A 72,089-nucleotide genomic window follows, 5' to 3' on the forward strand; every position below is an offset into this window, starting at 1 on the left:
CGCCATGTACACGATAGTCATCCGACATTATCACAAGGACTTCAATCACAGTGATTATCGAAATTATCGGGCAGACCGGCGAAAACTGTTACTCGCCTTGTTCGCTAAGTACCCTAATCAGGAGCTCTCTGATTTTCTCTCTGCCTTCCGCCCCTCGAAGACGATCTCAGAACAACTCTTCCAGGACACCCGGTTTGTCCGGCGAGGTCGCGATCAATTTAATTGTTCGCCATCAAGCGTCTAGCTTTATTAGCTCGATCTAATATCGAGCGTCACCTCCTGACGACGACGGTTTAATGGCTTACTGGCTTCAAAGCGTCCGTAAAAAAATCCACGTGGCCGCCCTTTGAAGGTAAAACTTGTAAATTAACGAGAATTAAGTGTCATCAACAAATTTTTAATCATTCCTTTACAAGATACCCTCACGATACCCCCAGCTGCTTCGGAAATAATTACTTTTACCTCTTATTCGTATCATTTATCTTTCACTTAGAGGGTCGATAATTAACCGAGGGAATAACGCGACAACGCTATCGAAAATTCAAATCGTCGCGACACCAAAACAACGAGAAATATCAATTAACTGAAAAAATACAATAGAGATGGAGTACAAATAACAACGAGCGGCGATTTCAGCGTCAACTTCGCCAAGCCGCCCGTTGGCTTCTAAAACGACAAACTGGAATTAAATGGCCGTAATGAAAACGTTTCCGCAATTTGTATTAAAATCAGAACACAAAAGTGAATGTGCATAGTAAGAAACTGTACAAAAAAAAATACGCAAAGGGAATCACTATCCATAGCTTTCGTGATATGCGAACTTCCTACCGTGTCCTAGGAAATTGAGATAGAAATGGCGTTTTCCGCGATTCCCTTCGATTAATAATTTTCTTTTTTTTTTATTTTTCCATGCGTATCCAAGATCGGGAAATACGAAGCTGAGAGTTCTTCGTGGATGGTAATTGGAAATGTTTTGCCGAGTTTCGGCGGAACAGGAGGCCGTCCTCGGTATAAGGAGGCGGTATTCCGATTTGCTGCGACGGCGGATCATTTCTTCCGTGTACGTGTTTCACTCTGGCCGATGCGGAGGATCGAGCCCGAACTCGAAGCACTTGGAACTGTTGTCGTGTTGGACGGAAATGAAATCGAAGGAACTGGCGGAACGGGATCACGCGATGGTTTGAGAAGATCGAGGAAACCGCGCTGCGGGGTGCGATGGAAATGCATCTATTTCGTGTGTCAATAACCCCGCCGGTATTGATGTTCCGTTCGAAACGTCGAGGAGACGTCCAGTGACGCGACGTACGTTTAAAAAGACATTACCAGAAGTCTCCGTAGAAATAAATGTCGCTTAGAAGGGGGTTTCTTAAAAAAGTCACGTCTTCTGCCCTGATAAAAATCGATGGCAATTTATACACATTTCTTCAACACCTAACTGAAGTTTCACATAGAGAGCCATAAAATGGAAAAATACAAATTGGAACATGTATAGACACACTTAATATTGCATATTTACCATATTAGTGAATCATTATCCGAATTAAATGTTACATTACATTATGAAAACGTCGAGGAGACGTCCAGTGACGCGACGTACGTTTAAAAAGACATTACCAGAAGTCTCCGTAGAAATAAATGTCGCTTAGAAGGGGGTTTCTTAAAAAAGTCACGTCTTCTGCCCTGATAAAAATCCATGGCAATTTATACACATTTCTTCAACACCTAACTGAAGTTTCACATAGAGAGCCATAAAATGGAAAAATACAAATTGGAACATGTATAAACACACTTAATATTGCATATTTACCATATTAGTGAATCATTATCCGAATTAAATGTTACATTACATTATGAAAACGTCGAGGAGACGTCCAGTGACGCGACGTACGTTTAAAAAGACATTACCAGAAGTCTCCGTAGAAATAAATGTCGCTTAGAAAGGGGTTTCTTAAAAAAGTCACGTCTTCTGCCCTGATAAAAATCCACGGCAATTTATACACATTTCATTAACGCCTAACTGAAGTTTCACATAGAGAGCCATAAAATGGAAAAAAAAAATTGGAACATGTATAAACACACTCAATATTGCATATTTACCGTATTAATAGATTATTACTTGACTTAAATGTAATATCATATTATAAAAATATCAAGGAGACGTCCAGTGACGCGACGTACGTTTAAAAAGACATTACCAGAAGTCTCCGTAGAAATAAATGTCGCTTAGAAAGGGGTTTCTTAAAAAAGTCACGTCTTCTGCCCTGATAAAGATCCATGGCAATTTATACACATTTCTGTACACCGCCTAACTGAAGTTTCACATAGAGTTTCGCAAGTAGATTTATAGGTATAAAAAACGTAACATGACGTTTCTGTTAATGGCACCTTCATATTGCGCGATTTTAAATCCGCACTAGTCTATCCAATGAGAGTGCTATATTGCGTTCACAAGTAAACGCGAAGTTAATTTATGCAAAGGGAGAGCTATATTGCGTTCACAACAAACAATCTGTTAGTTCATGCATGGAAGAGCAGTGTAAATTGTGTTTACGAGTAAACACGCGATAGTTCATGCGATGAGACAGCAGACCTGCGTTTGATTGTGAACGCTATGTACAGGGTTTCGCACTAAAAGCGATAGATTTAATTATCGCGGTCGCTTTTATTTTTAATAAACGACGTTTCGTACACCGTTCGATTTATGATTAAGTTTCGGTCGAGACTACTTTATATTTACTCGAACAAATCACAAACTATTAGCAATCTCAAAGCAGACATAAGTCATATTATCGGTGAGACATCTCATTTCTATGGCAATCATTGAAAGTTGGATTAGTCGTATTCTATCCATCGAATGCAATAGTTTTCGTGGATAATATCATCCAATGTACTCGAAACTAAACCAACGAACACCGGTATCTTATTTAGTTTCCATTTTATTGTAATTCAAAGCTGCACCGCTCTTCCTGAAAATCTCTGTAGCCGTTCCATTACCGAACCGTCGCTCATTTAAAAACCATTCGGGCCTAGATTTGAAGCTAAGAAATTCTTGAACGTAACCGATCGCCGTAATAATTCCCATATTTTGTCGTTGTCAGCTTTTCCGACACGGAAAATGTCCGCGAAGGCAGTCGACTGCGCAGTTCCCCGCGAAGCGTATTTTCCGCAGGGCGGAAATGAAATCGAAGGAACCGGCGAGATCGCGCCCTGAAGAGATCGAAGAAGTGTCTTAGGATTGATGGGAAACGTCGTTCCACTATTACTATTACTATTCGAGCCTAGATTTGAAGCTAAGAAATACTTGAATGTAACCGATCGCCGTCAGCTTTTCCGACACGGAAAATGTTCGCGAAGGCAGTCGACTGCGCAGTTCCCCGCGAAGCGTATTTTCCGCAGGGCGGAAATGAAATCGAAGGAACCGGCGAGATCGCGCCCAGAAGAGATCTAAGAAGTGCCTCAGGGTTGAGGGAAAACGTCGTTCCATAGCGATACAACCCCTAGATCGTGAAAGCCCGAGAAGGACAACCGAGGGTAACGAGACGAAGAGACGGGGAAGAGGCGGAGGTGTGATTGAGTGGAAATCGATTGGAAAGATTAGAGATAAAATAAAAATGTCCCTTGGAGGTTCGAAGGGCCTTCCGGGGCAAGTCTTGGGGGATGGAAAATCAATTTCACCTGGAAGTCCGCGTTGATTTTCCGACAATACTCCCGGAGAACGTTCGTCATACAACCCCGTTACAAAGAAAAGGGTCTTAGAAAACCTTAAAAGAAAAAATGGAAATAAAATCATCAAGGCCATTCCACCCGAAAGGCACCTTTCGAGCTGCGGAATCAAAGACGGGTTTCTGTCTTTCAACCCCTTTCCCGGGGCGCGATGAAACGCGACCGCCATTTAGGAGGGAAATCGACGGCTTTTCTCGAAGCCGGTGAAGAATCCTCAAAATAGATCTCGAAATCCAGGTAGGAGGGAAGGAGATCGCGAGTCGATTTTCCTTTGCTCCTCCACTTTCGAGGAGCCGTTCCATTTCGCGCGATTTACCCCGAAAGCACAGCCAGCGGGCCGTTTTGTTCGGCTCATTAATGACTGTCAATTATCCCCCTGTTCCGCTGGAGATATTTCCCCTTCATTTGGCATTATCGATTTTACCGCCGAGCGCTCGACGGTATCGACAACACTCTCCTCTCTGCCCTCGAAAAGCGCAAACACATTTTCGAAATTGCGAGGGGATTTGCACGCGAAGGGGAGAACAGGGGCCGGAGTGGAATAAAATAAACTGAAATTCGAAAAGCCGAGTCGAGCGCTCCAAGTTGACGGCTCCGAGCTCGAGGAGTTCGCGAAACCTGCCGGAAATTTCGAAAACGCGATCAAAGAGCCCTCCAAAGGGGCTGCCCGCCGAATCGTAAAGGACAGAAGTCGTACTTCGGGGCCAGCTGCGATGATCATAATCACCGAGCTTGGAATTACGAAGAGAGCCGCGGGTAACGACTCACAAAGCTGCAGGGGCCGAATGTAACGAGGAGCGAAACGCCGGACGCGGATAGACGGCCCGGAAAAAGCCGCAAACGAATATTTAATTACGCCGCATGGAATTTTCAAGCTCGGCCCACTTTTTTATCCCTCCAAAGCGCCAACGCGTTAACGGGCGCTTTCATTTCGCGGCCACCGGCCGACCGGAATTTTCGGAGGCGCGGAATTCAAATTTCGGATATCCGGATCTGACGAGTCCTAGGAAAGTCGGAATCTATCAAAGGAAACCTCGAAGAATACAAAGGAACGACCGATTGCTTACACAGGGAAAGATATTCGGTATTGTTAAATTAAAGTCGAATTCTTAGAATATCTTTCTTGTGTGGATTTTATTTTCTTGAGTTGATTTTTCAGGCGATTGAAGATTCGATCTTCAGGTGGTTGAAGATATTGTCAAGTGAAACGCACAGAAAAATATTCCCTCGCTGTACTTAAAAGGTGTTCCTCGTTTTAGGAGGCGCGAAAGGACGGCAAGGACTCGTCCTTCCGGTGAAGGTCGATTCGGCGATTTCGACGGGCGACTTTTTCAATTTTGGAGGCGACAACCTGTCCCTGGATTCCCGACAGGGTGATTTGCCGGGCCCGCAATTTCGCCGATACCAAAGAGAATCCCGACCGTCGAAATAACGACGACGAAGTCACCTCGACCTTCTCCACCCTGCGACGATTCGCGGGATCCCGTGCTGATCCGATTAGAATTTACGAGGGAACTCCTGGAACGAGTCTTCCTCTATGGGAAGGCCTCGGTTACGGGGGGCGGGTCCCGTGGGACTCCAGGTGGGCCCCGAGTCCTGGATTTCCGATGTTTTACATTTCTTCCGGCATTAATCCTCCTGACAAAAAACGACTAGGGCGCAATTGCTAACGCAAAAGTGTGTCGCTTGGGATCAATACACGGAGGAAGGTGCATCTCCGAATTTCTTGCGAGATTTTGAAGAAAAAATAAAATTGAAACTGAACTCCCCTGTAATCACAAAATGATGAGATCAGTAGAATTGTACAGGATCTCAGAGGGGTCCGATCTAGAATGTAATGGTATTTCTTAAATCTGCGACCCCAAATTAGGAGACACGTCTTTTACCAATTTCTGCTATCTCCAAATTAAGTGCTTCAAATCCTATAAACTTTTCATTGTATACGTGCTAACGATGAAATCGAGGAATTTACCGTAGCAAAGTGTGATGATAACGTCGAATGCGAGGTTATCGATACTAAAGGACTTGGAATTCGGGATCAACCCTGGACACGATCCCCTGCTTAAGGGCGAATGGCGAAGAAGGGCCTCTGGGCGGACAGTGCTTTAATAATACTTTCATCCCCTTTATAAAGGGAAGCCCGACGTAAGCCCGCCGAGATAATGCACGGTAATTGGGCATTAAGGAGGGGGATTACGCTGCTTAACGCATCTCTCCGCGGGCGTATCCACTTCCGGCAAGCGTGCAATTTCGTTAGTCGGCGTGGGCGAAAATTAAGGATTATTTATACCGAGGCGCCTCCACCGGGGGTGCAGGGTCCGCCACTCGCTCCCTGGAGGAGCCGCGAGAAGACGTCGAGCACGCTTCAGGAACATCTCCAGCATCCTCGACATCCCCTGCATCCCGGTAGATTGCACCCCGTGCAGCTCTCCGATGAATCGCTCATCTTCCTGGGGCAGGTGGACCGGAAGCAAGATTTTTACATCTGCAAAACGCAACTACCTTCCTCGAATTTCGCGAACCCAAAATCCAACCCTATAAGGGTCCCCGAAAGAAGTCACCGATTGATCTAAATTCTGAGAGCAACCCTAGTCCGAAGATAAGAAATCCGGAAAATACCGACACCTCTTCTTAAAATTTAGCGAAACCCAAAATCCGACCCTAGCTGCAGCTCGCCACAGGAAGAAACTGGTGGACCCAAAATCCGAGGACAACCAGGAGAAGAATTTCCTCCATTTCGCGGAATCCGATTAAGGGTCGTTGAACGCGGAGCGTCCTCGCAGATCCACTCGTAACGATGTAAGCCCCCGAGGTTTACATGCCTCCTTGTTCCGGTCCCCTTGCCACCCCCTCGGGGACGTAACAAAGTGCCCATCAACCCTTTTAATGCGCGGCGAGTGTCTGCCGAGGCGCCCCGAGATAACAGTGCTGTAAACTCGGCCCGTGTACAGGGGTCGTTCAAACCCCCCGAAATCCGCGATTATGCGAAATATCCATCTCGGGTACCAGGAATAGAGGTAGAACTCGCACGGGGGAAGCTTTTAACGAGGGATTAATAAGCGTCACCCGGGAAGTCGGGCCCGAAATTACACGGAGGGCTGATAGGGTGACGTCTTCAGGGGGTGCAAACGATCGAGCTTGCACGTTATCCCGAAGTACTTAGGCGATTAATCGTTTCGGTGCATCGAAAAGCTCTCATCCGCCGAAAGCTGGTGCAGCGTGCTCGATTGATGTTGACCGAAGGTAAACGGCTCGATATCGAGCTTTGTTTGAGCTTCCGTCGAGCTCGACAGGCACCCACCGTCAAATTGCTCTTACCCGAAAATATACGCACGCCGTACGTGTTCATTTCCTCACGGCCCTCCGACTAAAGCTTCCGAACGGAGAGGAGGAAATTATTAAACGTGAGATACGACGGCCGGGTGAATTTTTTCACGATTTAGGGAAAACGAGGAAAGCTCTCCCCAGCCGCGGGGGTAGTTAGCCGCAAACAAGGAGAAGACGGAGGGTCCGAATTCCCGAATTACCCCGCCGAGTGAAACATTTTACGTCGAGGGGGGGGACATTTGCATGAGAATGTCGCGCAACGGAGGAGGAGCTTTTAGAGCCTCCCAATTCGGGGCCCGGGGGAAACCGCACGAGCCGAGCTTACTGACGGCAGCGGGACGCTTTTACGATTGTTCCGTCCAGACCGTCCAGGAATCGAGAACGAAGTTCGCACCCCTCCCGACTCGCGCGAATCCCCGCAAGCTGTAAAGCCATGCTCGATTTGCGGAATACCTAATTATGCCTTTTTTATTCTATGTAGGATGTTCTTGAAAAGGGTAGATTTTTGGAGGACAATGCGACGTTTTGAAGAAAACTTCGAATTCGGATTCAGAGAGAACCCGCAGGCGACCTCGAAGGGGTAGGGAGGAGTGGAATCAGTTTTGGACTTGTAGTCTTGAGCTTCAAATAAATAGGGCGATGGCCAAAGTCAATCTTGGAATTGGTCGGCACTTGTGCTATTTATTACGTGATCGAGATCAAGAGTAGAACCTGATCATAATTGAATGATCAAGACCAGAACTCGACCTTGCATGGCCAAGGCTCGATTGCACAAGATCAAGACCTAGCGTAACTGCAAGATCGAAGTCAAGACCAAGATCTAAACACAGTTGCAAGATCAAGACCAAGGCTTACCGGTGCGAACCAAAAGCTCGACTGAACAAGACCAAAACTCAAATATGCAAGACCAAGACCAGGATCTTGGCAGTGCACTTGTTCATCACTACCGTGATCTTGGAGTTGCACTTGCTCATCACTACAGGGAACAGATGCGAGGAGCTTTCCTCGGGGAGAATCCGAGCGTCGGATCAACCGGGGGAAAAGCTTTGAAGTTCTGAGCCCCGCCAGGGGAGACCCGGGTGACGTCTCCGTGCTTCGAAATTGACAGGAGCGTCGAAGTTGGCGGATCTCTTGGCGCGTCCGAGCTTTCTCCCTAAGAAGAGGGCGCCGGAAGTTCCGGGCCGGAAGCTCGCCGACGTGCCGCAAACTTTCGAGACCCGCGACGACGACTGGTTTTTTCGACCCACTCGGGGAGAAATTCCGCGGCGATCCCTCCGCATCTCGAGCTTGCAGCCACAAAAAAGAGCTTGCCTGACGGGGCAACCCGTAGAAAGATCTCTTCTCGATGATTTCGAGAGCTAACTCGATGCCCTCGAAAGATCGCTCTGAAAAGCTCCGAAGATCTTCCTCCCGAAAACTCAGAATTAAGGCAATTCGCGATATTGACGGTCCGCGTATAAAAAAATTAAGAAAACTGTCTATTTTAATGAAAACTAGAATTTGAATAAACTAACTGATCGGATGCTGACCGAGGATCTAATTAAATGTATATCACACGTTTATAAAATGTACAAAGTGTTATAAAATCAATACGCCATTTTGATCGAAGCTTCCTCTCCAGTCAAAGCTCGAAAGCTCCCCTGGAAGCAACAGGCACTCCTACGCCTCGCTTTCGGGACATCCAGGATCCAAATAATTTCAAAAGCAGGCCGAGGCCTTCGAAAGCTCCGCTTTACTTACGCAGAGCTTTACGACCGCCAAAGCTCCAGCCGCGAACTCTCTTGCAGATAACGGCGCGAGTTCGACGGAACGCCCGCAAGCTCGGCTGCAAACGGCCAGCCAGGGGTCGAGATATCAAAACGGATCAGATTAAGCCCCGAGCTTTGAAGACTTCAAGCTCTGATGCCTCCTCAGGGAATGGTCCATCCGCGTGGAAATAAAGGAGAAACGTTCCGACTCGCGAAATTGTCAACTCCTCGCGATTGTCCACCCAGGAGACGTTCCGGTGAATTTCCGCAGGCGGGGAAATATTTGCGGAAAAATTTGCGAATGGTCCGAGCGAGCTTAAAGCTCGTTAGAGTTAAGCCCTCGTCAACACCAAGTACCCGTTTATACCCCTTCGCAGCCGGATCTTCTATGCATTCAAGGTACATTGACTTGCAAATAAAAGGAGGCTGGGAAATAAAAGCGAACTTGAACGCAGGGAAATATACATTGATACCGATATTTAGATCGAGATGAATGGACTCGTTGGATTTCCTTCCGGAAGAAGCAGAGAAACAAGACGTAGTTCCAGCCACCGTCACATTTTGTATTTCCGTCCCCCGTATTCTTCTTCGTGACGCTTTTTCGTGTCGCGAATTAGGCTTACCCCTGCCAAAGGAAGCTTGACTTCACTAACGTAATAATTTGGAGTATGTACAGTGTAAATACATGCAGTACATATAGGAACAGGTACAGATAAACATATAAGAGGTGGAAAGGGAAACACATTTTGTATTTCCCCTACCCGTATTTTTCATCGTGACGCTTTTTCGTGTCGAGAATTAGGCTTACCCCTGCCAAAGGAAGCTTGACTTCAATAACGGAATAATTTGGAGTACATGATAACAGCGTGGGAAAAATTTTGTATACCCCTCGTGCGAAATCCATTGTTTATTGGTGCTCGAGCGACAAACGGCTGCATTTCGCAGCTAAGGCATAAGCAACTATTTCGAGGTCCGCAAATCCGATTTCCATCCGCGTCTTCTTTTCCGCATCTTTCCGCGATTTAGGGCAGAGGAGCTTCGACTTCCCCGATTGGCTTACGGGGCTCTTTTCGCATCGTCGAATGCCATCCGCGATGGCTCGTCCAAACCCTTTAACTGCCCATGAAATTCTCCATCGGCGCGGTTCCTGCCGGCTGGTTTCTCCCGTTTCCCTTTTTCTATTCCTTTTTCAGCTCCCGTTCGCGTCGAGTCGGGAAACGCGACGTGGATAGGAGCGAACGATCCCGCGAGCGGCGGTCAAGTTCCCCTTCACGCTCGGTAGAAAAAAAATGGGAAAAAAAACCCGATCGAATAAATCCTGCCCGTTCTCCCCCGTCCGCGTCCATCTGCAATAACTGCGTCGTGTAACGATTTAACGCCGACACTTTACGAGCCGTTGTTCCCCTTATTGCGGAAAATTAAGGACACCTTCCCAACGACTATAAGTGCCCGCTGAGAGATGAGACTCCGCGAGAACGATTCTTCCCCCTTGTCATTTTTTTTAGTATTCAATATTCCAATATTACATTATAATTTTATATTCTCTCTAATTGTTTGACAGGGCGAAGAAGAGAGGGATGAAAATTAGAAGGAAGGGAAAAATCGAGAAATTAAACGAAGAGTTTCCTGCGTGTTTGGGGTCCGCACTCCAAAATGTTGCGACAATAATTCCAATTACATTTCGATTACAGGATCAATTTGGCCGATCGATTAATTGCTCGAACACGGATAATTAAGCTCTTGCGAAGAGAGAAAAATGGCGGCCCTCGCGATGAAAACGACGCGGTTGTTCGGTGGGATCGAGTGCGCCGTAAATCCCCATGGCTCGAATGGCCCCGGAAATGATGTTGAAGTAATTGATTTATTTATTAAAGGGGGATATTTTAGATACGTATCAAGTTAACCAGGGCTCGGATTTAACCCCATATATGTTGCAAGGAAATATTATCCGGTTAAATTATCACTTTCGCCGTGACGCATGGACTTGATAAATCGCAAGTGTACGCCTCTCGTTGAGGTGACCTCAAAGTATTTATTTATAAAAGAAAATCCGACTCCCGGGTGAATAATTAATGGCATGATTCTCCTGCAACCTCAAAGAAGGGAAATATTGGTGAAATAAGAGAGAAGAGAATTAAATATACATAGTTCCAGGGGAAATGTCACATCGCAACAAACACGCACTTCGGGGTTAAGATCTCCTCGAGGTATTAATTTGCATCGGAAAATCCATCTCCAGAATTAGTAATTAATAGAACGATTCTCCTACATTATCAAAGAACGAAAATACTGCTGAAAAAGTGAGAAAAATTAAATATATATAGTTTCAGAGGAGACGTCGCAACGCAACAAGTACGCACTTCAGGTTCAAAATCTCCTCGAGATATTAATTTGCATCGGAAAATCCACCACCCAATTAATAAAAAATAGATCGATTCTCCTACATTATCAAAGAACGAAAATACTGCTGAAAAAGTGAGAAAAATTAAATATATATANCAGAATTAGTAATTAATAGAACGATTCTCCTACATTATCAAAGAACGAAAATACTGCTGAAAAAGTGAGAAAAATTATATATATATAGTTTCAGAGGAGACGTCCCATCGCAACAAGTACATGCATTTTGTTGGGGTCTCGCGGAATTAATTTAGCATCGGAAAATCCTCTTCTCGGGTTAATAATAAATTGAACGACTCTTCTTTAACCGTAGGAAAGGGAGACGTTAATGAAAAAGAGAGAAAATATTAAAAATACATGGTTACAGGGGGAACCGAAATTTTCCCGGATGCTGCAGTATGCAGAGAGAGGGCCTGATAACGAGGCAGGGGGCAGCGGAAAATGAAATCGCCGAGGCTCTTACAAACGAGATATGTGTCGCCATTCCCAGCGGGTATCCGTTTAAACAGAGAGGCTCTGTGTCACTGTCAGGTTCACATTTCCTTTGCGCGTTTCCCGCTCGTGCCGTGTGCAAGTACGGCCACGCGTGTGCACACGCTCGCCCCGATAACTAAAACACGCGCCCCGGTCTTCCCCAATTTTGTCAAGCGATTCGAACCTCCTAAATTCGATGTACCTTTTGAACGCTTAATCGGCAAATCTTTGATACCCGCGTAAAAAATTTCTTAACTTACCTGTGACGATATAATTCCTGCAACGCGACGAAAATTCGACGGTTTATATCGGAAAATTTTAAAAACCATTTGCGATTCGAAGCTTCTGAATTCTGTACTGCCTTTGAACACTTGATCGGCAAGCCTTTGAGGTACATATCAAAAATTTGTTAACTTACCGATGACGATTTATTTCCCGTAACGCAATGAAATTTTGATAGTATAAACCGAAAAATTGAAAAACCCATTTACGATACCCATTTCTATGTTCATGACTTCTGTACTGCCTTTGAACGTCTATCAGGCAAACTTTCGACATCCACATTGAAGTTTAGTTACCCTACTGATGAGTTATTTCCCGCAACGCGCCCAAAAAATTCAACGGTTTAAACTGGAAAATTTAAAAGCTATTTGCGAGAGCTTTTGAATTTTTCTACATTTTCAGAGAATGTGTTTTTCCGTTTCAGAGGAGGAGAAACCGTCGATACTTGATTTTCACATGTTTTCTCGCTTCGCCCGCGGTCGTCGACGCTCTCTCGGCGTTTACCGCGTTTACCGCGGAAAAAAAGGAAAATGAATGAAAAGGGAAAATATTATCGACGTGCCGTCAGATTCAAACTGGCGTGTCGTTGGGAGTTTATTTGAAATTTGTTATTTTTCGGGTGGATGGTTTGGCGAAACTTTATTGATACGCAATCAGGATTGATTAGAAATAAGAAAGAAGAGAAATTGTCAATATTTGATTTTTACAGATTTCTCGCTTTGCTCACAATCGTGGATGCCTCCCATGTAAATAAAAATGATATCATTTGGGTGGTTTGGGTCACAGAATGTGGTGACACGATCAATTCCATTCAATCGGACGATCTGATAGAATTTTAAATGTGAGCCGATCAGAATTTGTACGTATACAATTTTTCTAAGACATCATTGTTACGAAATAAAAATTATAGAGACCGGAGTCCATTTTACAATTCAAAGTGATAACGTTCAATAGTATTTTTTCTCAGTACAGAAAAGATGCGCTTATCAGAACAACATTAGCAAGTCCAATTTAAACCTAACCCATAAAAAGCTTGACATTTTTATCAGCAACTGATCGGATAGTCTATTTAGAACTCGATTTGAGTTTCGATGGTCTCGTCAGTGTCCAACCAGTTTCCCAAAATTTCCCCCGCGGGTATCTCGGCGTGTACCGAGTTTACCGTGGAAAACAGGAAAACTGAAAATGGGTAAAAGGGAAAGGAAAAATATTATCAACGTGCGGTCCGAATCAACCGGGCGGGCCATTGAGAGTTTATTCGAAATTCGTCATATTTCGGGGAGGTCCTTCCACAAGGGTTCATCGATACGCGATCGGGACCGATTGGAAATAACGGCGCGGGGAGGCGGCGATTTTTCCGGGCGACCTGCGTGATTACTTTTCCCCCCGGAAAAAAAGAGAAGGCTGGGTTCCGAAGAAAATACGAGGTTTTCGGGTTTACGGGCAGACTCGGCGGGCTAATAAAAAAGGCACCGGGGGATCCGGTTGCGGTCGCGGAATCAAGTAACAAATCCACCGACGGGCGAGAATTCCGTCGAAATTCTGATAGCCGCTACCCGTTACCCGATAACCTGGTAACCGCGAAATATGGCAAATAAACTGCTATGGTGACGGCTCCATTGGAGCCATACGAGTCCAAAACTGGCGCGACCGCATTTCTAGATTTAGGTATTAATTTCAAACCTACGATAACGTAGCTCTATCTCCACGACATGTTCTTTAAAAGCGAACTTAGAAATGTGTTTGAAAATCTTGATAACCTCTACCAGCCAGATTAGAAATCTTGATAGTTCCCACCTGTTATCCGATAACCCGATAACCGCGAAATATGGAAAATAAACTTGCACCGTGACGTCTTCGTTTTGCAGCCATACGAGTCGGAAATTTGTGCGACAGCGTTTTTTGATTCACGTATTAATTCCAAATCTACGTTAACGTAACCCTGTAATCCTGTCTCAAAGAATACGCTCCGTGAAAACGAACGTAGAAATATAATCACGAAAATTCTGATAACTGCCACCTGTTATCGGATAACCTGGTAACCGCAAAATAGGGAAAATAAACTGGCACCTTTTCTAGATCCATGTATTAATTCCAAACTTGCGTTAACATAGCCCTATCTCGAAGACATGTTCTCTGAAAACGAAATTAGAAATGTGTTCGCGAAAATCTTGGTAACCTCTACCAGCCAGATTGGAAATCTTGATAGTTACCATCTATTATCCGATAATCTGAGAACCGCGAAATATGGAAAATAACCAGCACCGTGCCGTGTTCATATTGGAGCCACACGACTCTGAAATTTGTGCGACAGCATTTCTGGATTCACGTATTAATTCCAAACCTGCGTTAACATAGCTCTATCTCGAAGACATGTTCTCTGATAACGAACTCAGAAATGTGTTCGCGAAAATCTTGGTAACCTCTACCAGCCAGATTAGAAATCTTGATAGTTACCATCTATTATCCGATAATCTGAGAACCGCGAAATATGGAAAATAAACTAGCACCGTAACGTCTTCATATTGGAGCCACACGATTCTGAAATTTGTGCGACAGCGTTTCTGGCTACACGTATGAATTCCAACCCTGCGTTAACATAGCCCTACGACCCTATCTCGAAGACCTCTTCTCGAGAAATATAATCGTAGGCGAATCGATCCCTTGAATTCGCCTTGTGTCCTGGACCACTCGCGGAGAAGCAATTTTCTTAAACGAAGAGCCCTAGGTCGTCCAGGGAAAAACAGTCCTAGCCAGGGTTAATTAATTGGGATGCACTCGGACAACGAGTCGCGGTGGTCGTGGCAAAGTCCGGAGAAGGGGTTGCTAAAAGAGGAAAAAAAATCAAGCAGAGAATAAAAGGGAGCTTTCGATTGGACCGCAGCCGTCGAGTTCGGTCTCGAACCCCGGAGAGAGCCGAGGGCGAAAAATCTCTTCGCGGACGTCGATAAGGGGAGATCTCCCCGAGACGAGATCGGTTCTCGGTTGGATTTTGAGCGTTTTGAGAAACGATCGAAATGAATTTGCCCGCAGCCCGGGGGGCATGACTTATCGAGAGGGCGGGAGCGTGGAGAAATCAAAAATCCCCGGCGAATTTACAAGAGCTTCCCCTGGGAGCTGGCCCGGGTATCTCGGGACGTCCATACGAATGGCCTCCACTTTTCTCCCATAAATATCGACGGGTCCGACGAGCTCGTCCCTCTCCTAGGATTCTTATTAACTTCTCGCCGATCTCGCCCCGAAGAGACCTCCGGCTGACCGCGTCGAAAAAAACCGCTCTTCTTGCAGACCGCAGGAACGAAAACGACGTCCTCAGGTCCAAAAGCTTCCTGACACCACTTGAGAATAATTGACACCTTCTTCGCTAATAAATTAGAAATTCCTTCCTTCACAAAACAACAGGTGAACCTGTTTCTTTTTATTTTTTAATTTCAGGTGAGCCTGATGCCCGCCAATGGTCAGGTCCCCGACGTCCCCAAGGGATTGGAGTTACCTTCAGGAAAACGCGAGGACACGTCACGTGCAGGGCATTCTTCAGATTCTACTTGCCATCTCCTGACGTCGAGGCTTAGATTCGAGCAGATATCCTTGGGAAGAAATGAGCACGTGTCGGTGCAATGCGACAAAACGATCTCACACCTGCAGAGTACCGAGACCCTACATGCTCCAGTTTTTCGACGAGCTTGACACGTACCCTAGGTGGGAACCTATCGACCTGGGCCTCTGAATTCGGTAGGTCGAGGTTCGATCGATATCGCCATTAGAGTCGCCAGAGAGAGGACGTTTTGCCGCCGAAGTGGTTACTTGTTTAAAAATGCCAAGTTACTTGCCAGGCTGATTAGAGGTGGCACTATCGTCCCCAATAAGCGCGCGATAACTGCTAATTGTAAGTTCACGAGGGCACTCGAGGCGTAAAGAGGGGACTTTGGCCACAATTAATCCAAACGAGAGTTTCCCGTGTGCCTGAGGGTACAAGCTCGTAGATTAGCTCCCCTTTAACCCCACATAGTGCCCCATACATTAGTGGAATATTCGCATAATTCTCCAGGACCTGCGGTGCTCGTGGAGTTGGACTCCCTCTTTTCGGAGCGATCTCTGGTCCAGGACTCGGTTTAGGAGCTTTCCGAATGATCGCCAATTCTCGTCAGGGAATTCGTGTGGAATAATCTCATGGTAATCTTGAGTCGAGGGAGTCTTACGAGACCAGTGAGACTCGATCGAGTCCGTCTCTACATTTAAGGTGATATAAAAGTGGCGGCAAAAAAATGTCGTTCATTCGTTACCTCCGAACTGGCTGTATGAATAGTTTAAAACTTCACGACGCGAACATTGAGACTATAAGGAAGGTCTTGACATACGTAAAATTTCATTTTTTTTATAAAAAGAACCCTGAAAATATCTGTAAACAAATTCAATCTTCGCAAGTTTATTCCTTCGTTACCCATTCAGTTCATCACCATTCGTGTTTTTCAACATTTTCGCGTAAAAAAAATGGTGTATAGTATCCTGATCATTCTAGACGATCAGTAGCCGGAAACGGATTAGCAAGTCCAGTCTAGACCTAAGGTATCACAATTCTGTCAGTCGTATTTTTGATCAGCAGCTGATCGGATCGTCTCATATATTCGGAACCTGAATGTGAGTTTAGGTCTTATTACATCCAGTTCCTACATTTATCCAACCGAGTGACCCGAAAAGGTACAAAAAAACCCGAAATGACAAATCCCAGCTTTAGTTCCGATTATTAATTAATTGCAAAGGAATTGGTTAACGCGGGTCATACCGGGAGTGTCCATTCCCTGAATGTGCCCTAATCACCCCGGCTTGTGCATGACCTTCCCCAATCACGCGCTATTCGCTGCAAGGAGAATTGCGGCGGCCGAATGCCATGATTTTCCACCGGGAATCTCGCCGGGAGATTCCCTAGGGAATTCTCTGGAGCCCGGCGAAAGCGCACCGAGGAGGCTTCAGCCGCAATTAATCCCGAGGAGAGCTCTTCCGCGCCTTAAGGCGGACGTTCATAGGCATTAACGCCTTGTCCGCTCGCGTTAGGTCGCGCCTCCCGTCCGGAATATCCGCGGAATATCTGCGGAACCGCCGCACAATCCCGCAGATCCGATCCACAGGTCCCCGCGAACGCGTGCTGAGGAGGACTTAACCTCGATTAATCTTAACCGAGGCTTTGCCGCCCTTTAAGGCGATGTGAAAGTGGCCTCTGAGACGTCAAGCAATTTATATACCTTTCCTCCGAACTGGAGGTACTAAATCTTTGAACACTTTTCCACGTGGACCTGAAGGCTCTGGGGAAGGTCTCCATACCCATGAAATTTCAATTTTTATAACGAAATATTTAAAATGGTTGTATAAGAAATGTAAATATGTATAAACGTACTTTGGAACATTGAGGTGGGAAAATTTCAATTTGATATATCCAATTTGGAGGAAAGTTTTATAAACGAGACCCTTCATACGTCGCTTTTATGTTATCGTTAAGGTGATGGTAAAGTGGTCTCTGAGGCGTCAAATTATTTATGAAACGTTCCTGCGAACTGAGCGCATCGAATTCATTCGAGTTTATGAAATGGCATTGCCACTGAAATGGGTGGAATGCTTCTTCAAGCATTTTCCGTGAGCTTACCATATGCATAATTAACGAGTGCCTTAACCAAGGCGGATGTTCAAAGGATGTTTAGTTCCTTGATCCGCGTTTGAGGCATCTTTAACATCCTCGAGATAACCACGAAGATGAAGTCGTTCCAGAACCCCGGCGCTTCCCAGAGAAGATATTCTCAGAATATCTCAGAATATCGGGATATTTTGGGAGCGATCGAAAACTTCGAGTAACCCAGGGGATCCCAAATGGCTCTTCAGGGCTGTCCCATGGGTCAGTGGTTGAGGATAGTTCTGGTTTTTCGATAAGGGCAGGTTTGATGTGTTTCTTATCACGGCTTGGCAAAGACACGACATGAACTTCCTAGACCAGGAATCGCACCGTCCTCGGGATATGCGACATCGTTTCCGACGACTCCTCGAGGACCCATCAAGGCGCTGGGTCGTCATCCGATGAAAGCTTCTTGATATCTAGAAAAGTTTCCAAGGCTTTAAGAAGGCATCTGGGCAGCTGACATCACTCAGCAGATTGCCCTTCAAGAGTTCTCCATTACTCCCGAAATGTGGAGTATTGAAACGCGGAGAAAAGTCTCTCTTCTGGATGCTGGATCCTTGAATCCTGGTCACCGGTCCAGTTCATGTTGCATCCTGTACACGGTGACATCAAAGTCCCTGACCTATCGGATTATCCTTCCTCTGGACCACCATTGGGTGTCCTGTTCATTCCGCCCATGTTATCCATCCTGCAAGTCCTGCAGGACAAAAAATATTCCCAACTAGCTCACATCACCCCTCGCATCTGACAGACCCATCGCAACACTAGATTATCACGGGAAATCTCCTTAACATCTGAAGACACGTCCAACACGCGACCCGGACTTCGCTCGAAGGACTTTCCTTCAGAAATCCTTCACCACTCCTGAATTCAATATCCAGAGAGAAGTAGGATACTATTCCTGTATAAACGCTCGATACTACGTTCTGTATGGAAGGACTTCCCTCTGGATATTGCATCCTTGAATTCTGGTCACCAGTCCACGTTGCATCCTGGACGCGGTGGCGTCGAAGTCCTTGACCCCCGATCACCACTGCATATCCTGCTCACCCCGTAGGTCCTGCAGGATGCGAAGAATTCCCGACTGACTCACGCCACCCCTCATTTGTAAACGCGAGAGGGAGAGATTTGCGCCGGCTCTCTGCATCGAGTGGGCCGATGCAACTTCCCTGGGGATGCTCGCTCTCCAACGGGAGTCCAGAAGGAAGTGCATCGATCGGATCGCCCGGTGCAACTTGCACGGCGAACAATCTCGGGCTCCGATTCGCCGGACCACGGCTCGAGCGGAATACCAACGACGGCCTCGTCTAGAAACTGGCCGTGTGAAGGGGCCATTAGGGTAATCAGCCAATCGGAGGCTAGCCCTTCCACCCATTCCGGGATCGTTTTCCCTGCCCTGGCTTTCGAGCCTCCTTCAGGACCTCCGCGCACTTCCTCCCCGACGTCGCCAGTCGATGTTCCTGTCTCACCGCGAGGATGCTTCCGTCCATTTGGATGAGGGCCCTAGATAGGTCGCCCTAAAGACACCACTGGATGGACCAATTGAAACAGTACCTTAAAAGTGGTCGCGACATATCAGTTTAACCAAAAAAAATTATCGCAGTTTAAAGTTTCACCCTGCTTCCACATGAACTTGTCCTTCCTGACCATCGTATACTTCAATTTGAAGCGCGGACGTCACTGTATGTTTGGGTAGCAATAATTAGCTTAAAACATTAATTTCTGGTTTAGTTAGACCATTGACCAAATCCTCCATTATTTCTCTCTCTTATTGAATTCCAGGATAAGTTTTCTCTTAAACCAGGAAAATACACATTGAAGCTATTGGAAACGCTTCCCAAATTTCATGTTTAACTTTTGGTATCTTCCTATTAACCTAAAAATGAGCGTATCACCTTGCGGTACCAGTCAAGGGTTGAAAAACCGTTTCCAGAGAAAAATCTCGAGGTGAAGAAGGAAATTCAAAATTGGGCTTCGGAGTCTAGGGGTGAATGGCAAAAACTATGACTTTCTGGACGAACTATTACGAGTTCGACTTAGCCTGGACAAATCCCCAATCTGCGGACGTCCTGCGCTAGGTCCTTATCGCGCGGTTGCGGGGAAGAAGCCCTCGACGCTTAGGAGCAAGGGTCGAAATATTTTCGGGAATAAATCCGGCGATAGTGGAATCCCTTCCCGAGCCCGGTGGCTATCCGTACAATCCGGAGTCCTCGTTGGTCTCAGGTTGAAAAGCTCGGCGGATCCCGTAGTTTACACGGCCGGCTCGCAGGAGCAGGCCGGCAGCTGGTCCCAGGATAGAAATCACGGTTGCTAATTTATGGAGGGGGCTCGGCTGGGCGAGAATAAAAATGATAAGCATTATTTAAATCAAAGCCGGCTACCCGGCCCGCCGGTGTTTGTAAAACACGCCGAGTATCGCGCCGGTCCCGACTCGCGGCCGCACTTTTGTTTGCCCCTGGTGAATTATTCATGAGTGTACTTATAGAGCCACTAGTGCCGTCGACTCGCGTTGCCGCGACTGTGGGATATCCCGGGAAAATCGGCGAACGACTTGCCAAATTCGGTCCAGCACCGCCATCTTTGCGGGGGGTCGCTACTCCGAAGATTCGATAAGGCCGATACATCCGAATCTAAAGAATAATCATTTTATATTCTGCAAACTAGAAAGGAGCACGTTTAATGTTATTACGCACATTAACGTTTCCTAAGATCTGCCTTCTGAATGGTTCAAATCCCGTCAGAAATGTTTCACTATTTCGTTACATACACTCAAACTATCGAACGAGTGAACGGATAATTATAGTAAAATGTGATAATAATTCTTAATCGTAAATGTAAGTACAGTTTTACTTGTAGTACCGATTAAACAAGGTATTTGTTGAGGGGACGCCGAAGAGTAGACGGCGACGCGATGCGTTCTCCAAGATGGCGGACCGTGCGCGCCGTCTGGAAAGCGAATATAAATCTCGACGAAGACGATTCGTCTCGGGGCCTTCCGTCCCCGGTTAGGAACTGCGACAATGTCGCTCGCCCATGGAAATATCCGCCGTTTTCTCCGGCTGGCGGATCGGCGAGAAAAACCGATAGAAAGCAGCAGGCGGCCGCGCGATGTGTGTCACAGCCATAAGCCGCGAGCATAACTGCACGGTCGACGAACTTCGTAGCCGTGAAGAAGTCGTGTGATGGATACTCGCCAAAAAAGAGTCCCCCGGGAACTAAAAAACAGGGATGAAATGGAAAGGAATACGTCCAAAAACGATGAACAGGGAAACAAAATTAACCGAGAGAATACTCGTTCACCTTAACGAAAGCGTTACGCAAGATGTCTCAATACGATCACATAAATATAAATAGAAATTAACTGTACAAATATTTTGTGTAACAATAATAACGAGCGGTGATTTTAATGTCAACTTCCCTAAGCACAGCTGCTGATTGATATTTTGAGCAATAAATTGTAATTAAACAACACTAACGAACTCGTTCGCACAAATCGTGCTAATATTAACACACGGAAGTGGATTATGATTAATAAATTATGATTAAGGGGATGTGAAAGTAGCATCTGAAGAGTCAATCGTTTATGAAACTTTTCTACGAGCTGAGTCTACCGAATTGTTTTAAACTTTACAACATGAATGTGGAGGGTATAAGGAAGGTCTTGACATACGTGAAATTTCATTTTTTATACCAAATTTTGGAAATATCTATGAACAAATTTTTTAAGAATTATAATTTCATAGGTGTCAGGACTTTTCTCATAGCCATCATATTCACATTGAAAAGTTTAAAATGATTCGGTATACCCAGTTCGGAAAAAAGTTTCATAAACGAGACCTCTTTGACGCCACTTTCACATCCCCTTAACTTTAAAAATGAGAGCTGCCATAATGGCGAACTCGCATGTACTGCCGGACCATAAGAGTCTTCACACAAAAGACTAACATCTAATAAAAAAAAAAAATATGGAAAAATTTGAGGAAAAAACAAGCAGAAATGCACCTGAGTAAAATCGGTGAGGTTGATTAATTAGGGATCGTTAATGATATTTAATTGTAATAAATTAGGCGGTCAAGTGGATCTCTGCGTCGAGATCTGTTTGGTGGTCGGAGGGGATGAACAGAGAGGGACGGATGGGAGATAGGGCGAGATCGAGCGAGAGGGAGGAAGAACGTAAGACTTCCGACAGAGGAAACGAAACGCGGAGCTTCCGCGCGGAATAAGCCAATTATTCCGACCGAGTCGAGTTTCGAGGGGACCACTTCTGACCACGTCGGTGGATGAAGATATCGACATGAATCCAGCCGGCTTCGAGAGGATCCGGGAACACGCGTGGATTCGAGGCGAAGTGCGGAGAGGAAGAGGAAGAGGAGCTTAAACGCCGATCGATGCTTCGCCGAATACACGGCCGAATTCCGGCGGATCCCCGGCGAGTCCCTCAATAAGCTGAAAGCTCTTCAAAAGGGAAAACCGGTGATTTGCCTAATCACCAGCTTGCAATTGCGTGTATGAACGACTGTACGCGTGGGGGAGGGCGTACAGTCCCTCCCCTCCGCCGATCGTATCGACGTTTCCACTATTTCCACCGATTCGTCGGAGGATTGCATGGCGCTCCATTTCCTGGGTAATTCCTGAAAATCCAGATGTAACGAGATGACCTCATCGTCTCTTGGTGTGCCCTTTTCGGGTTCTACCGACCAACCCTCCCTCGACCACTTCCGACTTCCGTCGGTAGCAAAAGTTAATAACGAGGGTAAAATTATTAAGAATTAAGTCCGGCCAGAAATCCCAAAACGCGTGCTGTATGCTCGGAAAAAATGCATTTAGAAGCATTAAATTCACTTCTACATTTGTATATATCTACGCACACAGGGTGGGATTTAATTTCGTTAAGTGCCTTGTGTGGCGAAACAAATCCCGTGTGCTTGCTGTGTGCGTTTTTTATGTGCCCTCTAGCTATGAGGTTTAAGGTGCTCTGGAAGTAACATCTAATCGTTATACTTCCTCAAACTGAGTGTACCAATTTGTTTCAAATTTTGCCACGTCAATATGGAAGCTCCGACTCCTAATCGAGGTCCGGACCCTCATGAAATTTTATTTTTTGCAAAAGAAAATTGAAAATTGTTGAAAACCGATAAAGTGGAATTTTTTGGGTGTCGGAATCTTTCTTTCAGGCTCCATGTTCACGAGGTAAAGTGTCAAATGTCGGTATGCCCAGTTCAGGGAAAAGTTTCGTAAACGTGGAACGTCACTTTCATATCACGGGTCATTCTGTACACATAAAACGTCATAATATTAATAAAAATGTTCTTCACCCTGGATGCAATCGTTGGAAACTTCAGCATGTGATTATGGAGGTCCTAAGGAAGAACGCGGTGCTCGTGAAATTTCATTTTTAATAAACATTTTTTTTTTATTCAGCCTAGGTTAGAACCAAGAATACATTTTTTGTGAAAAATGTAATTTCACGAGCATTGCGTTCATCCTTAGGGCCTCCATAATCACGTGTTAAAGTTTCAAATGATTCGATGCATCCAGTTTGGAGAAAAGTTTTTAGTAATATTTTGACGTTTTATATGCACAGAATGACCCTTTGATACCGCTTTAAGGGTTTCGAGGTTTTTCAATGATTCTTTGGAGTAAGGGTCCGATTCACCTGGGTCGAGGAATATCGGCCAAGCGAGTGCACCTGGTAACTGCAAGTGCAGGCGTTGATTCTCGGGCAGACGTGCATCTTGGTGACGCATCGGTTGACCATTGGCCACCACGTCCGAAATTCATGCCCCACGTGGGTGCATATCTCTAGTGAACTTTACAAGTACGGCCCATCGTACCGTGTGGTGCTATCATGCCGTCGTGCATACAGGAATGCATCGGTGCATCCGGGAGGCGGAAGCGCATCCGACCACCGCCACCTTACGGTGTGGTCGGTCCTCTCTGATGTGGAGTGACCACGCCACCACCGACGATCGACTCGGCCATTTGCCGGATTCGACGTCAAAGACACCGAAGTCGCTCTCTCTCCCCTTTTATACTTTACACCGCAGGATCGCCGTCCTTTTCGCGCCCCGACTTACCCCTCAGCCTCCTTCAGGACGCTCCAAAGGGAGTTCTCCCTCCACCGGCGACTATCTTGAAACTAAAGGAAAATGAAGAAATTAAACCAGGTACCCAAGCTCCCTCGGGATCTATTTCTTATGAATTTCAAATGGTGGGAACTAGCCGTAAAATTCTATGATTTATATGATTTTTTGAATTAGTGCGATTTTCGGGAAGAGCTCGGTCGAAATTTCAACCCCACTTTCAATCTGCGTGACTTGATCCCTTTTGGTCTTATTTCACTGAATCCGAAGAAAAATGAAGACATTAAACCAGGTACACAGGCTCCCTCGGGATCTATTTCTTATGAATTTCAAATGGTGGGAACTAGCCGTAAAATTCTATGATTTATATGATTTTTTGAATTAGTGCGATTTTCGGGAAGAGCTCGGGCAAAATTTCAACCCCACTTTGAATCTGCGCGACTTGAGATTTCTTGGTCTTATTTTACTCTTTGTTGTATTCCGAACTTGCACGTCTTTCTACGAATTAAGTCCTACTTTAGGCTCACGAGAAGAAATGGACATGTGTCATTTTTTGAGGCATAAAATAAGACCTCGATTATGTACAAGTTACCTTTCTTTAGATCGCAAGACGTACAATTAGGAGTTCTAAGGACCAAAATTTCGACTCGGGAAGAGAGGAAGACGATCTTAGGGTGACACCAAGCTCCTGTTTTCCGGGGTTCGGGATTCATGGTTAAGACCGACTTTGGTGGTAATCCTGTATTAAGCCGCTGATCACGAGGCAGGAACGGCTTTACCGATCATCGATAACCCAGAGACCGTAGCCGGATCGATACATCCGATACGTCCGATATGTTCGATACGCTCGATACGCTCGGTACTCTCGGTACTCTCGGCACTCTCGCGAATAACGCCGACCGGCGATTCGATCGCGGTGAAACGCAATTACCGGCGATATCGTGACTGTTATCATCGCCGGCGCGCAAACTGCGACAAAGTACAAATGGAGGAGGAGAGTTACCAGCCAGTGGATCACCAGCGAGGTCCCGCTGTATCCGGCAAAAAGGCGAGCTGCATTCATCACCGGCAGCAACGGCAAGGACACTTCCACCAATTAACGCCCATTCTTGCTCCAGATTGCGAGCCAAAGTGCCAGGACAAGGAGGCACCTGCAAGGACCACTGAAAGATCGCAAAAATTGGCCAGATAACTTTTAAGATCTAGAAGAATTGCGACAATTCTTCTGGGACGGTGCCAATAATCCCCGTTTCTAATTTTTGTAAATAATAAATGCACATGGAGTGCAAGGATCGGGACCATCGAAACTGCGATGATTATCCTGGAGTGTTTTGTAATATCAAGAAATTCCGAGATTGCCAATAATTTCCTTCAATTTTTGTAAATAATAAATGCACATGGGGGGCAAGGATCGGGAACGACAATAATTTGCAATGATTATTCTGGAGTGTTTTTGAAATATCACAGAATTCCGGAATTGCTAATAATCTCCTTCGAATTTTATAATTAATAAATGCACATGGCGTGCAAGGATCGGGACCATCGAAACTGCGATGATTATCCTGGAGTGTTTTTTAAATAGCCTAGAATTCCCGGATTCCTTTGATTTGTGGAAATAATTTACCTCAATTTTAATGAATATTAAAATCAATGTGACGATACATGAAAGGATCACCACCAAAATTCTGTGGATTTATCATGGATCGTTATCGAGGTACCAAAGAATTTCTGGATTCCTCTGATAGAATGTATGACCTGCAATTTTAGCGAATAACAATTTGATGTAACAATGCACGCAAGAACAATCACCCCCAAAATTCTACGGTAACCATTCTGGAAAATTGTTGAAATATCAAAGAATTTCTATGTTGCTCCGATGAGGGTAAATTTCCAAAATTTTAATGAATAACAAATTAACGCGACGACGCATGTAGGAACCACCCCTGGAAAAGTGCTACAAATTAGTCCGAATGAATTAATTCGACACGTCCGATTCGATAGAACCTAATAAATGAATACGACAAATCGATTCTCGTCGGAATTCGGAGCATCCATCTCTTGTAAATGATTAGACGGACAGGAGGTCCTGGACCACGGCAGAAAGGACTCCCAGAGCCTCGCCGGCGTTTCGCAGGAAATAGTCCTGCCGGGAATCAACCTCGCTCGTGGAAGCAGCTCCGAAGCACTTCGAAGTGCCTGCAATCCCGAGGGAACGGATGCGGAGAGAATTCCCGTACAGGATTACACGCTGCTAACGATAATCCCGGTTAGCTCGTCGTGTTTGTCGCGAGATTTCATCGGATCCCCCGGCCCTCCACGAAAACTGATCACCAAAATCGAAATCTTGGACCGATTCGAACGACGTCCCGCGATAATCGATGATCGGATGGATTCCGAAGTTCCCAGGGGAACGGGATCGATACTTCGAAAGGGCCACAGGACCATTAGGTGGGAAAGAAAGGGGGCCGTCGGTGTCTCATCATTAGGGGACTTTTGTGGGGGCTTGATGAGGTCTAAAGTGCCATCGAGGCCATCCGGGGCTTATTCGTGCCGGTATTGGTCGATAGGTCCGATCGATCGATCCTGGCCTTCCGATAGCGACTCTCGTCGCTGTTCTTCTTGAAATGTATCGGAAAGACCGAAGTGGAGCCCATCACCTCTCGGGGAGATTTGGGGACGCGAAATTTCCAAGTGGCACGGCGGAGCTCGTTTATAAATCGGAATTACCGGGCGCGCTCGTAGCTCGATAATCGATCGACTGTCGTGTAACTATCCACTCGGTGATGAAGCACGCGATAAAAGGATGTCGCGACCCTGGATAAGCTCTCCGTGTAAATTCGTGGCTCGCGTGTCCGGGCCGTTTCGGCGGCGCGGCCATTATCGTGAATATTTTACAGGACCCGGAATAGTTAGTCGAAACGAGATCCACCGCTGAGTGACGATCCCTCTAAATCGCCCCTCTTCCGAAAAAGTGTCACTACGGTTTTACGGAATTTCTGTACCTCGGTGTCTTTGCGACCGAATTGCTCGACTCCGACCGAAGTAAAACCTGGAGGGACGTCTAGATCTCAGACTTTTCTAAGGATCGTTTTCGTGTAGTCGTTTCCTTTTGACGACGACGTGGATCCACGACCTCCAAAAAGAGGACCCGATCTCTTTCCTGGAGACTTTTAAGTCGTCCCTCGTTAAAAAGAACTGCCGCTTAATTTTCAAGGCCCTACAATGTTTATACATTTCTATATCTTAGTACCTCGGCGACTGAACCGTAACATTTGAAGTGGTGTTCAAAATTTCGTCCTGATTTTCTGGAGTTTTTTCAACCGTCATTCGTTAAAAAAGAAAACGTCATGATTCTCTGTGGACTCGATTTTGACTAAAATTCTAAAACTTCGCAGCTTTTATCTGAAGTCTTGAAATGTCTGATTGAAGCGAAAATTGAACGCTTGTTTCACATTCAGTCTTAACTTTTTATTATTATTTTTAGGGGCGAGTACTTTGGAGGTCCCTTTTGACTCGCAGCATCCAAGAAGAGGACGAGTCGCGGATCTCTCTCCAGGAGATGATCCGCAGCGAGCCGGTGAATTCCCCGTCAGTGCTCAGTGTCGGCAGGGAATCGTAAACCCCGCCCGTAAATCTGCACGCGTTTGCGACTGTTCGCGACGAATATGGTTATGGGCCGACGTTGTCCTGGTCGTCGCATCGGGACCGTTGTCCTGGACCCATTATGCGTCCTTGCGCCGCATATCGAATCCCATTGTTAAGAAAAAATTCCAATCGATCAAAGCGCGCCGAAATTAAATAACAAACAGTCCCAAAAACCGAAGGACCCCCCAGAAATTTCTAAAAAAAATCCTCCCAAATTTTGGACAAGATCCTACAGGACGAGTATCAAAGGGAAGTGCGAGGATCAAGAAACGTGATCCAAGGTCAAGAATTCCAAAATTGCGAAAGATCAGTGGCAGAAAGGGTGAAGCCGATGATAGAGGCAAACCCATTGATAAGAAAATATTTCAATCAAAGCTCGTCAAAAATGAATAAAAGCAGTCCCAAAAACCGAAGGACCCGCTAGAAACTTCTAAAATAAATCCTCCCAAATTTTGAACAAGATCCTACAGGACGAGTATCGAAGGGAAGTGCAAGGATCAAGAAACATAATCCAAGGTCAGGAATTACAGGGGTGCGAAGCATCAGGGGCAGGGAGGGTGAGGCCGATAGTATGCAAAATATGCAAAATGGTCGTTGTACCTAATTCGATAATCCCCGGAGTATGAAACAAAGTTAGGCTTTGGGCGGCGATGCTTTGCATATCTTCCATCTGTATTTACATGAAATACACCGGGAGCCAAGAGGAGGCCACTCGACGTTCCTGACGTGAACGATGGATCCTCATCTCTGGGCGGAAGTGCGACTTCGCGTGGCGTCGAGAGTAATATCCGGGAAAGTTTCGGCGCCGGCGGAATGTCGTCCAATCACCAGGACACACGAAAGGACGTCCTCCTGGTGGATTTTCCAAATTCCCGGCAATTTTTCGGGACTTTAAAAACCCGGAGATCGATCAGCAGAACTTTTACCACCGCCGGGATGGAAGTTCCGGACGTGGGGTTTTTTCCTCCCTTCGATTAAAATTACTCCAAGCCGATCACGCTCAAACGTTTACATTGATTCGTGTAATATCCTCCCACTGGAGAAGGGATTAGTCGAGTGATATTTTTCCCGGAAATTTCGCCCTCGTTCCCGAGATATCGGCAATCATCCCGCGGATTTCGAATTTGTATTTCCCCCGCAAATATTTACCCGCGCGCGGGGATTAATTAATCCGCGGAACTTTTTCTCCCAGGATGTTCCAAGTAGAAGGGAATCCCGTTTTTTCGGGGGTGGCTCCAACGGGAACCCGGAAATGATGGGTCGCCTTGTCCTAGAGGAGCAACGACGTTTGCCAAGGACTTTTTGCTCTTGCCATTGACGAAGGGCCGTCGATTCGAGAAGGAGGGAATTAGTCGGCGAGAAATTCCTATGGAGCCGTGCCAAAAGACGAACGCGCGTCCTGATTGGCTGGCCGAAGTCGCAGCTCGCTTTTCATTGGTTCAGAGCGACCTCGTTGACCCGCGATCGGTATTGCCCGCTATTTCTCTTGGCAATCGAATACCGATAAGCCAATATGTATCAAACGGCGCCGAGTTAGGCCAGGCCCGGGGAGAGAAAAAGAACATGGAGATGAACCAGTTCGTAGGAAATTACTTTCCGCGTGTTTCCCTGCCGAGTTTTCCTCCTCGCGAGAATTTCCCGGTAGAACGCACCGATTGTTTAATTATCATCACGCGATCCACCCCCGGGGCGTTTTCAATTATTATTCGATTACACCCGGCCGATGATTGAATCCGGTAATCATTACCAAAAACCCCGATTTCATCGCCCGACCATCCCAATTAATCGTGTAATTTCATTGTTTTGGAATATGTTTATTACGAAAATATGCAATACAACTGTTCACTACTATAAACTACTCTAAACTGCTACGATTACTATTAACTATATTCGTTATGAAATATATTTGTCATTAAAATGTGGTATGTAACTTCTTTAATAAAATGAAATTTACACGGGGGTAAGAAGTTCGACAGAGTTTCGCACCAAATACATACAGGCGCTGTCCAACCATCCTAATTAATCGTGCAATTTCATTGTTTTTAAACATATTTAGGAAAATATGCAATACGACTCTAATGAAATATAACACCTATAAACTATATTCGTTATGATATATATCTCTCGTGGAAAAATATAATATAATTTTTTCTTTAGTGAAATGAAATTTACAGTGGAACAAGAAGCTCGACGGAGTTTCGCGCCAAATACACATAGGCGCGTAGTTTTTCAAAGGTCCTGATAAGGAGACTTTCCCGATTCCGATATGAGGATTCCGGCGCGAAAATTGTGTCAGTCGGCCTAACTAAAGGATCTTCTTTGGAGGAAAAGTCGCGAAGCCCGTCCGCGGGGAAATGGCTGAAAATCCCCGAAAAGAGAGGGCGGATTTCCAGCGGGGCTTTTTCCCGTCGGAGAAAAATCGAGCTTTCCATTTCCCTTCGAGTTCGCGCGATGACGCGGGGAAGGACGTCGCGATGGAGCTCGCGAATCGCCCGACTAAAGTCGGATTTACCTGACGGATTTCCCGGAGAAAAAGGTGGCCGAAGGGGGTGCAGGGGGGGAGGGGAGAAAGTTAAAAAGCGAGAGGAGAGAGGGCGAAAGCGGGACGCTTTTCCGGCCTCGATTTTACATCCCGGGGAAAAGGAGCTTTATCGAGGGCCGCGATCGCTCCGGTGAAATCGAAATCGCGACGCCTCGATTCCTGGCGCATCCGCGACTGCGCATGCGCGGAGACTCTAATCCCCTGAAAGCTCCTCCCGCGTCGGCTAAAGAAGACGGATTGTCCGAGAAATTAATGCGAATTCTCTGAAAGGCTTTCAGGGACGTTAAGGTGAAGTGAAACCTCTCGAGAGAGTTATTCCTTCCGGGTAAAAACAAATTCTTCAAGCTGATATACCCCCCCGAAACAGCGCGCAACGTTACCGACGTTTATATTCATACCGGCAGGTGTGTACGTTGAGAATTGCGGGGAATGGCATATTTCACGTGTCGTTTCGGTAGAATGATGAAGAAACTGAAGTAAAGCTCAAGAAATCCCCTCGATCCTGGATTCTTCATACTCTAATCTCTACTACAGAGCCATATCCATTGCGTTCAATGTCAACTGCATTTTTTTCCGAGAAATAGTGCATACGTGCATTACATTCATCTTTATTGTTGTCTGTTGACATGCTAAAGCAACAGTATAGATGAATGTCATGCACATATTGCACTATCAAATGTTAGCGAATACAGAAACGTAGTCCCGAGACCATTTCAATTTTGGTACCGTAATGTGAGAATAACGGCTAAAATTGCATAAAAGTTGTTTTATGGAAAATTAAGGGTTTCATTAACTAAATGAAATTGGTAGAGAGTGCGAAGAAAGTGTACATTGTATTAATGAAAAGTATGCTGGAAACGTATAATGTAATGAGAGAATGGGGTGTATGGCCGGGTCTGACGGACCACGTGTCTGTAGTTAAAGGTTAACTAAATTCCAGCGGAGAAACCGCCGCGGAATTCGTTTCCTCGAGTTCCCCGAAAACGATCGCGAGCTGCGGAATTCGGACGCGAGTGAACCGCACTGCGGGAAAATTCACGCGCTAATTTACACCTCGTCAAAGCGTTGCTGACAGTAACCGGCGCTTTGTCGCCCGCCTAAAGGCGACATTCTCCCCTCCCGTTGGATAATCGCGTTCGACAATGTCGGAGAACGGCGATTAAATAACCCGCAGGCGTAGACGTTGCCGCAGCGCCGAAAGAAACGGTCACGTAATTCCACCAAAAAGTGCGTCATCGATTACGCGCCAGGTATAAAAGCCATTAGATGTAGGAGAGACAACACTAGTTCAAGAGGCGATCGATCGCGTGGACGCCCGGAAGGAAAATCGGGGATTCAAGATCGCGATGGCCTTCAAGGTTCGTTCGGGAACCCTTAAGGTGATGTGAAAAAGTGTCATACATACATACCAGAAAGTTAAAGTATTTATAAAACGTTTCTTCAAACGGGGTGCGTCGAATCATTGAAAACTTCATCACAAGGATATGGAGGCCCTAAAGAAGAGAACGCGATGCTCGTGGAATTTAATTTTACGAAAAAACAATTTGTACTTTTGTCTTGGACTAGAACTAAAAAAGACTTTTTTTTTATCGAATTTTCCTTAGGGGCTCTATAATTTTGTGATGAAGTTTCAAATGATTCGAGGCACCCAGTTTGGAGAAAAGTTTTATAAATATTTTAACTTTTTAATATGTGGCACTTTCGTATCACCTTAAGATGGCCACGTAAAGATAAATCGGTGAATACCGAGCTGGACGGATTTAACCGACGTGATCCAAGAACTCGATTTAAAGGCACGGATCACAATTCGCTGAGATTTATCGTTAAGTGTGTAGCCTTAAGGTGATATGAAACTGGATATCAAATAGATGTTGTTTGTGAAACTACTTCGAACTGAGTGTACCAAATCCTTTGAAACTTTACCATGTGAATATGAAAGCTATAAGAAAGGTGCGACATGAAATTTGAATTTTCTTAAAATTTCTTTATAGACGTTTCCAAATTTCGTTATAAAACATGAAATTTCCTAAGAGTCAGGACCTTCCTTGAAGTCTCCATATTCACATTGTAAAATTTGAAACGGTTCGGTAAGCCCAGCTCGAAGAAACGCTTCATAAACAATTGACCCTTCGGATGCCATTATCATATCACCTTAACGTGTTTCTCATACAAAACGAAGTTTGGAAAAAATTGACAAAACTTCAAAAGAAGGGACGCAGATTTTTGAAACATTTCCGCGATAAAAAGGGTTGAAAAAACTCAAAGGGGACCCTCTGCGAAATTGGGTGGCGGGGTAAGAGGAACCCGCTCGATTAGCAGGAATTGCGAAATTTGCGGAAACTCCGCAGCCTGTTCTTCGGGGCGGGACGAAGGGTAGTTCTGAAATTTCGGAGGTCCTTCACTAGCAGAGACCAGGATTAAGCCGACGCCCCGAAATTCGCGAATCCCTTCTCCGGGAAAATGGATTCCGCGTTGGGAAGGTTTTGGTCAAATTTGTCTCTCTCAACGAAACGTCTGACGTGATGCATGAAGATAGATTCCCAATCTCTTTGTTTATTATACTGATCCTCCTTCGAGACTTTTATTTGGTGACGAACAATTCGATCTTACTCCTGCAATAAGTTCAACAAAATGAAGACCTTGCACTTTTTGCACTTATAGCACGATTAAGGCCGATTTTGCTCCTCACTAAAGCACGTAAACAAAGCATCTCGAAAGACCGACTCGCAAAGATCGATACAATAAATAAAGAGTGAATATTGGGAAGCAATACTCGTTTATCATATCAGACATTTCGTTGAGAGAAAATCGTCCTCGTCATTAATGTACTCTCGACGTCGCTCGGCGAAGAGGAGAGCGTGAACCAAAATGGCGGCGTTCTCCACTTGGAGCGGCCCTCTGAGGGTCGTTCTCCACTGGAGAACAGGAATTAATGATTTTCGACCTCGTAGTTTTGCTAATTCCGCGACGTTTCGCAGATTGTCACCTCATTGGCTATTCTGCTGCTCGCAGTGGGGCACTCGAGGCCCCTTGAAGACCGGCAGAGCGAGGGGTCCGCGGAGGACAGGAGTTCCGAGTCCCTGGTGAAGGACGAGCAGGAAGACGAGAGCCAGGAATCTAGGGCGAGTCCTCGAGGCGAGGAAGAAGAAGACAGCAGAAAAGGAAAACAGCCGGAACCCGTAAAGGACACGACGAAAGAGTCCTACGGTACCTACAATAGCAACTCCAAAAATGTCCAAAATGATAATTCCCATCGTTCTCATAAATTTCTAACCGATCGCCAAAATATTTCCCTAATTTTCAAGAGGCCCTCCTCGAGGCGTACTACAAACTCGTCGAGGCCACCCTAGCCGTTGGCCATAAGCCAGCAAAAAAGGATTAGCACGCGAGGTGGATGCTTCCCTGATGAGGCAAAAGAGGCCGCATAGAGTGCCCTGAAGAGCAGCGCTATCTAATTTGGACCACCGGAAAGTGCCTGGAAAAATGTGTTTTCCTGTACAATTTGCGAAAGAAATTCGGCGAGCATGGAACCCCTTTTCTCTGTGACTGCGGTTTGCAGGGGTGGAGAGAGGGCATTTTTGTTTCCCTCCTCCATAGGGGGGAAACAAATTTGCGACGCGTTTAGAGGCCTCGGAAAGGGTCAGTTTTTGGTGGGTGAGTGATACGCGGTGTCCGTGAAAACGGTGTCTGGAAAAATGTGTCTTCTTGTACAATTTGCGAAATAAATTGGACGAGCATGGAACCCTTTTTCTCTGTAACTGCTGTATGTAGGGGTGGAGGGAGGGCACTTTTGTTTCTCTCTTCCATAGGGGGGAAACAAATTTGCGACGCGTTTAGAGGCCTCGGAAAGAGTCAGTTTCTGGTGGGTCAGTGATACGCGATGTCCGTGAAAACGCCGATACGGCGAATCGAGAGAGAATTTAGCTCGAGGTCGAGCTTATTCATTTCCAGGGAAGGATGTTGCGGGAGAGTACAGCATCCACGAACCCGCTGGTAATGTCAGGACCGTAAAGTACCATGCCGACCATCATGGCGGCTTTCATGCCGCGGTCCACAATTCCGGCGGAAACGGCCATTCCGGAGAACCCACGGCCACGGTAGTCAGACCCTGGACGTCATCGTCATCGATCAATCGCCTGTACCGACGACTCTAATATCGACGATCAATCCCTGAATTGCCCCGATTCCTGATTAAAATTAATCCCACATCCCGTTTCCAGCAAAGAAAAATGTCTAAAAGATCTCCCCGTCAATGGCGACTTTTCCCAGTTGGTCCCTTTTCTAATGTTCATAATAAAAACCTTCTCTTGCTTCAAATATAAGCAAAATTGGGCCAACATATCACTTCGCAGGAACTAGTTCAGTGTACAAACAACAAGGAAATTGACACTCCACAGAGCACCCACAAATTACACTCATGGTTACTCTTCCCCAGCAACAACGAAGAGGATGGTAACTGGTTCGATGAAGTACCCAAATTAATTCCCCGTTATCATTACAATTTGATACAATTACAAACATTCCTTCCGTGAATACAATCACTCCCGCAATAGAAACCAAACTCCATCAGCACCATTGTCCATGGATAACCACACATCTTTTTTCTCCGCGTATCAGTCCTATCAGCGATCGACCTCTAGCTCCTATCTGGAGGCAATACAAATTTTCCGCCGACCCCCCCTCAGCGTCTCCCCTTCTGAGAGATTTGTCGTCCCTTCGGGAGGAAATTTCGAAAGCATTACTCGTGATAGGGCCCGTCAAAACGCGGAGCCAATCAAGATAGACAACGCACTCGATCGAGGAATCGAATGACGTATCGCGGCCCGGAAAACGCTCGCGAGTTTTCCCAGAGCTGCAGCGAACCGCAGGGGGGTATTGGGGGGGAGGGAAATGAAAAATTGTGTATTCACGGGCGTCCCGGAAGCGGTTTCGCATCGCTTCCGCAATGTCCATCCACTTTCAGCTCCGCTTCGGGTCTCCGCACTCTCCTTCGCGTTTCGCGCATTATCAGAGCGGATAAGCGAGCGGAATCTCGCCGGGCCAAAAATCCGATCGTCGGTGGGAATTCTGACGAGCGGAATGAAATTTCAGCCGGGAATCGCTGGATAAAGCGAGTTGCCGATGATCGGTACGCAGAAACGAGGATCCTGAAGAGGATCCTGAAGAGCACTCGGTGCTCTCGATTTTATCCGCGGATTGTACCGGTTGTACATACGCCCCGGGGAAACGTATCCTTTCACGTCGAAGCTCGGGGGTTTTACGAGGTGCACGCAGACGAGAAATAAAGAGCCAAGGAAGGGAGAGCCAACGGAGGATGAATAATCAGAGATTGATGCTGGCCCCCCGCCGAGCTTCGTCTAATACCAGTCAATGGATGATTGATTGGGGCGTTAGGTCTATGGGGAAAAGCGAGGAAGAATGAAGAGACTATCGCGAAAATAAAACTACATCGATAAGAGTGTCCATAATTTAAACTGGAGGAAATTTGCGGATTGAATTTGTTAACTCGATAGTTTAAGTTAGGCATGTTTCAATCATCTGTGCTGTACGATTGATAGGCCACTACGTTAAGAAATGTGTTTACGTGTGTGTTGTGAATTTCATTCATTTCATTAAAATGCCACGATGGAGGTATCAAATTTAAAGATGCGGTACTTATCGAAGCAACGTTTTTTAAAACGGCAGGGAAGATTTCTCGAGCTGTGGTTATCCAACGGCAGTAAATAATCCCGGTTTAACTTTCCTGTACATCCGCGACCAAATAATGTTTATGTTTTGTCTGTATAGAAGGGCTAATCCCTCAACAGTGTGCCTGAATTGTTGGGTTGCACCCTGACGCGAACTCTGTCAAAATTCCAACTTGAAATTCGACGTTTCCAACGGTGCAAAAATGGAGCACCGGAGAACAAGAAGCCAAAATTTGGCGATCCCTCTGACTGTCGAAATAGATTCCATTTTGGCCTGCGGTAGTTTGCGTAATTTCCAAAATAACCGGAAACAACTGTCCTCAGACGGCCGGGATTTGTTTAACGCCGGATTCCCTCACGGACTAGTTTTTGAGAGTTAATTAGTACGGACACAACAAGCCTTGACGGTATTACTGGTGACGAATGAATTCGGTCGTTTAGAATCGTTCCGAGCTCCCCCGTTTGGACCCTCGTACCGAAAAGTTCGTTTCTGACATCGACTTCGTAATTAAAACTACATCGTTCCCATTGCCGCACGAAATCCCGCGTCGGCACTGGCCCCCGCAAAACCACAACAATTTATGGAATAATTATGCCGCGCGTTTCCACCGTCGTTCGGGGAGCGTGGTGCAGACCCGAGGGAACTTTTGCCAGGGGAGGATAACCCTAAAAGGACCCAATGGAGTCCAAGATCCAAAAAGTACACCCGGTCCCATTTAATCCCTGCTCATCCCGTCACTTCGAGCAGGATACATTTCTCGCCAGCCATATTTCGATGGGTCGAAATCGACTTTTACTAGCGAATGCAAAGGGAACCTATGTAGACTCCTCGATGACACATTTAACCCCTTGACATACAATTAAACGGAATTTAATGCGTCCAAAAAATACTATTTATAGTTGACCGGAGGCAGTTCTTGACGTCTCGGAGACGTCAAAGTCTACAATGGCACATGAAATGAATGACGTCTCCCAGACGTCATTGTGTATGTCAAGGGGTTAAGAAGGGTTCCAAAGATGCATCGGATACTCAGGAAAAAGTGTGTTTCTGGAAAATTGCCTGCATTTACTAAGAATCTAAAACAGTAATTGAAATCGAGAGCGAATCTCACAGTCGGCGTCTCCACCTTTATCGAGAAATTCGACGACGCTTCGCGTCAAATACATGCATGCCGAGACTGGCGCCGCGGTTCTTTACGATAATGTATCCATTTAGCTTTTTTTCGGTTAACATTGAATTAAGCGAAGCATCGCGATTTATTAAATTTGAAGAGTATATGAATTCTTCGCTGCGAGACAGGGCGTATGGGGTGAAACAGTTGACAGTCGGGGAAGCTTTTACCGAGGAAAACTAACCTTAAAAAGACCCCAAGAGGTCCAGGATCCAAAAAGTGCACCCGGTCCCATTTAATCCCGGCTCATCCTGTGTCACTCGAAGCAGGTCTCGTTTCGTCCGGACCACTTCTCACTGGGTCGCAATCGACTTCCACCCGCAAACGCAAATCGAACCGATATCGACTCCTCGGTGACACCCTTTCGAGGGGGGCTCGATCGATCGCGCCCTCTCCGAGGGAATTAAAATTCTGTCCGGACACTTGACACAGATCTTTCAATTTCCTGCCGAGATCTGAAATAAGAGGAGCCGCGAGATTCGCCTGGATTGATTTTCGCCAAATAAAGGGCACCTCCTGACATCGAGAAGGAAAATCGGCAGGGTCGAACCTTCAAAGTTTGCGTATAGAAAGCGTCCTTTCAACGAGAGTTCTTGAAACGACATTACAGATTCGCGGAGGTGAAGTGCCAACATCGAGAAGATTATTTCACGATATTATTTTCAAAATTTCTTCGGCCACTTTTTCCGACCTCCCAAAGTGCACTTCCTTTTCTTGCGTCTACGAATTTCATTCTTTTTCTCCGACAGTTAACTTTGTCATTGTCAAGAAATTTGACCGCATCTAAGCCTTAAAACGTTCTATGAAATCTTCTATGTTAATCTTTGTACGAGACCATTTTCTATGCCCTGTAAATCCACGTCTTAATCTACTATAAACAAATTACCTATTATATTCGCGACGACGAGATCAGGTCTGATAAATGTCCTCTCAGATTGTAATTGCGTGCTCTTCCGTGACGAGTTGTCTAATTTCTCGAGGAAGGAGTTCTTCCCGCGGAGTCGAAATCGAAGCCCGATCGATCGCTCGATTTCTCGATCGAACCCCATCGATGAGGCACTTAGTGGGGTCCGATCGATCGGGTCTCCTCGCATCACGTCTCGTTAAGCGAGTAATCGAGCGAGCAATCGGCTCGAAGGATCTCGATATTCACTGCGGCTACATTCTCCGGATCCTAGTCCGAAGTTTCCATTCCATTCGGCGGGAACTTCTCCGATTAGTCCGATCGAGAAGCTATACGACGCATTAACGCGAATCGTCACGACTCCGATGCTCGAAATCGATCACATATCGATCGCCATTTGTCGTTTTGCGGATAACACCAGTCTACAAAATGGATATCGATCATGATCTAGGCAAAGCGATGTCATCGATCGAGGATTTCACCGGTCCGATCGAACGTTTCCATCGCAAAAATTATAATTAATGATGTATAATGTCAGAGGTGAAGAAATCGCACAAAATTTCCCTCCGATATTCTTCCAGACTATTTATTTTTTAAGGTATTATTGCCAAAGTGATCACTGAGTGTGGAAAATGTGCCAGACGGTCGCGTTTGTGACGATATCGTATCCATCTTGTGATTATTCCCCAGAATTGTTCCTAGCCTTGGCAGTTTGATTTTCATAAAGCGATATCTCGTTTCCTAGGGCAGGATCTGTCAGAAATATGACCCATGACACATTTCGTAAGTATCTAATTTCTTCTAGTGCTAGATTTTGCTGGAAAATGTTTCGAAAAATACGGCTGGGAATTTCTAGGGATTTTCTCGCCCGACGCCATAATTCAAGATGCCCGACTCACAATTACTGGAGTCGCCATTAGCGACTCCGATGATTTTCTTGGGACAGTTGCGTAAATTCGGGGAGGAAAAAATGGCGTGCCAGGGTCCGCGGTGACATCGGGGTTCCATTACCATTTTACACGGGGTAAAGCCACTCCATTTGTGCGATTTGGGTGATATTCGAGGGGCGCTAAGTAGGTCGTCACCGAACGAGGATCCGATCGGCTTCCACCCTTTGAATACACGTCACGCGAGCACCGCGGGGGCGATGAACATTTTCGAATGGCTCGCCACTTGGGACACTCGTGTAATAACGTAACGCCCTGTAACCCCTTTAACCTCATACAAATCCCACGTAACCACTGTGCGCGCGCACGCGTGTATGTTACGTGCCAGTCCCGCACACGCGTCACTGGTAATGCGAGATGAGTGCTTTTATGTGTGAGCTTCGCTCGCCATTAACTCCGGGAAAAGTTCCCCCGAACGTCACGCGTTTCCTCAAACATTACCCCCGACAGTGCCCGGAAACGCCGTCGAACTTCCGGTGACGCTCAAAGGGAGAGAACTAATTTTTTTTTCGATATATGGAGGGCATCCACGAGTTGAAAGAAATTCCCACCGACACTCAGGGAATCCGAGACGCGAGTACACATTTTTCAGGCAAAGCGAAAATATTAATCTTAATTAATAAGTTCTCAAAAACTCAATTAATAAAAAATGAATAAATTCCCACCGACACTCAGGGAATCCGAGACGCGAGTACACATTTTTCAGGCAAAGCGAAAATGTTTACAGATGCCAAAGAAAAGTTACTAAGGGCGGAAATTCCCCACTCGAGGGAGACTCGCGAGTGTCCTGATGGGTCCTTGTGTGTGTTTGGCAAGTTAATTTCTGTCAGAAAATAAAATAAATTCGTAGAGCCTTGGAGGAGTTTCCGATACGAGGGCACATTTTTTCAGGTAAAGTAAACATGTTTAAATACCAAGAGGAAATTACTGAGGGTGGAAATTATTCACATACGGAAGCTCGCGATCGAGACATCCTGATGGGTCCTTTCTTGGTAAGTAAATGTTCTCTAAGGATATGGAAAAGAGAATTCCTAAGTCTCAATAAATTCCCAGAGTCTCGCAAGGAGTCTCCAGTACAAGTGCACGTTTTCAAGTCCAAGACAAATTTTTAAGTACCAAGAAAAAATGACTAACGATGGAAATCACTTAAGCCATGATCAAGATGTCACGATGCGTCCTTTTTGAGTAAGTAAATATTCTCTAAAAATAAAGAAAACATCAATCCCAGGTCGCAATAAATTCCCAGAGCATCACAAGTGGTCTTCAATGCAAATCCACGTGTTTCAGGTCCAAGAAAATTTTTTAAATGTCAAGAAAAAATTATTAACGGTGGAAATTAATCGCTCGGAGGAGAGCCGCGATCGAGATGTCCTAATGGGTTCGTGCTTGGCACATTCGCGCAAAAGCTCGGTTCCTGTAATCCACTGCAAACCATTTAACCTTCTGAAATTCTGGCGCAACCGCGAGAGCGAGCGCGTTGCCGCGCGTTGCCTCGCGTTGCCCCGCGTTGCCCCGCGTTGCACCGCGTTGCACCGCGCGGGCGTTCGCATTAGCCGCGTGCCTTCACACATCGTCGCTGGATGTACGATAATGGGAGATGAGTGCTTTTATGTGTGAGCTTCGCTCGCCATTAACCCGGCGAAAAGTTCGCGCGAACGCTCTCTCGCCGAACGTCTCTGTCGTCGAATCAGCACCGAGTCCGAACCGCCATCGAGCACTTGCGATTATTAAACGGAATAATTCCCTAAATCCTACAAAAACGGACATAAGCATACATCCAAGCTTCCAAAGAGAGCGATTTCATACACTTTTTATTATAAATTATTAGTTCATACTCCAAATCCTGACGACTTTTGGTAATATTATATTACCACGAGGTGAAAAATTGGCACGTGTCAACTACGAGCTTTGGAAACGGATCCTCTAAATTAAAGGGAATTGTTGGATATTGTTATAATTATTCTTAATCGTTCTTTCACGGAATGCTCTTACGCATTCGATACTAGTTTTGGGTACAATGTTTATTTTTTATTCGCATTCATTTTACCTCTTCAAGTGTCAATAATTCACCGAGAAAATAATGCACCGATACTAACGAAAACGATTTCGCAAAAACACAGAAAGATGTGTGTAAATAGTGATTAAGTGTAAAAGAAAAACGATTTCCGTTCGTGACATGTGAAGTTACGCATAGTACCGTACCATAACTCGTTTCACTTGAGAGACTGTCGATTTAGCCATCTAATAGTTTATATTAGCGGATCTGTCTGCTGTATTCCAATCCTTGAACTTTAAGTCGAGGTGAATCGACAAGCCCCTTTAACTGGCGCACTCGGGAGAATGTCGAGAAAAAAAATGCATAAAACTACCAAAAAGAGGAGACCGTTAATTATCTACGAAAAGAAAAAGGCTCGTAACAAAATGTCCTTTCCTCACGGTCGAGGTTGAAATTCCTGAAAATCGAGAGGAAAGGAGATCTTTGTCGACACTAGAAATGCGAACATGTTTGTCGGCCCTCAAATTATAAACAATTAACATTTGACGTCGGAAGACTTAAAAATCCACGAGGGAGGCGACTCGTAAATTTCGCGTCAATTTCTAATTTTCTCGTCACGAGCCAAATGAACGGGGTTAATTTTTAATAAATCGTTATCGCGCGGTTTATCAGGGCCAGGTGAAGACGTCCTTGTCGCAGGACATCCACTTTAATGGAGCCTTAGCGAGGTCTAGCAGAACCCACCATGTCCGTGGTGGTAAATCATGTCGGGGCTGTTGAGACCTCGACAGTCACGAGATACTCCCCGGCATCTCCTGCGGGAGTCCTTTCGGGACGTCCTGAAAAGCTCTCGCTTACACGCGCCCCGGTATTCAATTACCAGGCTATTCGAAATATAAAGCGGACCGTACACGCCGGCATACGTCGAGTCGAGCAAGTCGAGACCCTCGTGCGTACAAAGTGACAAATCTACTTATGCGGCAGGCGGGGAATCCTGCCAGAGTCCTTCCCAGGGTCCGATTAATCCTTTGGTACCCGCCGAGGCTTCTGGCAAAGCACTTCCGAAAAGTGATATATTAAAGAAACATTGTCCGACAATTTAATCGTCAAATTTAGTCTGGATTTATGGAAAGGGCGAATAATTCGGTATCGAATAAGTTATCATCACTTAATCAATTAATTCATTCCGACTTCGAGGAGAAACGAAGAATTCTGCATTAAAAGCTCTACATCATCATTTACTTCCATATGTACCTTATGTGAAGAAAATTAATTATTCTACATTGTTACGTTATTTCAAGTCATTATGTTATTCAAATAATTCCAGACATCAGAAGAGAATTATCCTATATTGAAAACATTGTATCGACCTTCAATCATGTAATTAACTCCAGCTATCACATATTTAATAATTTAATTAAGTACGGATGTAAGGAATGGACGATTTATCATCTAATTCATTCTGGACACGGCAAAAGGACGAATTATCCGAGTTATTAAGGACCTCCGATTAAGTCGATCCATCGATCATCTCGACGAATCGTCCGATCGACAATATTTCGTCATTTCGTTAATAAATTAATTCCAAACATAAAAACCGAACGAATTATCATATTGAACGGGTTGTATCCTCCTTTAATCACTTAATCAACTCCGGCTATACCAAGACAAATTATCCGGTATCAAAAACTATAATATATTTAATCATTTAATGAAATACGAATCTAAGGAATGAACGAATAATCCGGCATTAAGACCATTATATCATCGATTTATCATTGAATTAATTCCGGAAACGGCAAAAGGACGAATTATCCGAGTCATCAAGGACCTCTGCCGACGTCGATCCATCGACCATCTCCACGGATCGACCCATCGACCCGATTATCAGGATCTATCTGGATTCGCGGATTTACCGCCGCCCCGGGCGAGCAATTTCGACTAATCCGTTGGACTCGGTTACCCCTTTCTCTGCGGGGGGCGTCTTTACGTATTCGCTGGTTGCAATTATTAATCGCAGACCCGGTAATGCCCCGGTAGTTCGGTCGAGCGCAACACGCGACATTAAGGACACCCGATGGTTACCGGGGTAACTCGCACGCTCCTCGTAATTTACAGGTGCGTTCGGAGATGCATAAACGAGCGTTCCCGGTGCGCCGGGGGCCAGGTAATTGCACGCGTAAAATCGCGAAATCTCGTTGCACCGGCCAGGATTTACGAGGCGACCTGGTACGAGCGGCCGTGACGCGAAAGATTCGCTATTGCCAATGACGACGCCTCGATGATGGATCGCGTCCGATATATGCAGATATTCGAACCGCCTTTTTGGCCGCGATAATGGATGCGGCACCCCATAAGCCTCGATGAATTTCAATTTCGACTCGGTTCAAAAACCACCCCCGACCGCCGACGCGCCCACCTTTCCGCGCATCCCTGCGACGCGGATGAAACGCATGGGGATTTTGAAAAACCGCGGTCAAGAGTTTCTTAGAGAATTGTGACTGATTTCTTCACCCTTCAAATTTCCCATCGCCGTCTATTTCAAGGCTTTTTTCTCATCTCTCCTATCATTTTCCAGCGCCCTTGCTGGATGTCTTGCTAGGCCAAAGCCTTTGGGTAGAAGTCAGAAATGAGAATTCTGGAGAAACGACGAGTTGCGAAATCATCGCGATAATGGACACGGCACCCCATAAATCTCGATGAATTTCGATGGCAAGTCGACCCAGAAACCGCCCCTCGACCATCAGCGCTTTCCGCACAAACCTCACAGCGCGGACGTCACGCGAGGAATTTCAAGAAATTGCTGTTCCAAAATTCTTGAAAAATGTAAACCGGATTGTTCACCCCTCATACCACCCCCGGAAACGGTGCCCATAATTTCGTGTACTTTATTCTTCGATTTTCCTCAAATTTCCCAGCACCCTTGTTGAACGCCTTCCTAACTCCTTCCGATAGAAATAGGAATTTTAAGATAATGGATGAGTCGCGAAATCGTCATGATAATGGACAACGACATCCCTTCAATTTTGATATACTTCAAATACAAGTCCACTCAAAAACCGCTCCTCGACCACCGGCGCTTTTCCCTTCCGCACGAACCCCGCAACGCAGACGTCACGCGAGGGAATTTCGAGACATCGCTGTCCCAAAATTCTGGAAAAATGGTAACCGGATTTTTCACCTCGCGTACCACCCCCGGAAACGGCGCCCTTAATTTCGGTCCTCCTTCGCTTTTCCCGAATTTTCCGACACCCTTTGCCGGGGCAGCCGCGATCCGACTCCTCCGGGTGGAAATGGGAATTTCGGGAAAACCGACGAGTCGCGGAATCGGCGCGTAAATATTCCGCCAACGTGCGCCATTTTCAGAGAAATTTCATTTTCCAGGCAACCCCCGAAAAGGGCCCTCGACGAAAGAAACGCACTCCACCCGCCGGAACGATACGCGGGCGTAATTAGTCGATCGTAACGAAGATTAATCGATCGGATCTTCCGAGCCATTAGGATCAGTCCGGACTGTATCACTCCGCTTTGTGTGGGGGGCGTTTTTTACTCCATTTTTCTCCCTCGCGTGGCTCGTTTCTCCCGCGAAACGCGCGACTGCAAAGTGGAACACGGAGCCTCGCGAAGGCGCCCATACGCGAGGAATCCTTGCACCGAGACCGGCAGCAATTAAGAGACCTTGTCATTAAACAATCCGCCGTCTTGCCGGGTCAGAGGAAATTTACATGAGGAAGGATATTCCGGTAAGAAAACTCCCCGGTGGCTCGCGTCGCTGCACCGTTGCGTCGCGTCGCCGCGTCGAGTGGGTGGTGGGTGGCGGTGGGTGGGAAACGGTAGGTGGCGGACGGTGGGAAGTCGAAGGAAGAAAGGAGCTCGACACGCGGAAGGGACGAGGTATATATCTCGCGGAATGAAATTTCGGAGGGAATTTTAATTGAGCTCGGGACGACTCGGGCGTAAAAACCCGGAAGCCCCGCGCCGCGTTTTCCGCATCGCCGTTGCCCGATACGTGGCCGGAATTCCGCTGCACCTGCGTTTACGCGACCTGCGGGGGAGATAACGACGCCCTGCGCATCTCGATCGAGCCATGCGATGAGAAGCCGAAGATGCGCCGGATAACCCGGGAAAAAAGGCGTTTCAGGAAAAAGAAAGGCCGCTTTCACCGAAGACCTGACCTGAAACCGCGACCGAAACCGAGATCGCTTAGAAACCGAAAGGGAATCTAGCTCTCGGTCTCTCCGCCGTTGTCGCGGCAAAACTCGACCGAGGTCCGCGCCAAGTATTAGGTTGTCTCATAAGTTTCTTCCTTTTTTTCATAGGACATGAATACACGATGTGGAAGGAACTTATGGGACAACCTAATACATCCGCGCGCTACCGAACTTCTTTACGTCAACGCGGGTTTCTTTTCGGCGGAAATGTCGCCTAGACAAGAGGAAGAAAATATCCTCGATATCACGATAGACCGCTAAAGATGTTCGGAAAATTCTAACGATTCGACTTTACAAAGCTGCTAAAACGACACATCAGATGCAGAGATATAAAATGTCTATAAACGAACGAGACTCGAAATTCATGGCATTCTATCGGAAATCTTTTAAGCCAGCTTGTCAAATTAAAATGCGTGACATTAAATGCAATCACGAGTGTGTTATAAATTTATTACGCAGTATCTCGATGAAACTTCCGATATGCGTTCCTCAAATTTTTAACAACTTTTTTAACAGGGTACATTGTCTCCCCTCGAATAAATCACCGATGTGATCCGTACAAAATTGACCCATCAACCGATATTCATCTCCGATCCTGCGAGGTATTCCCGGCTAATTAATATTAAATTAATATACACGGAATTGCGTTAATTCGAAACGTTCCGTACCAGGGCGGAAATAAAACCGCAGGGTGAATTCCGAGGAGTAACCGAATTTGGGGCGTGCAGTTTATAACCTGGTTACCTATTCAGCAGCTTTGAGGGTAAACTCTTCCTCGACACGTTCTAATGTCGGGGGGGCTATAAAAGTGCATTACGCTCCAGCGCGTAACCGTAAAAATGCAGCCGTGTCTCCGGCACGTCCATCTTTATGACGCGGCTGGATACGAAGAGGGACCTGAAGACTTTCGAAAGAAAATTTTCAAACGAGCACGGGTTGCGTAAGAACGAGGAGAAGTCATCGATCAAAGCGGGCGAAACGGTGGATCCATCGGGATGCGGCGTGAAATCAGCATCGGCCTATCGTCCCGTCAATTTCGCAGGCGAGCGTCCAAAGGACCGCTACGCGTTCCTCACTTTATCGAATTTTTTCCTCGAGTACCGATCACAGGATCGCGACGAAAAAAAATCCTCGACAAAGCGCACCACGTCCTCGATGCTTGGTAATTTTCGCGGCTACTTAAATTAATTAACACTTCCTTAATTAATTTAAACATCGAGCGCCGGGTGTCGTTACGTCGCCGGCCTTTTTGCACCTGGAAAGGGAAACCGATCGACGTTGCGCATCAATTGCCGCGGCGTGTAACGCAAAAGCGGACGTTACGTGGGGAACATTATTAACGCACGAGTCCCGACATTGTTGCGTTATTAAGAAAAAGACAGGAGAGAAGGTGCGCACTTTCTCCGGCGACTCGTCGTACGTCAAAAGAAATGTTCTACCTCGGCGACGGAGTGCCACATGTCGAGTGACGTACTCGTTACGAGTGTAATGTGAAATGGCATGCAAACTAGAGAATCTATTAGAGAAGAAAAAGAAACCCACAGTCTTTACTGATCGTTTCAGGCATGGCGGTTTTTATTAATCATTTCCATGATCTCTAATTCGACAACAAATACAAATTACTAGCCGAAAGAATGAACCACTGACGTTAGCGAAAACATTTGGGGGAATTGTGTCGTAAATCCAAATACGAATATAAATAGCGGTCGGTTGTAAATCAAGAAAAACGACCATGCATTCCTGAAATATGTATAACATTAATGTTTCACATGAATAATAAACATCGCAGATAATGGCGCCCAAATTCTGCGGATATGTACAAGAAATATATGAATCGCGGGGTTAACAAAGTTCAGGAATTATTTCCGAAGGAATTCGGACTTATAGACGGGGGAAATAACGAGGGGGTGGGGAGGGGGGCGGAAATAAGGAGAGCAAGGGAAAATAATAACACGGCCACTAATTTTAACGAGGCGAGTAACGAGCGCGATTAAATGGCCATTCCCGGCGGGGAAACCAGCTTCCTCGAGGATTCCCTAACCGTAAAGTGACGGCCTACATTGGATTATACGGCATGACCCAGTTCGAGTGCACACTGCAATTTGCACTCGAACCTCGGCCCCGGTTTGGGCATCCCCGGTGGCGCCCCTCTGGAGCGCCGGCCGATGCGCGTACTTACGGGTGCATGTGCAAAGTGCACATATGTACTTGTCGCGCATGTCGCGAAAACATTTTCCTCCCAACTTCCGGCTTCTCTCCTCGCATCGAACTTCTGCCAGACGGACCGACTGGATGGAGACTCCGCTGTACATAATGTGCAGGAAGTACATATCTACGTACACGACATACGGTGCGAGGTGCAGCGGACGGTGCAATGTATGCAGGCCGTCTCGCTCTTCTGGAAGGGCCGGATTCGTCTCGGCGACTGGAAATCAGGCAAATCGCCTGAAACCGAGGCGTCGGTTCTCGAGGGATCGAGTATCGGCAATCGATCCATTGACCGAGGCCATGGCCGATCAGCTTTGCCGCGAAACCGCGGCGTCTCGCACGGGCGAACCGATCCGCACTTCCTGGATTCGTCTTCTCCCTTTTCTCTCAGGAGTCGACACGCGGACGAAGGAGTCCTGGTCCTTTCATTTCCGGTCGAGTCTTCCTCGTGAAAGCGGTCTCGGAGGGAATCGGTGCCTGAAAATGTGGGTGTCACTTCGTGATCCGCGATCGAATCGATCCCGATCGGAAGCGAACTCGAGCTAGACCCCTCGGGATCTCGTTTCGCCTTGACACTTCTTTGTGGGCACATCTTGATCCGCCTTGTCGATTTTTAGTACCTCTTGGAAGAGAATTAGCGAGTCTTCGAGGTCTTGCCTGGAAATTGCGAGAGAATCGAGCGATTCTTTTTCGGTTCTTTTCTCAGGGATTTCCATGCGCGAAGTGGATCAAGACTTTATGAACGGACTAAAAGAGGCGGATGGATACATTTTTGTTTGACACTTTTTTTTCTACACTCAGCGAGTTTTGGAGATCTTCGACGAACATTTTCGAAGGGAACGCGACTGGTCGATCGGAAACTTTTCACTCTGGCATTCGGGATATTCTCTAGCTAGAGTAGATGGAGACCTTTTAAATCAGACCTCGTGGAACGGATGGGCGCATCTTTCTCCATGAGACTTTTCCGCACTCTTCATTTCGGAGGAGAATTAGTGAATCTTGAAGATCCTGGTTGAAACTCGCGAGGGGATCTCCGAAGTCGATCACAAGACGGATATAAACTCATGAATCAGACTTCCCGGAACAAATGGATATATCTCATATCCCCTTGACGCTTTTTCCTACTTTTCATTTCGGAGGAAATGTAGCTAGACAGCGATCCTGGTCGAAACCTGTAGGGAGTCCCTAGCGTTGATTATATTAGATAAAGACCTCATAATTCATACAGGAACGTCTTCTTCCTTGACACTTTTCCGTCCTCTTCATCTCAGGGGAGAATCAGCGAATCTTGAAGGACCTGGTCGAAACTGGCGAAGGGAATCCTGTCACCGGATCGGTCCCCCTCTCCGTCTTGAGGGAATTCCCTCCGCGGAGTAGATAAAGGCCTTATAAATCAGACCGGGCGGAGCAGGTGGGCGCAGTAAGACGAGGCCCCGCAGACGAGTGCAGAATGCACTCTACTTCCGGCCGTTACAAATGACATTATGAATGCAACGTGCCATCTCGCCGGAGCACCGCTCTCCTCTCTTTCTCTCTCTTCCACGAGCCGACAATTTCACCTGTTTCTCGCTCCTGGTCCCGCCCCCCTACGTGCACTCTCGCCTGCATGCACCTGTATGCTCTTGCCAGCTCGTAACCGGGGTGCTTCGACCCTGGGTTGTCGCTTTAAGATTCAAGCACGTCTCCGGCTAGCCGCTTTTGCCTCGCCACCTTCCCAGGAACTGCACGATGCACCCTACCTCGTCCTACAAGGTCCTTCTTTTGTAAATGTGGCCGATTCTTGCGGTCATTTTTATTACGGCTCCCTTTCGCCACCCTGCTCCTCGTTCCGAAACAGCTTCCGACCTCCTCGACTTTCCACCCTCCACCTCTTACTTTTTAGCATTTTTCTCTGCGCAGCCGTTCTAACGTTTATTTTACTTTATTTTAAAAAACGGGCTGCCCCAAAGGTCGATTTTTCCCATTTTTTATTTAGACTCTCCTTTGCCACCCTGCTCCTCGTTCCGAAACACCTTCCGACCTCCTCCACTTTCCACCCTCCACCTCTTCCTTTTTGGAATTTCTCTCTGCGCGGCTGTTCTAACGTTTATTTTACTTTTATTTAAAAAAAAGACGGGCTGTCCTGGAGGTCGATTTTTCCCATTTTCGTATTAAGACTCCCTTTTCATCTCCCTATTGCTCGTTCCGAAACACTTCCCGCCCTCCACAACTTTCTCTTTATCATTTTTCGCTCTCTCTTCATCCCAACATTTATTCCGATTTTAAGTATAAAAAACAGGCTGTCCATAAGATCAACTTTACCCCCATTTTTGTTATGGCTCCCTTTCATAACCCCTTCTGCTCTGTAATCCTTCATTTTCTGAACTTCTCGACTTTCCGACCTCTTCCTCTTCGGCATTTTTCCCCTCACTTATTTTGATTTTAAGTAAAAATTCAGTCTATCCAAGAGGCCGACTTTCACCATTTTCAATTACAACAATTGTCAGATATTCCCGCGGGGAAATTGCGAGTCGAACGTGACGGCTCGAGGACGTTCTCTCACAGCGAATTAAATTAAATCCCGATAATTAGAGCGTTGTTTCATCAATTTCTGCCTCCCCTGATTTTTCCACCGTTTTGGAAGTCTTCGCCTGGAAAAGCCTGGAAAAGCCTGGAGAAACCTAGAGACCCGAGAACTTTCGCCAGAGCGAGGGGCGTTTCTCCGGCGCTATCTCAAAAGAGACGTAACAAAGCCCCGAGATAATGTTAATTTTAATACAATGTCAAGCAACGGAGAATGCTTTTGAGAGACCGACTTCTCGACCGACCGCGAAAGTCATGGCGAAGTTCGCTGAACGATCGAATGTCATTTCCTGCCCGGCCTGCAGACCGGATCTTCGCGATGCCGAATAAACGGCGTTATTCGAAGTTCGTTACCTCGAATGCATTTTCTTACCCGAGGGAAATGACGTTAACTATACAGACCCGTTCATCCCGATAAATTAATTTAAACACGAAGGAAATAATTCTCTTTTGCCCGAGGAAAAGGACAATTTAAGAGGGTAACTTATAGATTCGACGTGTTTCTTAGAGCCATTTGCCGATTAAATTATAAATATACTAACCGACCAAATATTTTTTACTCATAATATGTTAATTCTACTCTCGTAAAGAATATAGAAATTATACAAAATCCCTCACAGGCATTATATTGTATTTATGTTGGGTCTTTGGAGAACAAAATGCATCACGCGGAGCTTTGATACGATGTATATCGATATATACGATGTATTTCGACTGGAATGTTTGTTAAAAACGAATACCGTTAAATATTAACAATGTGTATACACCTGCTCATATTATGGAATTCAATGAACGTTTTCAAACAGAAATTTATGAAGTTCCGGATCGAGGCATTGTATGAATAGAATTTTCTACCGTCTTCGTTAATAAGTTAATAATAATATGTATTATATTCATTCAACATTTAGTGGCGCACCGTCGATAAGAGTACATACATGTTTAATGGCATCTACTTCTAACGAAAAGAATTAAATACTGAGAATTACCCGTGCACCCCCTTAAGGAACGTCGCAACAATGTCATGAAAAATAAAAGCCGTGTCATAATTTCTTGCGCAAATAATATCATAATTTCTTGCGCAAATAATTTCATAATTTCCTACGCAAATAATCATTGCGTTATCGACGAGGCGATTTCTTCAATGACTGGCCCAGCAGCCGTGATTGGTCATTTCCGGTGGATCGCTCGAGTCCTGCCGGAAATGGCGCGAGTGGGGCGCGAGTGTCTCGCCAAGGTGTCGCGAGCTGTACGTGTCGGCGAGTACGGGCGAGTACACGCGTGTACACGCGTGTACACGCGAGGAGACGCACCTAGGAGCGCGCACGCAGACTGCAAGATTGGCCGCGGTATAAAAGCCCGGAAGCGAACGGAGGAAAGTCGCAGTTCTCATCTGGCCGCCTTAATACCCCAGTGGAAGAGATGAGTCTCAAGGTAGAGCCGCGGGGTATCACCGCACAGTGCGCGAAAAAAACGAAAAGAAAAAAGAGAAAAAGATTCCCCGAAGAAAGATGAAAAAGAAGGAAAACGCCTAAGCGAGTTAAGAAATTGGAAAAAAAAACATAGTGGCGACGCCAAAGCGTGGAGAGCTGCACCGTGAATTCCACCGTGACGAGTCCAAAAAGAATTCTTTTTCAATTTTCGAGCGTTGCTTATCAAAGGGGGTTTCCAAGGGACTTTGAGATGTCTCAAGGAGGGGTGTCTATGGTTTTTTAGTTGACGACCCTGACGGCGATGATGGGGCTGAGCAGGTGGGCAGCAGCCGGGATCATCCCTCTGGATGGTGGACACCTCCGAGACCCTCACGTCAGTTTCGCCTCCTCCTACATGCACTTTCACGGGCCCGTGGAAGGTCCCGAGTTCGAGGTGAAGGTCCCCTACGTGGTCCCCCACGGCGAGCACAATCACCTGTACGGCCATGACCATGAGGACCATGGATACACGGTGGACTACGTGGCACATCCCAAGTACGAGTTCTCCTACGGGGTGGAGGACCACCACTCGGGGGACTTCCACAGCCAGAAGGAATCGCGAGACGGTGAGCGATCGATCGAGGAATCGATTTTGAATCCGAGGTCTACCTAAGGATACCCTTTGGCTTTCGGAATCGGGGTCGAAGTGGGTTCGACTGGGTCGTGTGGTCGGCCGGTTGGAGGAGGAGGTCGACAAGGTTGGGAGGTTAATCGAGGGCGCTTTAGCTGACTCTTAGCGGGGATAGAAAAGACCTTAACCAGGGGGAAAGTAATTCGGGTAATTTCCTCACCCCGGGTGTGGATAATCGCGAGAAGCAACGAAGAGGAGCCTCGCCGAGGAGACAATCGACGCGCTCGATTAGCTTCGCGGGATCGGCGGGGAACTTTCTGAGGTTACCACGGGGAAATGAGAAAAAGTTCCCAGGGCACCGTGCCATGGAAGAGTGTTGCGATCGATTCCCCAGAAGAGAGTCCATGGACGCGGGTAACCCGGTACCGATCTCGAATAGTTATGGGAATAATCGACGCGGTGTCGCTACAGCTGGTACCAGACGATCCGCGATCAGTCAATCCGGTACCAATTGATATGATACCAATCGACGTGGTATCATTAAATCCGGCACCAATCCGGTACTCGTTAACCCAATGTTATCCGGTACTCGTTAACCCAATGTTATCCGGTACTCGTTAACCAGTTGATATCATGTGACTAAGTCTGATGCCAATGAACCTGACACCCCAAAACTCAATACCAACTCAAACACCCTTGATCCTAGAAATGAATCGTTCCAGGAAGCAGCGTGTCCGGTGAGTACAGCGTGAAGGAGCCAGGAGGCGCAGTGAGGGTGGTCAGTTACCGGGCGGACAAGGACGGGTTCCACGCGGTGGTGCACACTTCCGGGCACAACGACCACTCCGGGGGCGTATACGGGGGTCAAGGCCACCCCCGACAGGCTCAGGACCTGGGTGACCAGGAGGAGCACGTCCTGCAGGAATACGCGGCCGCGTTTCCGGCCCACGAAGGATACCAATGACGTCCGCGGCGCGGCGAGTCAGCGGCAGCGCGCGAGCGCATTAATCAATCGCTTTGTACCTGTATACGACCGAGTGTCCTACATATCTTATGCGAGGCTGCGATTGCACCCCGAACGCACTCGCATTAATGGGGCGAGCAATAGATGTACGCGCGACGGCTCGAGTAATTAGTGTCCGGCATCTGACCCTGCCAAAGCGCCCTTGTCGCTGGACAAAAGGCGCCGGACCGGTGACGGGCTCTTTGCTTTTCCGCTAATTACGAGAAATGCCTTCGTCCACTAATTACCTATACGACCGAATCACCGCAACATCCCAGTTACCGATTCCTCGGCCCCAAATCCGCTATACTCTCAAATTTGCCGCACCTCTTACATTTTACCTCATTTTCTTGTTCTACAGAGATTTTTGCATACCAGAGCGTTACAATTTTTCTTTCACCGAGAATCTTACATTAGAATCGCGTTAGAACGTTACTGTCACTTAATTAATGCTAAAAGCCGTCGCTTTCAATTTTTACGGATGAATCTCTGGATGAATTGCCTCACAAAAAAATGCGATTGCGTCCGAGTGGCAGGCAGGCCGAGCGGACTCCTTCGTCACCTACCAAAGCTCCTCGTGCTGTTCGTCAACAGTATTTTACCGCGACGAGAGTTGTAAATATCATTACTAATAAAGGATCTTTACGACGAGACGAGGAAATGCGAATCTACCCTCCCTGGAAACGGTCGGAATTAATTTCGGGAAATTTATCCGGCCACTTTGTCCCACGTCGAGCCGCCTAATCCGGTCCAGGGCGACGCATCCGTCCTCTGTCCCAGGACGCATTAATTTCATGATCAGGGAATGAATAAATAAAGCTCGCGATATAACTCGGGGCTAACTGTCCGCGTTATTTATCCCCGGGGAATAAATAATCAAAGAGCCGGGCAAGCGAGGCCGGGATTTCTTTTCTTTAGTTTTCGGAGGATCGCCCTCGCCCGTCGGCCAGATATAAAGGATATAAAGCTCCGGCCAGGATCGTTAGTCGAGGATCGGTGACATCCCGGGAATATACCGGGTGTCTCTCGTTAAACGCGCTAACGACGGAACGCCGCGCCCCCCAAGGCGCGTGGAAAACGAAAAACGAGAGCAAGGCCAGTGATAGACGGGAGATCACCCTTTAACGACGACATCGCCTCTTTTACTCCGTATTTTAACGTCCTCAAACGGACGTTAATGCCCGGTCTTTGCCCCCGCCGTTTAAGAGTCCCTGCAACCCACGGCTCGTATATCCATCGAACCGAACGCATGGTGAACCATAGAGCTCGGTTAGCCAACAACACCTGTCAATTTTGGCGTCACTGGAAAAATGCCCAGCATCGAATTAACGATTTCAGCGTTTTAAGCACGATCCATCCGATATCGAAATCCGTCGAACAGAACGCATGGTGAACCATAGAGCCTGGTTAGCCAACAAAATTGGTCAATTTTGTCGTCATTTCAAAAATGCCCAGCATCGAATTAACGATTCTAGTGTTTAAAGTATGATCCATCCGATATCGATATCCATCGAACCGAACGCATGGTGAACCATAGAGCTCGGTTAGCCAACAAGACCTGTCAATTTTGTTGTCACTTGAAAAATGCCCAGCATCGAATTAACGATTCCAGCGTTTTAAGCGCGATCCATCCGATATCGAAATCCATCGAAGAGAACGCATGGTGAACCATAGAGCCCGGTTAGCCAACAAGACCTGTCAATTTTGTCGTCACTTGAAAAACGCCCAACATCGAATTAACAATTTCAGCGTTTCAAGCACGATCCATCCGATATCGAAATTCATCGAAGAGAACGCATGGTGAACCATGGAACCTGGTTTGCCAACAAGATCGGTCAATTTTGTCGTCATTTAAAAAATGCCCAGTATCGAATTAACGATTTCAGCGTTTTAAGCACGATCCATCCGATATCGATATCCATCGAACGCATGATGAACCATAGAGCGCGGTTAGCCAAGACCTGTCAATTTTGTCGTCACTTGAAAAATGCCTAGCATCGAATTAACGATTCTAGTGTTTTAAGTATGATCCATCCGATATCGATATCCATTGAACCGAACGCATGGTGAACCATAGAACCCGGTTAGCCAACAAGGCCTGTCAATTTTGTCACTTGAAAAACGTCCAGCATCGAATTAATGATTCTAGCGTTTTAAGCACATTTAGATACCCCGCGGTGTACAAATAAATGCGCGGAGGCGCACCCCCGCCCTGGGGGTGAATAATTCGCGTTATTAGCCGGGATTGGGATCCATCATGGGGCGGCATACACCATGCATAAATTCCCGGATCCAATTTGGCGGAGTTATTAACGAGATTCGATGTTACAATCGAACCGTCGAGAGGGCCGAGGGGTAAAATCGCGCCCCTTTTACGGTACGTGTCCGGGGGATAATGAAATTCGTCCCCTCCGCCGGAGTCGTTGACGTCCCCGGCGTCGTCGTCACGTACCCCGTCGATGCCCCCTTCGTCCCGGGTGGAGTTCTACGCGTTACGTCATTAAGCGGTAACAACGCGCCGTAACGGGGGTTAAGTGGATCACCCGGTGAATTTCGAAACGAAGCGACGTGAAGTGGGTCAAATGTCGTTTCGACCAGTTTCGCCACCTTTACGGCATCGGGGGGAGCGCGTAACGACCGCGGTAATGACTGTATGGAGAGGTACCCATGAGGTGGCCTCCACCCTGCAACTATTTCCGCCGGCTACGAGCCACTAATTAACGGCGAGAGTATCGAGTACTAATAGCCGCGGACCATTTCGAGACGCCAGTTGATTCCGATTCGGATCGTCCCGGATCACCCCTAACGATCGAATGAACTCCCACGGGATGCGCCGCCAGTCGATTGTGCCGCAATTCCTGGTTGGAAAGGTACACCGACCACAGGATTGCACTCTTCGTCGAATTTCGGAGCGGAACTCTTCTGACGAGAAGTCAGGCAGAGGAGTGGGAAACGAGATAATAGAGTTGGAATATGCACGACCAATCAGCTGATAAGCTGATCAGCTGTTCGGGTCGCGTCTCACCTAGAAGTGCTCACTAAGGAATTGGTTGTTTCGACATCGCTTTCCGTAGCTCCAGGAGGACTTAGAATGTCGCAAGTATTAATATTCGAGGACCATTTCGAAACGCTCATCGATTTCGAATCGGATCATCCGGGATCATCCCAACCACTGGACTATAGTCTCACTGGACTGCCCCTGCGAGCCACAATTCCTAGTTGGGGAGGTACATCAACCACTGGACTGCCCTCTTCGCCGAATTTCAGAGAGAAACTCCCCTGGCGAAAATGCACGCAGAGGGGCGGAGAACGAGTTAATTGGGTTCGAACGTGCGCTGATCAGTTGATCAGCTGATCGGGTCGCACCGATGGGAAGTGTTCCAAACATTGACAAGAAGTGTTCCGACCATCTCACCGCAACCGGAAGTGTCTCTAGGGATTGTCGTCGCTTTTGGACTATACGTGACTTGAAATTTGATTATGGTGAGCTAAGTGGATTCCGCAGTTTCCTGTTGGAGGAACGGCCACGACGCGTCTCGGCGCTGCGTCGGTCTTTTAATGCCGGCCTCGATCCGGTCCAGCCGGGCGGCCACCCGGTTATTGTGAAACACGAACCACTGTATACCTCCTAATATCTCGATGCGACCTCCATAGCCATTAATTACTTAGCCGAGGCAAGATCCGCGAATGATACCGTGCGCCCTAACGACCGGCGTCGTCCCGGTCGACGCATTAAGTGGCGTTTCCATTCCCGAGGGATCCCCGGCAGGCTTAACCTCGAGCCCGATTGGACCCTGAGTCTCGGGTCAGAGCCGGGAAAGAAATTAAAACGCCCCCGAACGTACCATAACTTGACATAACCACCCCCTTACCTAGGGAAACCACCACGGCAAAATCGATGTCCCCGCGATCAGGAGATCAGGTGATTAGCTGCTCATCAAGGGTCCCTCCGAAATCGGGACTCGACGACACCTCGTTCCAATCCATCCAATCGAGTTCCATCGACCCGAGTTATCAGAACCTCGGGAAGACCCAGCAACCCGGAAAAAGCCGCTGGTCGGGCCAGCGGGCCCTGCGGATGCACGTAGGAGAGTTTCGCTGGCGCAATTATAATTAATCAAATTGCAAATGGACAGAGCGGTAGGAATGCGCCCGGATAATCAATAGGTTTGCCATGGGAAGTAGCCAATCGGCAATACCCACCGGGCGAATCCCGTATTTCAATCGGGAAGCGCAGAAGAGCAGCGCCGGTCCATTGGTGGAGAGCGCCAGAGGATGTAGGCGATGTCGGCGATGCCGGTGTTAATTTGTTAACTGCTAATTTGACCGAATCCTACCAATTGCATTTTGCCGTCCTGCCCAGCTCCCGGGGGATCGCTTCCGGCTGGGATTCAAAAAATTCCACCGGATAGTCAATCTTTGTTGCAGACCCGGGCGCTTGTACTCCGGGACGAGACCATGATTGGAGGTCGTCCAGGTAATCCGGAAACCCGATAAGCCCTGAAACGTCCAATTTCGCACTTTCAACGCGGCCGAATATCTCGCGGTTACTGCTGATGGGACCATTCGGGATGCACCTCTGGGATTTGCCCTCCAGGACCTGGACCAGGACCTGGTGGCGTTGATGCCGTCACCGATCCTCTTCTCCTTGCTCCCCCTGGCCAAGTTATGGCTCTAACTCCTTTCTAATCAGCTCCAACTTCCGCAGGACATTGGCAGTGTCTCTGAAGATGGCAATCTGAAAACCCACCGGCAAGAGTGAGAGTCGAGATTTCTCTCGCCGAAAGCGAGAGGATCGATTAGCGGGCGAAACGAGGAGCTCGTCTCGTCTGCGGAACGGAATAACGACGGGGATTATTAACGTCGGCGACGACTTTAACGTCAACGAGCGTTAAACGGCCCCCGATTTCTCCACGCTCTATGGAGACCTCTGGTCGCGATGCGACGTCTCCCACCAGGTGTGAAAGTCGCGACGTGGAATTTCGATGCGACTCTCTTCTAGGCTCCCGGCAAACCGGAGCAGCGTCCCGTTTCGTGCGCTCTCTTTTTCTGCTCGCCATTATTCGGTTCTGGGGAAACTCCATTCTCTAACGGCGCCTCGGAATCCCGTTTTTTGCCTTCGGGAACGTAGATCATGACCCTGAAGACCCTATCTTACGGGATTCGGAGCCCAGTTTCTCTCCCACGTCATCGGGAACTTGGATCGTCCTCCTGAAGGGACCATCCCGGATGAATCAAAACCTTGGCTCTTCAAGAAGTTGGATTATTATCCAAAATAGACCATCCTAGACGAAACTGCTTCTTTCTCCCTTCCTTTTCGGGGTATCCCACCACGACCTCGCCAAGCAGGGTGGAGTGCACCTCGTCTAAACCGTTCGGGGTAGGTCAGTGCACGTCCGGCGCATTATTCCCATTCCGATCCGCATAATGGGATCCCACCTCTTGCACTCTCTCGTGGCCTCGTTGAAGTCCTGCCCATCGATGGGCCTTCTTTCCCGGTTTCATCCATCGGGCGCTATCACCGGATCCGAGCCATTACTTCCACCACTCGATTGGAGCTCGCGAGTGCTAATCGAACGTAAATACAGGTCGAGGGGTTAATGCTCAAATGGGAACACCGAAACGCGGGGTTCGCCTCCAAGTCGTCCAACCAGCGATCGGTGGATCCGTTATCGCGGGATGCGATCGCCGGGGCATCGATCGCCGATAACGTGGCCGATGATTAGGGGAGGAGTCGACGAATCGGGGGTGGAGGCGCCGTCAGCAGCAGCGGCACTTCAAAGCCCCCGGGAGCTATTTAAGTTAAATAATCCCGCGATAACGATGACAACCTGCTAATCGAAATGTAAATCGCGAGTGGACACTCGTCGCCACTTTGTAACGCGTCCAGTGGGTGTGACGTTATCACCGAGGGCCCTAATCAATGTCCAGCACAGGGACGCTGTTACGGGTGCGCGGCAGGCCCGAAATTCGGAGACCACTTTTGCCTGATTAATTATGTTGTCACGAATTTTCGAGCCTGGATTGGGGGACAGGAACCCCATGGAAAGGGGTTGAGCGAGCGACGCCAATTTTTCCTACAGCCGACCATACCCATTAGTTTATTGAAAAGATCAAAAGGAAAGTCCAGGACGCGACTGGCTTCCCGATGTCCGGCACGTCCAACCTGGGCCTGGACGACCGTTTCTGGAATTTATTTATGAAAAATGTATAAACCCACCGGCCTCTCCGTGCGATAATATAGCATACCGAGGAACGAACGAGCGCGGCATCGGGAGCCGCCTCCGACCTACATCTGGAACCTGGGTCGCAGGCCAGCCTCGCTATTGATTCAGTTCGCTCTTAAACACTGCCTCCATTTCATTTCGTTTGACCTACCTTATTGGCCGGTACTTTCCTATTTCCCAGGACTCTCTCCTGGCAGCCTGCGTTTCCTTTTCGGCAGCGCGGTTACGCACTCCCTGTCGTGCGTCGTGCACTTGGCGCGGAACTCTGCCGAGTCTTCTCACCCACACGCGGCGGGGCGTATGTATACGGAGATAAATCGACCTTCGTCGTTCAAAATATTCGAAAAACTCGAGATTTACGTCCCGTATACGTCGGCTTTCAATGTCTAACAAAGATTCATAAAATTTGCGACGAACATTCATCTGTTCAAGTATTAAAAAATTCTAAACTTTTGGGATACACATCCGATACTTGTGTAAGTCGACTTTCCGGGTCTAACAGAAATTCGCACAATTCACGACAAACATTCAGCATCCATACGAGTCGACTTCCTATGAGTAAAAAAATTCGCGACGAACACCGTCACGAGTTGTTCCCTTTCCCAGTCCATTTGGAGAGCCGCCATTTCCCGGCTCTCCGAGTCCGGGAACCCGGGAAAATTCCCCCCGAACACCTCGAATTCCCCACCTCCTTGGAAAAGGAACCTCTCGCACAGGGCGAGGTCGTTCTTTCGGTACGTGCTGGATTTGGCGATTCCGCTCGATTAGCCGGAACGAGGCGAGCCCCGTTTCGGGGACACCACCCCTTTCCCAACCTCCAGGTGATTTTCCCTTTTCTCAGGATTTCCGAAATTTCCCGGCGCCTTGGTCGAGTCGGCGCGGTTCCTCGCTTCGGAAGTGCCTTAAAGTGTCCCCAAGTTGCGCAAAAGTGGCGGGCGCTATTCTCCCTTTCCTTGTATGGGGGTCCTTTAGCCGTCGAGTTCTGTAAAGCAGGGCCTGGATCCTTGTGGAAGGCGTAGTCTAAACGAGATCCCGATGCCGAGAGTGCGAAATGCACGAGTCGTACGTGCACGAGTTTGTCGGCGAAGGCGCGGCTGCCCTCCACGGATTTCTCTACTTTATGGGGTCTCGCCGGTCCCAATCCTGTGCATTATGGAAGTCCTGTATTTGCCCTCTATTTCCTGCGTCGAGCAGTCGGCCAGTTCGATAAGGAAAATAAAATTCTTGGCCGCGCGTGCCCAGATATGGCTAGCCGGCTAATCCGGAGGACTGATCGATCTATGGGTATCGATCAACCGAAGCCGATTTTCGGACCGCGCGTTTCTCGGCTCCGCCATCTCGAGATAACGGCCTGGATGAAGTCGAGGAAAATGTTAAAGAAGGAAAAGTGCGCTGCGCTTACATATCATTGTAGTGATAATTGTTCGGCTCAGTGGATAAAAACATTAGGAGTACTTTGATTAAAGTCGATACATAAATAAATGATCGATAAATGATTACGTTGCTGGATTTCACACGCTAGAAATGAATTTATGGGTTTATGATAATGAAAATATCATACAAATATGCTTGACCATGTTCCGTGTAAGTATCTCGCAAATGCGGAAATTCTTGTATGCAAATACAAGGATTTGAAGTTAGGTCCGTCAAATGGATTCCTCTCTTTCCACGTTTCCATGCCAATTTGCGGATCCCTGTTCGAGAGGACGCAAATACTGCACCGATATCGCCGTTCTTGACTTTTTAGTGACAAATGACGTTTCACTTCTAAATAGAAAAATAAATTCCTAAACGTTTCTCTCGGAGGCATTGACCGTAACATATGGTGATATCCGAGAGACAAGAAATTGAGGTTAGGACCGTCGAATAGGTTCCTCTCTTTCCACGTTTCGGCACCAATTTGCGGTCCCCCGTTCCCGAGGAGTCGGGTCGCAATTACCGGCGAACCGGAGCCCGAAGGACCCGGGAAGGTGACAAATCGACGGCCGATGACATGCCCGGACCCCGGACGGACACTTCGCAAGGACATCCCGCGGTTTCCGGGTCGAAGAATCCGGAATTAAGCGCAAGCCACGGGGTCGATCCCTCGGGACCCGCCCGGCGGAAACCCAGCTCGCCCCCGTCGAAAATGCTCCCCGTCCTCCCGGGGGAACGCCGGGAAATATTTAGAAGTGTATTTCGGAGTACCCGGGAAACTTACTCCGCAAAGTACATTCCGCATCCACTCCGGAACACGCGTGGGTCGACGTCGTTACTTTTCGGGAAGCGCGGAATTACCCGCCCCTTTTCCCCGGTCCCATTCCGGACCCGAAACGCCGTTCGTTTTCGTTACCGCGCGCGGACGGAAATTCGGCACGGCGAGGAATTTTTCCCATTTTCTCCGGGAACTAATTTCCCGAACCTCTTTCGTCGACTCCGACATCTTGCGTATCGACGATGCGATTAACGATTCAGTTCTTTACGACATCCGACACCGAGGACGATTCGACGTAAGGCCCAGGTCTTACCGAGCGCGTCGGGGGTCGCACACAGCGCGGTGCGTCACCGCGTCGAGGGTAACAACCATTTGGAACCGAAATGACAGGCTAAACTTTTGACTGTAAAAATATAAACTGCTACCTGCCAAATTCATATTGGTCGCTAGAATCTCGGCACCATCGTTTAACACGATCTAATAATTCAGCATTGTAATAACTATAACGTTTTATAGTTGATTACACACCTTGAACTCGCCTTTCCCGAAAATATCGAACATTAGTCTCCTACACATAGAACTACCAATATAAATTTACATATTCAATCATTGGTTGTTTCGATGCCGCAATGCATTCCAGTCAAATTACATTATTTCTGTGATATCACATTCATATCTAAGTTAAGTTAAAGAAAATTGTAACGTGACGTTACATTGCATTCAAATCAACATTCATTAATACAGTAAATATACAATGTTAGGTGTATTTACACATTTTCCAATTTATAATTTTGCATTTTACGTTTCTCTATGTAAAACTTCAGGTTATGAGGTGTGGAAAAATGTGTGTAAATTTCCATCGATTTTTGTGAGCGTAGCAAAGGGTGTCGAAAACAGTGAATCCTTTGACAACAATGCTGTATGTAGTATAGTCTATCATTGTTCACAACATATCCTAAGTTCATGAGTCGAATGTATTATAGTTCCGATTGGTGTTTCATCTTCGGCACGTGGACGCGCCGCGTTTTCTGACACGCGACGCGCTCGGTGAGACACCGGCCTAAAATGTCACCAAGGGTGGCGAAATCGGGGGTGGACGACGAGACACCGGCGAACGGGATGGGTACTCGAGTATAAATCCTTTATGGGTCCTTCGAGGACGGGATACCGGAGGCTCTAAACGCAAAACGTGACACCGCATATTCAAGGGCTTCCTCTTCAGGGTAGCCTTCGGCTGGTGTCAGATTTAAGCCGAGGGGGTCTCGAGGGCTCCAGGGATTCGCTTCTTCCTCGGCTGGTCGAGCACCTCCTGGAAGAAGGGAGACCCTGCACCCCTTCCCGAGGATCGTGTCCTGGAGCCCCTCCGAAGGGAAAAGTGACGCGGAACAGAGGCACGCGATTTATCGCCCCAGGTCCCTGGTCGAAATCCATCCGGAAAAATTTCCACACAAATTTTCCACGTTTGGTCTCCCTCCATGTATCTCGGCTGAAGAAAGTATCCCTACAAGGGTTGAAATTTAAACAGGGGTTGCGGCGACCGATAACGCGAGGTCCATAAACCCTTCTTCGAGTGCCTCCTCCATGAAATACCTTGATTTTCCAGAAAGTCCGACCGAAATTCCGCAAAGTTCGTCGCCGATTTTTGCAGCTCACTTTTCTACAGGAGGAACAACCCAAAATTCCCGAAATTTTTATCGCCAATTTTTGCGGCTAACGTTTTCTTCTGTTTCCAGGATGACCGATCAGGATGTCGAAAAATTCCGAAAAGTTCCTCGCGAAAAATTTCTGTGGCAATTATTGCAGCTCACATTCTTTTCCCAGGAGGTACAATAAAAATTCCGAAAGTATCCCCCGTTGATTTGTGCAACTTGTTTTGTCTTCGGGAAAGCCGATATATTCCGACAAAAATTCATCCCCGACTTTTTGCGCGTCATTTTTCCCGAAAGTTACTTATGGGATCAAGGGTATTTGTTACTAACAGATAATACTGATTTACAGAAAATGCTTTTAAGCGTTTCACTCAAGTGAGGAGGGGGGGACGGCTCGGGGATTATGAAAATTATTATCCCAGAGCTTTATGAGAAAGAATGGCGGGGATGACAAAGTTCGTATCTCGCTTCCGGTATAAAAGTCCATTGTCGGCAGTATCCTTCGAGTCTAATTGAGTTATTTCCGCGAGGATTAGACAAAGTGGGAATTTTAATTATCTAGGTATGCATATATACGTGCATTATATCAGGGCGAAATAAATGAAACGATAACACCGGGCTCCATCGACGTTCCCGAAATAATTCCCGGCCCCTCAAAAAGACTAGGAAGAAGTCCATACCCTCCATTCCGCCAACTCCCGGGGAAATGATCGATTTCCAATCATAAACCATCGGCGAGACGTTAAAAAGCTCAATTTTAACCTCCTCTGCGAAGACTTTCCCCTTTCCAGAGACTCTCCGGCTCCGGGAAACGATCCTTCATCTTCGTCTCTTGGTTTCACTTTTGTCCGGCAGCATCCCGCGCCTCTTGGAACAATTTAATGGCCCTCTCCTCGTGTCGGTTCCCGTATTGAAACCCCACTTGTACAAAGAATCCCCATTCGCGTCTGTCATCGAAGGCTCTTAAAGTCGCCTCTTCGCGGTCTCCGGGTGAAAGTTTCATTGCGATCAAACCTGGACACCTAATCGCGCTTTGACGTCATCATCCTCATCAGCCTCCACATCCGCGATTCTTATCAAAGTATATTTCACGGTGAAAATCGATTCCACCTCGCTAACAAAATTTGTCCTGCATTCTTTGAGGGGATTTTCCGGGAAACTCGGGGTAAAAAGATTGCCGAAGGTGCGCAAACGAGCAAACTGGCAAACCCTTGGGATCGGTATCGTAATTATGTGCATACATCGGCGCGACTGAGCCTGGACATCTAATCACGCCCAACGTCATCATCCTCATCAGTCTCCACTTCCGCGTTTCTTATCAAAGTGTATTTCACGATAAAACTCGATTCCACCACGCTATAAAAATCTTTCCGGCATTCTTTGGGGAGATTTTCCGGGAAACTAGGGGTAAAAGGGTTGCCGGAGGTGCGGAAACGAGCAAACTGGCAAGCCCTTGGAATCGGTATCGTAATTATGCGCATACATCGACATGGCTGCCCGAGTCGCCGAAAACCTCCGGAAAATAGGAGAGGGCGAGAAGGGGTGCATGGAAAAGCGGGAAGGCATTCGACTCGCGTCTTGGAAATCGGCCAGGTCCAGTGGAGGCACCTTTCGAGAGGCAATTGAATTTTTCCCCGGAAAAACGGAAAGCGAGCGATGGGGGAAAAATGAGGAAAAAAAGTGAGGGAGAGTGCCACGTCGAGATTTTGAGATTTCGAGGTTTTCCGGGAGATCCCTTTCCTCTGGATTTTCGCGCGGCGGAAAACGGTCCTCGACACGTGTAGGACTAGGGGATGATGCGCAAGGGCTCCCAAAGTGACGGACGAAGGGAGGAAATTCGTCGCTAACGTCGAGCCGTGTTGGCCCTTCTTTTCACTCGTGTTTGCTCCCTTTTCTTCCCGTTTTCCCCGGCCTACGAAGTGTCGGAAGTGGGCCGCTCGTTTCGCGCAAACGCGACGTTTACGAAGGGAAACTCGCTCGTTTTCTCGCGACCCCCCGGACGTACTAAAGGGCACTCCCGTCGCTTCCTCATCGGCGGAGATGAAATATTTCCTACGGGAAATGCGAGCCAGCCATTGAAACGCGTGAAGTAATTCGCCGTGATATTGCCCGGAAATAATTATCGGTTACGACTACTCGAGAGAATTTTCAGCTTTCTGATTCTTTGTACGACTTTAAAACTCATTTAAGACTTACAATTATATTTAAGTAGGATGAAAATTTCGACTCGAGTCAGCATCAAAAATTCAAATTATTCCTCACTTGTTAATGTGCCAAAATGGAGGAAATAGCTTATTATAAACTGCACCGAAAACGCGCGTGCACCAAAATGGCGGCCAGAAACATAGGGAGATAGATTTCAATTTTTCTCCCCCGTAGATGTGAAAAAGTCGAGTCGTTCCTCACAAATGCACCGAAATTGCGTGCACCGAAATGACGAGGAAAAAAGAAGAGACCCGAATGAAAAATTCCAGTTTTTCCCCCTCATAAGTGTGTAAAGTACGAGTCGTTTCTTGCAAATCGCACCGAACTTGCGCGCACTAAAATAGCGGGGAGAAAAAGAAGAAAGCTAGGGAAGAAAATTCCAGTTTCTCTCCCTCCTAGGTGTGTAAAAATCGAGGCGTTTCTCGCAAACTGCACCGCATTCGCGCCAAAACGAAGGAAAGAGAAGAGGCCAAGGTAACGTTTGACAAACGCCCGAAAGGCGATCCCGAAAAATCGGTGAAAATTTCCCCGAGAGACCTGATGAAATTCCCCGAGGGGATTGTGCACTCGCACGCAAATATGCAAACGCGCGAACGTGCGAGAGAGGCCGCCATTTAAATCACGCACCATCGGAGAGGGGTGCACCTCCACCTGCGGGGATGTAGCCCAGGGTCGCCGATGCGTCGCGCGCTCGGGCTTGTTTCCCCGACGAGCGAAACTTTTGAATTTCTCCGTGATAACAGGCTCGCCTTTTTCGTTTGGCCCCGGTTGATATAAAATGGCGATTCGTTATTGCGCCGCGCTGCGGCGTTTCCGCCGTTTCGCATCGCCTGGCCGGCATAATGCCTGACACGGTCGAGGGGCGCAAAACTCGCCCTCGGCACTTGTTTCTGCCACCTGTGACAGCCCCACATACAGGACTAATTGACATCCATACGGCAATCCGTACCTGCCTCGAGATTTTCAAAAAAAAAAAGGGGAGAAAAAATGAGAAAAAAGAGACCCCGATCGAAGAGCGTAACGAGCTAACGGCCCCCTCGTTCAACGGGTACCCTCTTTCTTGCCGGTTCCACTTTTCCTCTTGCACCTTCCTCGCGGAATAAAAATGCACCCGTCGATAGACGTCGACGAGGGCATAACGATCTACCCGCCGTTCGTTATCGGGCTTTATCTCGGCGGGAATAAATGCGAAATGTCCCCTTTCGGCCGTCGTTACTGGATAATGGACGCGGAACCGCACGCGTTACTTTTTCAGGACTTTATCGCCCGCCCGCACGGAAGAGCAGTTTTGAGGATTTCATTGTTCGCATTAAAATGTCCGAGAATCGGTGCTTTTGTGGGAAGTTTAGGCAACTACGACACGCGACGTCGGGGGTTGCTCTGCACCCTTTCGACGTTGCACCGGCGCCGTTGCGTGCCAAGCTCGCGGCGCAATGCACGCACGCAATTTACGGACGTTTATCACTCCTCCGCGCAACAATTCCGCAATACGCGATACGGACTTTACCGCCGGGGAAATTTAATCGCCACTTCATGCTTGTTCCCCACAGTGGTTTTACAAGACACGACAGGGTTTCCGTTCGTTCGGCAATCATTCGATTCCGTCATCGATTCGTGACGCTCGAAACCGATTTCTCAAACCTCGATAAGAATATTCCTTCCCTGGGATATCGACATCAACCCACCCTGTTTAAACATAAAAACGGTATTAAATTCGTGAATGATGCATCGAAAGTTTCATTCAAACAAAGAAACTCGGTGGAGTTTCGCTGCAAGTACATTTTTTATACGATATGCTAAGCTGGTGAAACGTTCATTGATGTGTCTAATACACAGGATATTTCATTGTTCAAGGTACTTTATCAAATTTCCGATTAAATGACGCTGAAAACTTCAGACGTTTATAAGCATCGTGTACTAATGGGATGAAATTTGTAATTTCAATGCAGGTTTTAGTTTAAGTGGATAATGTACGTCCCGTGTAAATTGGAACTATATTGAAAGGCTAGAAAGGGGGTGAAAAAAGGGGAAAGGTGGAAAAGAGCAGACGGATTACCTGGTCGAGATGCGATTTTACGCATGCGGTGCCGCGGGCACGCATCGGGCATTTAAATCGCCGCATGCGGTCGGAAGCCGGCCGCACGGCTGCCATATGTCACGAAACGGGGATCGTCGATGGCCGCGAGAACGGAGAACGGACCAGGAGGGTCAATTACTTCCTGAGGATCCTCCCGCTTATATTCCGCCGCGGATAATAGAGTCGAGCGTTTTATTGGACGATAAACTTGGCCGGGAAGAAATATTGCGCGACGTCACGCGGCCGCGATATACCCCGTTTCCCTCAGGCGAGCCATCTTTCGCGAGAATATTCCAATATATTTGGAAAAAATACCAAATCCCCCGTCAATTCAATTTTGCACGGCGACTTTCTACTTTGACTCTCCGTCGTTGACATAATAACTCTTAAAGCGAAACTTCTTTAACATTTTGCGCTACAGTGACGAGCTGGACTCATTCAGCTAACAATAAGATATTTCATAATTAAATCGACGAACAAGGGGTTAACCACGAAATGGTTATTTCGGTATATTTCCACCTGAATATTCCAATATATTTGAAAAAAATACCAAATCCTCCGTCAATTCAATTTTGTACGTCGACTTTCTACTTTGACTCTCCGTCGTTGACATAATAACTCATAAAGCGAAACTTCTTTAACATTTTGCGCTACGGTGACGAGCTGGACTCATTCAGCTAGGATGTTTCATAATTAAATCGAAGAACAAGGGGTTAACCACGAAAGTTATTTCGATATATTTCTACCAGAATATTCCAATATATTTGGAAAAAATACCAAATCCCTGTACGATTCAATTTTTCACTTCGAATTTTTACTTTGTTTCTCCTCCTCCGACGGAATAATTTTTAAAATGAAACTTCTTTAACCACAAAAAGATTATTCATATTCTTCAAGGCCCATGTCACACAAAATTAACACGTTAAAAAGCGCTGACGAGTCGAACTTACTCCCCTGAAGTCGATAATAAATTTGACGTAATATTTAATAACAATCCGATCGTATCAAGAAAGCCAGGAACATTTAAGAATATTTGTATCATATTTTAGATATCATAAACGTATAATTTAATTTTTTATTTTTTAATCAGAAACAAATGGCCATGTCCCAATTAAGCAATATTTTTTTATATAACTCTTTTGATAACGTATCATGTTTTATCGATGTAGTAACAACCTTTTTATATCCTAACTGTAAAACCTTTCAATTCAACTTGGTATAAATGCTACACTTTTTTTTTACCCATCGCGCGCGTGAAAAAACTCGGTAGAGTTCCGCGCCAAGTACATCTCTCCTAGTCCTCCAGCAAGGTTCATCGATATTTCGGAGACGGACTCACCTTACACTCTTCTTTTTACCCATCACGCGCGTGAAAAAACTCGGTAGAGTTCCGCGCCAAGTACATCTCTCCTAGTCCTCCAGCAAGGTTCATCGATATTTCGGAGACGGACTCACCTTACACTCTTCTTTTTACCCATCACGCGCGTGAAGAAACTCGGTAGAGTCCCGCGCCAAGTGCATTTCGCCTCGTCCTCCGGCAAAGTTCATCGATATTTCGAAGATGGACCGTGAATTTTTCGACTTTCAGGGCCCAAATCCTAACGAAACTGGGTAGAAAGGCCGTGTCGATCCAAGTCGTCCTAGCCTTTGAGATCTCCGTCGAAACATCGTCACGTACGAAAACGAGATACGTGAGGCAGAGGGTGTACACTCGTCACGTCCAAATGGTGGATATTACGAGGCGAGAAAGAGGATCGGGTGCTTGGAAGGAGTCAGGACGACTCTTTGCTGACGTCACGAGCCGAAAACCGGGATCTCGTCGATTACGTCCATTTCGGGACCCTGATTCGAGTCCGATGAATTTTCACACTCTCGTTGAGCAATTTCATCCCGTTCCTTCGTGACCGATAATTTCAAAAATCCCCGCAAAAATTGGACCAAAGAAATATATCTTTGAGTACACTGATAAAAATGCCCATGTAAATTTACATACCCAATTGTTGGTTATTTTCATGCCACTATAAATTGCAGTAGAATTGTCTCTGTAATATCACATTCAGCATCCGAGTTAAATTATAGAAAGTTATAATGTAATATTACATTAAAGTTAAGTAAAAATGTCCCTTATGTCAAGTAAATATATACATTTTTTAATTTGTACTTCTTCCATTTTACGTTTTTCTATGTGAAACTCAAGTTATAAAGCGTGTAAAATTGAACGTAAATTTCCATCGATGTTTATCAGCGTAGTACCAGGGAAATATATTGTTAATTCCAGGAATGTTGATATGACTCAAATAAATCGCCATAATTCCGGATAAATGGTGCAGCCAATTTATTTGGGTCCATTTGACGGAAATAATTATTCTTGGAATTATGGGATGTTTGTTTGATTGGGTTTTCCTCAGGGTTGGGGATATATCCTGGCCGACGGGGTCCGCGATTTGAGGTTAACCTTGGTTATGTATCGCGTGCGTAAATCGCGACGACCTCCATCGTCGAGACAGCGGCGGGAAACGATCCCGACAAATGCGAAAAGTTCGGCCCCGCGAATATCCCGCAGGCCGCGGGGTAATTGCCGGCAACTTTCGGGAACAGCATAGCCGCCAATTTCCTCCGTGGGAATAAAAATTTAATAAAAATCGAGCATCGCGAGGACCCCCGGATTCCGCGAGGGTGCCTCGAGAGCTCGAGGAATATTTATCGCGGCCGGAAGTGCAGTCGGCCGGTGTTTTCGCCGGAGGAAAATTCCGCGGACTCGCCGAGATTCCCGCAGCACGATGTAAACCCTGATTAATGGGTTTACATTATCCGGCTAATGTATTTAATTAATCGGCGCGATTATAACTCGCGAGAGGTGGTCGACGGACTTCGGACGCCGCCTCGTGGATACCTCGTCCTGGAATAAAGGAAACACCGAGAAGAATTAATTGAACCAAAGTACCATCTTGTAAACTCCAGGAATAATTACTTGACTCGACCCATCTTGTAAACTCCAGAAATAATCGAAAGGTGCAATCGGGATGGAAGAGGCAATCCAGGAGGCGAGGCGGACTTCCAGGAGACCAGGGGAAGGATATAACAATTAGTCAATAAAATAGCGAAAAATTAAAACTGGCGTCTCATGTTAGACACCTCGACAACCGACCGATCTGAAAGTATCGACGAAGGCCTTGTCCCTGTCGTCAAAAAAGGAAGGGTGATCGAAAGGTTCAATCGGGATGGAAGAGGCAATTCCGGAGGCGAGGCGGACTTCCAGGAGACCCGGTCCGAATTCTCGGTCCAGGAAATGGGTCCCCCTCGTTCCGGCCTTTGGCCGGACTCGGCAGAGCGGAGACGCGAGGAATCAGGAAGCGAGCTTGCGAGCTTGCGAGAGCGCGCTCGCGTCTTCCATACTGATTGCGCTTTGCCGAGCGAGTTAAGGCCCGGCTCTCGGTGGAGGCTCGTCGGTGAGTCGGGCCGGAAGCGCATATCGCCCTCGCCATTCGCGAGCCACCCTCCGGATTCAATCGTTGGGCGACATCCACCCTGCCGGCAGCCGGGATACAAATTGGCTCGCTCCATATTGAGAATTGAAGCCCCCCTCGGCATAACGAAGCCAATTTGCCGGCGCCGACTTGCCTCGGTGGAGCCTGACGAGCGGCCCAATTGGCCGGCCTTGAAGCGAGGACCGAACTTCAGGAACCGACCTTCGGGTTCGCGGCGATAAAGGTGTCTCTGAGAAAATGAGAGGCGCAACGGTGGAGGGTAAGGTGGCACCTCGTCTAACCGAGCTTTGGGGCCGGTCATCGGGTCCAGGTTCGGACCAGGCTGGCCGACAAAGCGGCGACACTGGAACGATCGTCGACGCGTACTTGAAGCGGGTAATGGAAATTGTATCCGACCGGGAACCAACCGACCTGCTCCAACGGATGAATTTCCGCTCGGATGCATCGCCGAGCAAAGGGGAAGCGACAAAGTAATTTTTCCTCCCTCCCTCGGCTGGAGGAACTGGGTCGACGAAGGGACGCCCGGGAAAGCGAGGGACCGGACCTCTGGCCCCGGTTTCCTCCAAGACCAGGACGCCTTGCCAGCTCCTGGCCCCTTCCCTCCTGGAGGACCAACACTTTTTGCGAGCTGATGGAGACCGATCAATTGATTCGAGGGTGCTGGTCGCTTCTTGTACCCTGACGCTTCCCGCAAAAAAGCGAACCCCCCGGATGGACGAGAAGACCACGATCTGGTCCGGATGAAGGTGCTCCGGATCTTTTGCTCCAGATCCTTGCTGACTGCGAACGCCTTCGTTTTTGGCTCCTCGGACCTCTTTAATCCGTCTTGGGGGGAGTTTTCCACGATCGTTCCCGTCATCTCGTTCGGCAGGGCCTTAACGGTAACGACCCCCTGGTCGACTTCCTGAGGGAACCGATCGCTGGAATTCGGGAACGACCCCCGGGGGCTTCGGAATGACCAAGAACGCGGAAAAATGGCCCCGGCCTCCTCGTAAACGCCGGACGCAGGGACCCTCGGTTGATCCCGCCTCCTCGAGGTCCTCGCCATCAACCGGTATCGAAATCGCCAGGATCGCCCTCGCCGGAATCCTGGTTATCTATGGCGTTAAGGCTATGACGTATAAACGCGGTTCCCGAGGCCGCGAGAGCACGCAACGGCCGAGATACGAGATATCCACCATCACCGGGGTGGAATCCTCGACCATCCCCAAACTACCCGACTTTCGTTCTACCTACCACCTCTTTGAGGTCTTCCTTCGCCTCAAAGCGGTCGCTTGTTAAATTAATAAATTTACCTCCCTTCGCAAACTACCGGCTAAAAGATGGATTCCAGTGGGGTGGTGCATGGCAGGGCCGAAGGCGACCGCCGCTGAATTTTTAAGAATTTCCCAGGGAATTTATTAACGAGGAAACCCGCGGTTCGGCCGCGTAATCTCTTCAGGAACGAAGGCTGAGTTCTCGTCGAGGCCGAGTAAGTATACCTCATTTCTGGAAATTAGAGCGAGGCTATGGCGAAGCTTGTTGCAGCTGAGCTTACTGGCTGGGAAGGCGATTGAGGACTTCGAGGGAGAATTTTTGCTGCTCGTTGGTGGCCGGGGTTGATGAAGACCCGGGTACATGTTTCGATTAC

The 72,089-nt window shown here is 47.2% G+C and overlaps 2 protein-coding genes across 2 annotated transcripts; both read left to right on the forward strand.

Annotated features, from left to right (window-relative positions):
- Nucleotides 1-31,188: 31,188 nt before the first annotated feature.
- On the forward strand, nt 31,189-33,618 carry LOC105698616. Its single transcript, XM_012422995.2, has 3 exons — nt 31,189-31,247; nt 32,868-33,096; nt 33,195-33,618. The coding sequence occupies exons 1-3, from the start codon at nt 31,236-31,238 to the stop codon at nt 33,269-33,271; spliced, it is 318 nt and encodes a 105-aa protein (XP_012278418.1). The 5' UTR covers nt 31,189-31,235; the 3' UTR covers nt 33,272-33,618.
- A 17,377-nt stretch (nt 33,619-50,995) lies between these two features.
- LOC105698608 (adult-specific cuticular protein ACP-22-like) lies at nt 50,996-52,948 on the forward strand. The gene is made up of 3 exons (XM_012422987.2): nt 50,996-51,007; nt 51,290-51,611; nt 52,339-52,948. The coding sequence occupies exons 1-3, from the start codon at nt 50,996-50,998 to the stop codon at nt 52,578-52,580; spliced, it is 576 nt and encodes a 191-aa protein (XP_012278410.1). The 3' UTR covers nt 52,581-52,948.
- The last annotated feature ends 19,141 nt before the right edge of the window (nt 52,949-72,089 follow it).

The sequence above is a fragment of the Orussus abietinus genome, unplaced genomic scaffold, assembly GCF_000612105.2.
Source record: "Orussus abietinus isolate OABI.00-Male unplaced genomic scaffold, Oabi_2.0 scaffold31, whole genome shotgun sequence".
Lineage (NCBI taxonomy): Eukaryota > Metazoa > Arthropoda > Insecta > Hymenoptera > Orussidae > Orussus > Orussus abietinus.

Excerpts from the sequence above, each read along its gene's own strand:
- LOC105698616 (XM_012422995.2), top strand. Across the intron at positions 33,097-33,194 it reads CACGACGAAAGAGTCCTACG|AGGCCCTCCTCGAGGCGTAC; the intron begins GTACCTACAATA and ends CTAATTTTCAAG.
- LOC105698608 (XM_012422987.2), top strand. Across the intron at positions 51,612-52,338 it reads CCAGAAGGAATCGCGAGACG|GAAGCAGCGTGTCCGGTGAG; the intron begins GTGAGCGATCGA and ends GAATCGTTCCAG.